This window comes from Somniosus microcephalus, unplaced genomic scaffold (assembly GCF_052327205.1).
Source record: "Somniosus microcephalus isolate GS21.2 unplaced genomic scaffold, FLI_Smic_1.0 unresolved_chr7, whole genome shotgun sequence".
Taxonomy (NCBI): Eukaryota; Metazoa; Chordata; class Chondrichthyes; order Squaliformes; family Somniosidae; genus Somniosus; species Somniosus microcephalus.
In genome coordinates this window covers 16047875-16119963 of record NW_028225185.1, presented here as the reverse complement: position 1 = coordinate 16119963, position 72089 = coordinate 16047875, and the positions used below count along the sequence as shown (strand labels likewise).

At 50.0% G+C, this 72089-nt stretch overlaps 1 protein-coding gene across 2 annotated transcripts; it reads right to left on the bottom strand.

Moving 5' to 3' along the window:
- Window positions 1-14125: 14125 nt before the first annotated feature.
- LOC147086580 (SMAD family member 6-like) lies at window positions 14126-45628 on the bottom strand. 2 transcript variants are annotated; one of them, XM_085978722.1, is made up of 5 exons: window positions 45384-45628; window positions 44239-44812; window positions 33463-33522; window positions 24378-24452; window positions 14126-20063 (listed from the first exon to the last, which is right to left on the bottom strand). In XM_085978722.1, the coding sequence occupies exons 2-5, from the start codon at window positions 44675-44677 to the stop codon at window positions 19525-19527; spliced, it is 1113 nt and encodes a 370-aa protein (XP_085834848.1). In that variant the 5' UTR covers window positions 44678-44812; window positions 45384-45628; the 3' UTR covers window positions 14126-19524. The 2 variants fall into 2 exon arrangements, with proteins under 2 accessions (XP_085834848.1, XP_085834849.1); XM_085978723.1 differs by having other exon boundaries at window positions 44239-44725.
- Between the last annotated feature and the right edge of the window lie 26461 nt (window positions 45629-72089).

Below are 72089 nucleotides of genomic sequence, written 5' to 3'. Positions count from 1 at the left end.
CCGGATATACTCTGGTCATCCCCTTGAGGGTACAGGCACTCAGAAGGCCTGGATTCTGGCTCAGGTCATGCAGCTGTGTGCTGTTAATCCAGTCTGGTACCTCGCCTCACTGTATCTGTGCCAGATTATGTTTTAACTGGCCGGTGATCCATTGGCCATAGGCATGACACAAGCCCTTCCCTACCCCGTCTTTTGCCTGTTCCTCATCTCAATGGTTTAGTTTGTTGATAATGCTAGCATGGTCCTCTATAACCTTGATTCCCTCGAGTAATTTCCTTATCGTATGTCCTCCTAACTCTGATCCTTGTCGAACCAAACCAGTTTCCTTCTCTAAAATCTGTTGTATTACCCTTTGCAGTCGTTCCACACTACTCTGGACTCCTTGTATATCTAGGGCATTAATGAATGATGTCCCCGTGTTTATTCCCGTGAGTATATCGGTTCCTAAGCTCCTCTTAATCCTTTGGTGGAATGCAGCATGTCCCCTGAAACTAGTGGCCCCTGTCGCATCAGCAGCTTGATTAATGACATTCCTTATCATATATGCATACAATTCTCTAGTTTTGTTAAACCTCTCACAATATCCTAGCCATTGCAACATGGTTAAGTTCATTAGTACCGGTACAATTTCGTGTCTCACGTTATCATACAATTGTTCTCCCTCGGTAAATAATACTAGTCCATTCATGGGTCCAGGTTTCATATCTGGACATTGTGGCATCCTCGGTTCGCTTGTCTCTTCTTTCTGTGTATTGGGATCCGTGGATGAGACTCCGAATGTGATTGTTCCATTAAAACATGGTGCTTCCTCATCATGTACTTGTCATGTAATGTGGGATGTCCCTTCGCTTATTTTGTGATGCATACGATTCCCAGCAGTAATCCCACCCACATGGTGAAGTTTCCCTGTAAATTAAGCAGAAGCCTGGTCATCACCAGATGTTAGTCTATCTCCGGTGTTTATTCCATTGTTCCTGTGGGATTTAAGATCAGATGGGTTATTCTTGTACCGTTTTAGATGGGTCCAATGTTTTTCCTTCATATCTATGCATGCGCACATATCGCTGGTCATGATAACCTCAAATGGTCCGGTCCATCTAGGTGAGAATCCCGATCTCTCTGGCGATATTTTAACAAATACCTGCTCGCCCACCTTGGGTAGGGGCTCCGAGGCCCCCTGCTTTTGAGTATTTTTATCTCTGATGTCTTGCTGTTCTTTAACTTCTTGTTTGAGCTCCTTCCATTGATTATCCAATGTTTGTACGTATTTCCTAATTTTATCTTTTAAGGGTCCTAGTCCCTCGCTACCAGATGCTACTCCTTCCGGCAGACGCATTGCTCATCCAGTCATGAGTTCATGTGGTGTCAGTCCGGTCACCCTGTTTGGGGTGGCTCTCAGCCTCATCAGGATACACGGGAGGACATCCACCCATCCCTGCCCGGTTTCGGCTATGGCCTTGCTTAAGGCTGTTTTCAGGGTTCTGTTCATTCGCTCTACCATGCCTGAGCTTTGCGGATGATAGGGGCTGTGGAACTTCTGTCTTACTCCCAGTAGCTTACAAGCTTCTTTCATTACCTTTCCCTTGATCTGAATCTATTTGCAACAGGACCCCCCATCTCGGTATCACGTCGTATGCAAATATCCAGGCCACAGTCTGAGCACTACAGTCTCTGGTGGGGAATGTTTCCACCCACCTTGTAAACTGGTCTATGATCACTAGGCAGTATTTCTTCCCTCTGCTGTTATTCTACCTACTGCTATTGGTGTAGGCATCTCTGTGTCCGCCGCTGCTCTTGCTGCCTGATCAGCTAACATATTTCCTTTTTGTTGCTCACTCACTATCTTGCGGTGTGCCTTTATTTTAATCACTGCTACCTCTTCTGCTCCTTTTACCGCTTCTACTAGGTCTCTCACTACCTCCTCATGCTGTATTTGTCCTCCTCCAGAGGTTACATATCCTCTCCTATTCCACGCTATCATATAATCATGCACTACCCCAAACGCATACCCACTGTCTGTGTATATATTTACTCATTTTGGATTTGGAGGAAGGGACCGAGTGCAACGTATCCAAGTTTGCCGACGATATAAAGATGGGAGGGAAAGCAGTGAGTGAGGAGGACATAAAAAACCTGCAAAAGGACATAGACAGGCTAAGTGAGTGGGCAGAGATTTGGCAGATGCAATATAATGTTGGAAAGTGTGAGGTTATGCACTTTGGCAGAAAAAATCAAAGAGCAAGTTATTATCTAAATGGAGAGAAACTGCAAAGTGCTACAGTACAAAGGGATCTGGGGGTCCTGGTGCATGAAACACAAAAAGTTAGTATGCAGGTACAGCAGGTGATCAGGAAGGCCGATGGAATCTTGGCTTTTATTGCAAGGGGGATGGAGGGTATTATACAGGGTACTGGTGAGGCCACACCTGGAATACTGCGTGCAGCTTTGGTTTCCATATTTAAGAAAAGATATACTTGCTCTCGAGGCGGTTCAGAGAAGGTTCACTCGGTTGATTCCGGAGATGAGGGGGTTGACTTACGAGGAAAGGTTGAGTAGGTTGGGCCTCTACTCATTGGAGTTCAGAAGAATGAGAGGCGATCTTATCGAAACATATAAGATTGTGAGGGGGCTTGATCGGGTGGATGCGGTGAGGATGTTTCCACTGATGGGTGAGACTAGAACTAGGGGGCATAATCTTAGAATGAGGGGCTGCCCTTTCAAAACTGAGATGAGGAGAAACTTCTTCACTCAGAGGGTAGTAAATCTATGGAATTTACTACCCCAGAGAGCTGTGGAAGCTGCAACATTAAATAAATTTAAAATGGAGATAGACAGTTTCCTAGCAGATAAGGGAATTAGGGGTTACGGGGAGAGGGCAGGGAAGTGGACGTGAGTCTAGATTCGGATCAGCCATGATCCTATTGAATGGTGGAGCAGGCCCGAGGGGCCTTATGGCCTACTCCTGCTCCTACTTCTTATGTTCTTATGTTCTTATGTTCCTTTCGCCAATTTCAATGCTTCCGTGAGAGCCACTAGTTCTGCTACCTGAGCTGAGATTCCTGCTTCAAGCCCTCCCTTTGCGACTGTTTCTCCGTTCTCGGATACTACTGCCCAACCGGTGTGTGGCTCCCCATTTATATATCGGCGAGATCGGTCTACATAAAAGGTGTTTTCGGGATTTTCAAGGGGCGATTCTGATACGGTTCCTCTGACCCCTTCTTCGATTACTAACTGACACTCGTGTGCCTCACCCTCCGAAAGCATTCCCTCTGCGGGGTTGACTCTGTGTTCCCTTATAATCTGGACTGATCTGTCCTTGGATATCAATACTGGTTCCCAAGCCGCCCTCCTTCTGTCTGATACAGCCTTCATTTTGCCTGTGTTTAGCAGGTCCACACTGTGTTGTGTGTGTAGTATCAGCTGTCCTGACATAGTGACGGGCTTGCATATCCGCACCACCCATGTGGCACGGTCAAGGGCCGCCACACATCTCGCCATTCCTTTAGCCACGGGGGTTTGTTGGGTGGGGTAATAGGCAATTGGCCTCATATCTCCCCCATACTCTTGGGTGACCACGGCGTTATAGAAGTTCCCGTCTATACTTTTATAGTATATATGGAATGGTTTGACTATATTTGGCAATCCTAGTGCGGGTGTGGATGTCAGGGCGGCTTTTAATTTTGCGTAAGCCTCATCCTGCTCCGATTCCCATTCTATCTTATCAGTGGCAGGACTCCCCCCTTTAACTAACCGTTGAATCGGCACTGCTTTCCCTGCAAAGTCTGATATAAAATTCCTGCAGTAGTTAAATAGTCCCAACACTTTCCTTACTCCCCGGACGGTCACTGGCCTTGGCACATGTATTTTATGGCTGCCTTTCGTTCCTGCGGGAGTGCCTTATACCCCTGGCTAATTTCGTGCTCTAGATACTTTACTTTGGACAGTCCAACCTGTGCCTTTTTCGGGTTCAATTTAAAGCCAGCTTTCTTAAATGCCTGGAGGGTGGCTAGTAATGCTCCTGTTATAAATCTCATCATCAAGAAACTACTTCTGAAATAACACTGGACGGCCAGCTGGTGGTGCCGTCCAAGGAGTATAAATACTCGGGCGTGGGCCCAGTTTGCCATGGACATTTTGTAAGACAAGGAACTAGTGAAGTACAACTAGACCTCCATGTTCTGAAACAAGTTGATTAAAGCCTTGCTTTATGTTCAAACCAAGTGCGTAGTGAGTTTTATTACGTCACCTCCCATGTGTCCTTTAGCGTCCTCTGATGCAATCATTATGTCATCGACCTATTAGAGTAGGGCGTTCTGGTACTTTGATAGGTCTAACTCGTCTAGGGCTTGACTCAGTACACGGTGGAATATGTTTGGACTATTGTGGAACCCCTATTGTGGCGGTCTCGGAGGGTTGTAGGGCTGGAGGAGGTTACAGAGATAGGGAGGGGGGCGAGGAGGCCATGGAATGGATTTGAACAAGAAGATTCGAATTTTAAGTTTGAGTCGTTGCTGGGCCGGGAGCCAATGTAGGTCAGCGAGTAGGGGGTGGGGCTGGGGGTGGTCACAGCGTGATGGCATTCTGAACCCCCTGCCCTGCTATCCCTTAATCACTGGTGTTCACTGCATCCTCAACACCACTAGCTACTTCTGCCCTGGTGGGTGAATCTGAGCTCGTGCCTGCTTCAAGTGGGGGGCTTTGATGCTTGGTATGCAGTTTTGTGGTAGTCTTTGAATGCGTCTGGCTGATCCCCTGGATTCTACTTGCTCTTTAAACATAGAAACATAGAAGATAGGAGCAGGAGTAGGCCATTTGGCCCTTCAAGCCTGCTCCGCCATTCAATGAGATCATGGCTGATCATCCAAATTCAGTACCCTGGCCCTGCTTTCTCCCCATATCCCTTGATCCCTTTAGCCTTAAGAAATATATATAACTCCTTCTTGAATATATTTAATGATTTGGCCTCTACTGCCTTCTGTGGTAGAGAATTCCACAGGTTCACCACTCTCTGGGTGAAGAAATTCCTCCTCATCTCAGTCCTAAATGGCTTACCCCTCATCCTTAGACTGTGACCCCTGGTTCTGGACTCCCCCACCATCGGGAACATCCTTCCTGCATCTAGTCTGTCTAGTCCTGTTAGAATGTTATAAGTTTTAATGAGATCCCCTCTCATTCTTCTAAACTCCAGCGAATATAAGCCTAATCGAACAAATCTCTCTTCATACGTCATCCCTGCCATCCCAGGTATCAGAGATGAGGAGGAATTTCTTCACTCAGAGGGCGGTGAATCTTTGGAATTCTCTGCCCCAGAGGGCTGTGGAGGCTCAGTCGTTGAGTATATTCAAGGCTGAGATCCAGAGATTTTTGGACTCTAGGGGAATCAAGGGATATGGGGATCGGGCAGGAAAGTGGGGATGATGCAGAAATTCAGCCATGATCTTATTGAATGGCGGAGCAGGCTCGAGGGGCCGTGCGGCCGACTCCTGCTCCTATTTCTTATGTTCTCACATGCCTCAGCATGAAGTAGCACAGGAGCCACGAGACTGGCACTTGTCTTAGCAACAGGTCTGTGCCTTCACGTAGCCTTGCCCATAGGCGCCGCCTCCACAGCGACTACAGCGCCAGAGGGCCCTGGAACTGATGCAGGCTCTTCAGGGTTACCCGCGGGGTTAGACGGCTTTCTATATCCTCTGCAGCTCCCCCCTGCCCCCTCCCCGGGTTATCATAGGATCATAGAAACATAGAAGGTAGGAGCAGGAGGAGGCCATTCGGCCCCTCGAGCCTGTTCCACCATTTAATGAGATCATGGCTGATCATCCAAATTCAGTACCCTGTCCCTGCCTTCTCCCCATATCCCTTGATCCCCTTAGCCTTATGAAATATATATAACTCCTTCTTGAATATATTTAATGAATTGGCCTCTACTGCCTTCTGTGGTAGAGAATTCCACAGGTTCACCACTCTCTGGGTGAAGAAATTCCTCCTCATCTCAGTCCTAAATGGCTTACCCCTTATCCTTAGACTGTGACCCCTGGTTCTGGACTCCCCCGCCATCGGGAACATCCTTCCTGCATCTAGTCTGTCTAGTCCTGTTAGAATTTTATAAGTTTCAATGAGATCCCCTCTCATTCTTCTAAACTCCAGCGAGTACAAGCCCAATCGACCCAATCTCTCCTCATACGTCATTCCTGCCATCCCAGGTATCAGCCTGGTGAATCTTCGCTGCACTCCCTCCATGGCAAGAACATCCTTCCTCAGATAAGGCGACCAAAACTGCACACAATACTCAAGGTGTGGTCTCACCGAGGCCCTGTACAACTGCAGCAAGACATCCTTGCTTATAGAAATTTACGGCACAGAAGGAGGCCATTTGCCAAAGCTACGCCCTCAAGCAGGAGAGGACCTGGTCGTGAGGCACATCCGTAGCCAAAACAGGGAAGGCCATGACAGACAAGAAGGATTGAACTTCCATTTCTCCAGCACCTTTCACCACCTCAGAACATCCCAGCGCGCTTTACAGCCAATGGAGTACTTTTTTTTCTAACCTCTTGTTGAGATTGCTTCGCACCCGTCACTAAGTACGGCGTCTGCTGTGTGACATTTGGGATGTGACAGACACGTGCTAGATGCAAGAGATAAATATATTTATTTATGCAGAGAGAGAGAGGACTAACCCCATTTCTCCCAACCACTTTTCAAGCACTTTTTTTTTTGCGAAGATTAGCCGCGAATGGAATATTATTTCCATAAAGAACCAGCACCTCATCGCTGACCCAACAACAGCAGAGGTCCCTGGCTTCGACCTCCCTCCAAGACAGCGGGCAGCGCTGAACCCAATCCGCACAGGGTAGGGACGATGCAGCCACCTGCCGCACAGGTGGGAGACGAGGGACAACCCAAGGTGCGACCGTGGCCACGAGCCCCAGACCACGGAGCACATCACGTCGACCTGCCCGCTAAGATCTTTTTTTATTGCGGGAGGCACCTCATTTCTCCACTGGGCATCTCAGGAGGGCTTCGAATGGATAGCCAAACCAGACATCCCATTCTAGGTTTTCCCCGTCATACGAAAGCAGTTGTAGTAACTTCCATAGAAATATCCATCTCATTCCTGCAGTACTAGTTGCTTATCGCCACATGATGTCGCCCTTTCCCTATTTTTCAGGGAAGCCAGTTTTGCTTGGTGGAGTTGGCGGCTGAGTACGTTGGTATTTGACGCTCGTTGCCCCCCCCCCACCCCCGGTACCAAAGGCCTCATTGTGTTGATGGCGTGGACGTGTTGAAAGCCCGCCTTCGTGCTCACCTTGTCCCTCTCAGAGAGGTGCCTGAAAGTTTGGTCAAAAGGATAGGTCTTGACAAAAGTTTTCGAAAGGCGGAGATTTGGCGGAATCCGGGCAAGGAGTTGGAGCGAGTCGGGCTGAGCTTTACGTCACCAATGGCAGGTTGAAGGGTCCACAAAAGGCCAGAGTTAGATGACCAAAAGGGGTGCAAGAGGGAATGTAAAGATGGACAAGGCTGAGGACATGCCCCTGGTCGCGCTGATTTGCGTTAGCTCGAGAGGGGATCTCATTGAAACTTATAAAATTCTGACAGGACTAGACAGACTAGATGCAGGAAGGATGTTCCCGATGGTCGGGGGAGTCCAGAACCAGGGGTCACAGTCTAAGGATAAGGGGTAAGCCATTTAGGACAGAGATGAGGAGGAATTTCTTCACCCAGAGAGTGGTGAACCTGTGGAATTCTCTACCACAGAAGGCAGTTGAGGCCAATTCATTAAATATATTCAAGAAGGAGTTGGATATATTTCTTAAGGCTAAAGGGATCAAGGGATATGGGGAGAAGGCAGGGACAGGGTACTGAACTTGGATGATCAGCCATGATCGCATTGAATGGTGGAGCAGGCTCGAGGGGCCGAATGGCCTACTCCTGCTCCTATCTTCTATGTTTCAAAATTCTCATCCTTGTTTTCAAATCCCTCCATGGCCCTCGCCCCCTCCCTCTCCCTATCTCTGTAACCTCCTCCAGCCCCACAACCCCCCCCGAGATATCTACGCTCCTCTAATTCTGCATCCCTCCACGGTCTCTCCCCCCCCCTATCTCTGTAACCTCCTCCAGCCTCACAACCCCATCCCCCCCCCCGAGATATCTACACTCCTCTAATTATGCATCCCTCCATGGTCTCGCCCCCTCCCTATCTCTGTAACCTCCTCCAGCCCCACAATCCCACCCCCCCCCGAGATATCTACGCTCCTCTAATTCTGCATCCCTCCACGGTCTCGCCCCTCCCTATCTCTGTAACCTCCTCCAGCCCCACAACCCCACCCCCCCCCCGAGATATCTACGCTCCTCTAATTCTGCATCCCTCCATGGTCTCTCCCCCCCCTATCTCTGTAACCTCCTCCAGCCTCACAACCCCACCCCACCCCCCGAGATATCTACGCTCCTCTAATTCTGCATCCCTCCACGGTCTCGCCCCTCCCTATCTCTGTAACCTCCTCCAGCCCCACAACCCCACCCCACCCCCCGAGATATCTACGCTCCTCTAATTCTGCATCCCTCCACGGTCTCGCCCCTTCCTATCTCTGTAACCTCCTCCAGCCCCACAACCCCACCCCACCCCCCGAGATATCTACGCTCCTCTAATTCTGCATCCCTCCACGGTCTCGCCCCTCCCTATCTCTGTAACCTCCTCCAGCCCCACAACCCCACCCCCCCCCTGAGTTATCTACGCTCCTCTAATTCTGCATCCCTCCACGGTCTCGCCCCTTCCTATCTCTGTAACCTCCTCCAGCCCCACAACCCCACCCCCACCCCCCGAGATATATGCGCTCCTCTAATTCTCCATCCCTCCATGGCCCTCGCCCCCTCCCGATCTCTGCTCTCCTCCAGCCCTGTCAACTTCACCACCCCCCCTCGCCAAACTCTCCGTCCCTCTCAACGTGGCCCTTTGCGCATTCTCACCTCACTTCACTCCACCATTGGCGGCTATGCCTTCAGCTGCCTAGGCCCCGCTCATCTGGAATGCCCTCGCTGAATCCCTCCGCCTCTCTCTCCTTTGTTGAGATCCTCCTTAAAACCTACCTCCTTCGACCAACCCCCTCCTAATTTAATATCTCCTTCTTTGTCTCGGCATCCATTCTTTTGATTGCACCTCTGTGAAGCACCTTGGGCCGTACTTCTATGTTAAAGGTGCTATGTAGACAACAACAACAACCTGCATTTATACAGCACCTTTAACATAGTAAAACGTCCCAAGGCGCTTCACAGGAGCGATTATCAGACAAAATGTAACACCGAACCACATCAGGAGATATAAGAGGCCAGAATTGGAGGAGGGCAGAGATCTCGGAGGGTTGTAGGGCTCTGGAGGAGGTTACAGAGATAGGGAGAGAGTGAGGGCCATGGAGGGATTTGAAAACAAGGATCAGAATTTTAAAATCGAGGTGTTGCTTAACCGGGAGCCAATGTGGGTCAGCGAGCACAGGGGGTGATGGATGAACGGGACTCGGTGCGAGTTAAGAACATAAGAACATAAGAAATAGGAGCAGGAGTAGGCCGTACGGCCCCTCGGGCCTGCTCCGCCATTCAATAGGATCATGGCTGATCCGAATCTAGACTCACGTCCACTTCCCTGCCCTCTCCCCGTAACCCCTAATTCCCTTATCTGCTAGGAAACTGTCTATCTCCATTTTAAATTTATTTAATGTTGCAGCTTCCACAACTCTCTGAGGTAGCAAATTCCATAGATTTACTACCCTCTGAGTGAAGAAGTTTCTCCTCATCTCAGTTTTGAAAGGGCAGCCCCTTATTCTAAGATTATGCCCCCTAGTTCTAGTCTCACCCATCAGTGGAAACATCCTCCCCGCATCCACCCGATCAAGCCCCCTCACAATCTTATATGTTTCGATAAGATCGCCTCTCATTCTTCTGAACTCCAATGAGTAGAGGCCCAACCTACTCAACCTTTCCTCATACGTCAACCCCCTCATCTCTGGAATCAACCAAGTGAACCTTCTCTGAACCGCCTCGAGAGCAAGTATATCTTTTCTTAAATATGGAAACCAAAACTGCACGCAGTATTCCAGGTGTGGCCTCACCAGTACCCTGTATAACTGCAGCAAGACTTCCCTGCTTTTATACTCCATCCCCCTTGCAATAAAAGCCAAGATTCCATTGGCCTTCCTGATCACCTGCTGCACCTGCATACTAACCTTCTGTGTTTCATGCACCAGGACCCCCAGATCCCTTTGTACTGTAGCACTTTGCAGTTTCTCTCCATTTAGATAACAACTTGCTCTTTGATTTTTTCTGCCAAAGTGCATAACCTCACACTTTCCAATATTATATTGCATCTGCCAAATCTCTGCCCACTCACTTAGCCTGTCTATGTCCTTTTGCAGGTTTTTTATGTCCTCCTCACTCACTGCTTTCCCTCCCATCTTTGTATCGTCGGCAAACTTGGATATGTTGCACTCGGCCCCTTCCTCCAAATCGTTAATATAGATTGTAAAGAGTTGGGGTCCCAGCCCTGACCCCTGCTGAACACCACTAGTTACTGATTGCCAGCCCGAGAACAAACCATTTATCCCAACTCTTTGTTTTCTGTTAGATAGCCAATCTTCCACCTATGCCAGTATATTACCCCCAATCCCGTGATTTTTTTTATCTTGATCAGTAATCTTTTGTGTGGCACCTTGTCAAATGCCTTTTGGAAGTCCAAATACACTACATCCACTGGTTCCCCTTTATCCACCCTGTATGTTACGTCCTCAAAGAATTCGAGCAAATTTGTCAAACATGACTTCCCCTTCATAAAACCATGCTGACTCTGTCCTATTAAATTATGTTTATCCAAATGCTCTGTTACTGTTTCCTTAATAATGGACTCCAACATTTTACCAACCACAGATGTTAGGCTAACTGGTCTATAGTTTCCAGCTTTTTGTCTACTTCCCTTCTTAAATAAGGGTGTTACATTAGCAGTTTTCCAATCTGCCGGGACCTTTCCTGAGTCCAGGGAGTTCTGGAAAATAATCACCAATGCATCCACAACCCCTACCGCTACTTCTCTCAAGACCCTAGGATGTAGGCCATCAGGTCCGGGGGATTTATCCGCCTTAAGTCCCATTATTTTACCGAGTACCACCTCCTTAGTGATTTTAATCGTGTTTAGCTCCTTCCCCCCCCATTGCCCCCTGTTTGTCCAGTGTTGGGATATTTTTAGTGTCCTCTACTGTAAAGACTGATACAAAATATTTGTTCAGCGTCTTTGCCATCTCCATGTTCCCCACCACTAGTTTCCCGGTCTCATCCTCTAGGGGACCAATGTTCACTTTAGCCACCCTTTTTCTTTTTATATAGCTGTAGAAACTCTTGCTATCTGTTTTTATATATTTTGCTAGTTTACTTTCATAATCTATCTTCCCTTTCTTAATTAATCTTTTAGTTATTCTTTGCTGGCTTTTAAATGCTTCCCAATCTTCTATCCTCCCACTAGATTTGGCTACTTTATATGCCCTTGTTTTCAGTCGGATACTATCCTTTATTACTAAGCCACGGATGGCTGTCTTTTCTTTTACTCTCCTTTTTCCTCAGTGGACACGGGCAGCCGAGTTTTGGATGACCTCAAGTTTACGTAGGGTGGAATGTGGGAGGCCAGCCAGGAGTGTGTTGGAATAGTCGAGTTTAGAGGTAACAAAGGCATGGGTGAGGGTTTCAGCAGCGGATGAGCTGAGGCAGGGGCGGAGACGGGCGATGTTACCGAGATGGAAACAGCCGGTCTTGGTGATGGCTCATCTCAGTCACGGTCAATAATCACAGAGAACTTCCGAGGGTTGGAGCTGAACAGTTTCATAGGTTTTCTTTTCAGTAGAGTGAATGTAGCGTGCTCACGGGCTGGGGCTCTTTACTCCAGAAAAGAGAAAGCTGAGGGGGTGACCTGATAGAGGCCTTTAAAATTATGAAGAGATTCGACAGGGTAGACGTAGAGATGTTTCCACTTGTGGGGCGAGACCAGAACTAGGGACCATCAATATAAGAGAGTCACTAATAAATCCAATCGGGAATTCAGGGGAGACTTCTTTACCCAGAGAGTGGTGAGAATCATAAAATGGTTACAGTACGGAAAGAGGCCATTCGGCCCATCGAGCCCGTGCCGACTCTCAGCTCGTCCCACTCCCCCCGCCCTTTCCCCGTAGCCCTGCAAATTTTTTTCCTTCCGGTTCTTGTCCAATTCCCTTTTGAAAGCCACGATCGAGCCTGCCTCCACCACCCTCTAAGGCAGCGCATTCCAGATCCCGACCACTCGCCGCGTAAAATAGTTTTTCCTCACGTCGCCTTTGGTTTTTCTCCCAATCACCTTAAACCTGTGTCCTCTGGTTCACGACCCTTCCGCCAATTGGGAACAGTTTCTCTCTCTACCTACTCTGTCCCAGACCCCTCATGATTTTGAACACTTCTATCAAATCTCCCCTCAACCTTCTCTGCTCCGAGGAGAACAGCCTCCAGTCCATCAGCGTAACTGAAGTTCCTCATTCCTGGAATAAGTTCTCCTTAAAGTGCGCTGCCCAGAATTGGATACAATACCCCAGTTGGGGCCAAACCAGTGTTTTATGTGGAACTCGCTACCACAGGGAGTGGCTGAAGCAAATAGCATAGATGCATTTAAGAGGAAGCTGGATAAACACATGAGGGAGAAAGGAATAGAAGGATATGGTGATGGGGGTGAGATGAAGAGGGGCGGGAGGAGGCTGGTGTGGAGCAGAAACACCGGCACGGAGCAGATGGGCCCAATGGCCTGTTTCTGTGCTGTATATTGTACGTAACAGATTGTAGTGTGCTTTGTTATTTTCTATGTTACGAAGAGCTTTGTGAAATAGATTGAGATACACTGTAAACTGAAATCTGTTCATTCCGATATTACTTGTAAAATAAACCAATCAGTTGGTTTAGAATTGACCTCAACTCACTAGAATGTTTCAGTCCATCTTCCAAGACTGGGGAAACACGCAAGATTACAGTGTCCAGTATATATAATGAGAGGTTTTGTTACTACAAGCCCCAGGCTAGGTTATCCTATGTCTAGACAATGGGCACCAAAGGTAAAATCCTAATCATAGGAGACTCAAGGTCCACTTAAAAGGAGAGACCAGTTGCACTGAACCCCAAGAAAATATCTAGAGTAGACTAGAAATACTAAACAGCAGATTAAAAAAACAGACCTGCAGCACTACTTGAAACCAAACCATTTATAAATGGGTTTAGGGAGGGAATTCCAGAGCTTAGGGGCGAGATGGCTGAAGGCACGGCCGCCAATGGAGGAGCGATGGAAGTTGGGGGTTGCTCAAGAGGCCAGAGTTGGGAAGAACACAGAAGTGTGTCAGAATGGAGGAGGTTCGAGATATTGGGAGCGGCCCCCATCCACCACCTTTAACATTCATTCCCTCCACCACCGGCGCACCGTGGCTGCAGTGTGGACCATCTACAAGATGCACTGCAGCAACTCGCCAAGGCTTCTTCAGCGGCACCTCCCGAACCCACGACCTCCTCCACCTAGAAGGACAAGGGCAGCAGGTGCGCGGGAACACCACCACCTCCAAGTTCCCCTCCAAGTCACACACACCATCCTAACTTGGAAATATATCGGGCCGTTCCGTCATCGTCGCTGGGTCAAAATCCTGGAACTCCCTCCCTAACAGCACTGTGGGACTCCCTTCACCACCCGGACTGCAGCGGTTCAAGAGGGCGGCTCACCACCACCTTCTCAAGGGCGATTAGGGATGGGCAATAAATGCTGGCCTTGCCAGCGACGCCCACATCCAATGAACGAATTTTTTAAAAACAGGGCGAGGCCACAGTGGGACTTGAACAACAGGATGAGAATTTTAAATGCGAGGTGTTGAGGAGGAGGATCCGGTCCTCCCTGCGCCTACAACGCCTTTTAACCTGTGGACTTTTCCCCCTCGATCAGCCATGATCTCATTGAATGGCGGAACAGGCTCGAGAGGCCGAATGGCCTACTCCTGCTCCTATCTTCTATCCCAACAAGCATGCGTTAAAAGGGAGTGCACGATAACTCCGTTCCATTTCAATCAGTGAGACACACTACACAGAGACCCTCCAAGAGAACAGTGAATAAAATGTGAGTTTATTAGTGTGCATTTACGTAACATCTTTTCAGGATAGCTAGGCGGTGATATACTGACATTCGACAAAGTGCTTCAGTCACCTTTGTAGTCCTTGTATACATAAATAATTACTATATAGAAACACCTCCATATTTACAATTATAATATTTTAATATATAAAACTTTATATTAAATCTGAGCATATATAGTGAGATAAGATTTCTGTTTTTGTTTAAAAATGATCAACTCTCTAACCCAAGGAGGATTCGTCTGTATATTGGCGTCTTGCACCTAAAGTCCCGTTGGAATGGTTACGATGTCACACACGCACGCACACACGCTCCGACACAGCATACAGTGGCTACTGGAATTTCAGCGGCCACGTAATGGTGGCAATGTTACCGCAGTCACCAGACTGATACCTGGGATGGCAGGAATGACGTATGAGGAGAGATTGGGTCGATTGGGCTTATACTCGCTGGAGTTTAGAAGAATGAGAGGGGGATCTCATTGAAACTTATAAAATTCTAACAGGACTAGACAGACTAGATGCAGGAAGGATGTTCCCGATGGCGGGGGAGTCCAGAACCAGGGGTCACAGTCTAAGGATAAGGGGTAAGCCATTTAGGACAGAGATGAGGAGGAATTTCTTCACCCAGAGAGTGGTGAACCTGTGGAATTCTCTACCACGCAGTTGAGGCCAACTTATTAAATATATTCAAGGAGTTTGATATATTTCTTAAGGCTAAGGGGATCAAGGGATATGGGGAGAAGGCAGGGACAGGGTACTGAATTTGGATGAGCAGCCATGATCTCATTAAATGGCGGAACAGGCTCGAGGGGCCGAATGGCCTACTCCTGCTCCTATCTTCTATGTTTCTATGTAATCTCAAAAGGTCCCGGCCGGGCCGCTCATCGGCTATTACATCGCGAACACAGACATTTTTTTTTAAAAAGAGAGACCGCGCCTTTAAAGAAACAGGCCGCGCAGGACACAGCACAGCTTAGGTGGAACATTGAACGGTGGGCGTGAAATTGTCAAGCTCGGTCCACTTGGAAGTGTTGGGGCCGGAATGGGGGGGCGTGGAAACACCCAGCACTTCTCTTCTTAGGCAGTCCCTCGGAACCGAGGATGACTTGCTTCCACATTAAAAATGAGTTCTCAGGTGACTGACGAGTCCAATGCAGGACCTGCAGTCTCTGTCACAGGTGGGGCAGACGGTGGGTGGGGTGCTTGGGTTGACTTGCGCTTGCTCCCAGTGAAGAGACTCGAGGTGTTCGGCGCCTTCCCCGGATGCTTCTCCTCCACATTGTGCAGTCTTGGGGCCAGGGATTCCCAGGTGTCGGTGGGGATGTTGCACTTTTTCCAAGGAGGCTTTGAGGGTGTCCTTGAAGCGTTTCCTCTGCTCACCTGGGGCTCTCCTGCCGTGCCGGAGCTCCAAGTAGAGCGCTTGTTTTGGGAGTCTCGTATCGGGCATGCGGCCCGTTCATCGGAGCTGATCGAGCGTGGTCAGAGCTTCGATGCTGGGGATGTTGGCCTGAGCGAGAACACTGACGTTGGTGCACACTACATGGCGTCTGAAGGGAACACACTGATCTGTACACGATTGGGGTGGGTAAAGTTGTGGTTGGAGCAGATTTTAAGGTGGCAAATTAAGACCGTCACACAGGAAGTGTATACTTTTATCATTCAGAAAGGATGGGTCCAGCGACACCAGCACTGCTGGTCAAGGAAGGGACTCAGCTGTCCAGAACGCAGGGCATAAACCCGCGGTGGTTGGGTGGCGGGTTAAGGGAGGGAGTCCCCACATGGACCCGCGCCGTTCTTAGAAGTTGATACTTGGCAAAGTAAGGGTGGCAGGAACTTACTGCACACACAAGGGCGGGAGGGCTTGCCAAAAAAAAAAAAATACTAAAGCAGCCAATGGGGATAATTTTCCCCACTTGCCCCTCTCCAGGTGTAAAATGGGCATTGTGGATCTGCAATCCATTTATGGAAACCATAAGAACAGAAGAAACAGGAGCAGGAGGAGACCAATCAGCCCCTCGGGCCTGCTCCGCCATTCAATAAGATCATGGCTGATCCAATCTTGGCCTGAACACCACTTTCCCGCTCGCTCCCTATACCCTCTGTAGTTTAAATATCTGTCAATCTCCACCTTGAATATATTCAACAACTCCACAGCTCTCTGGGGTAGAGAATTCCACAGATTCACGACCCTCAGAGAAGAAATTCCTCCTCATCTCCGTCTTAAATGGCCGACCCCTTATTCTGAAACTACGCCCCCTAGTTCTAGATACCCATTTTAATTTCCAATTGAATGAATGGGAATTTTTTTTTTTAAATATAAAAATCAGGCAGTCAATCCAGTGTGTTTTGGGCTCAGTTTGGAAGGCGGGGGGGGGGGGGGGTTAGAAATGGCCAATTAAAAACAAAATCTACCCCAATTGGTTCAGTCCAATTGACTTACAAAATGGCTGCCCGCTCACGGGAACAGGGAACGCCAAACTAATTGAGCTTTTCCAACGGTCGCCTGGAGGAACCGGAGCGCGCGATCTTGCCAATGCCGTCTAACCCGCGGAGGTTTCTCAGTCACAATAAAAAAAAAAATCGATGCTGCCAAGAACTTGAGGATAAAGCAACTTCGCTCCCGCACCCGCGTCACTAAAAAGTCATTTCCCCGTTCGACAGCTCATTACTCAAGTGGCAGGAAGCAAGAGAGCTCCCTTGGTGGCATTACATTATTTACAGATATCATGGCAACGCAAGTAGACAGCCCCAGCGGAAATATCACAAGCCATTGAGGCAGGAGTATCAAGGAAATTAATCCACTGTTAGGGAGTTCGAGTCCCCTATTTAAACTGCACATGTTGTCACTTGGCTTTCAATAAAGTGCAAAAAAGGGCAGTGGTGTAAAAATTCTTGTGCTACAGTGGAATCGACCTTAGCCACACGCTCACTAGGTACTTTCCCCCTTGCTTCTCCCCTACAATTACACATCCCCGCTACCGTCCTTTTTGGCCTGTGTTTCATTGGCTTGGTGAATAAAGCTGGTTTGTGTTCATCGTGGTCACATATCTGCCAAAACCAAAAAAAGTTGGGGATTTCTCACTTATTAGAAGCGTAGAGCACAAGAAGGGGGCCATTCGGCCCGTCGTGCCTGTGCCTGCTCTTTGAAAGAGCTCTCCAATTAGTCCCACTCTTTCCCCACCTCTGCACTTGCCCCGTAGTCCTGAAAATTCTTCCTTTTCAAGTATTCATCCAATTGCCTCCGCTTCCACCGCCCCATTAAAAAAAAACTCATCCCCCTCCCCAACCCGCTCCCTGGATTTTTATCCATCATTTTCCCAGTGGGGTGGGAGTCCCCGTCCATCGTGGCAACAGGTGATGGTTCCAGCCACGTCAACGGTGAACGAGCCAGGAGTAGAGTTCTAAATTCTGCCCTTCCGAACGCGTGCTTGCATTTTTAACACAAAAAGAAAATACAGCAGATGCTGGAAATCGGAAAAGCTCAGCGGGTCAGGCAGCCTCCGTGGAAAGAGAAACAGAGTTAACGTTTCAGGTCGATGACCTTTCGTCAGAACTGGACAAAAAGCAGGAAATGGAACAGATTTTTAAGCAAGTGTAGGGGCTGGGAAATGGGGGAGGGAGGAAAGAACAAAAGGGAAGGTCTGTGATAGGATAGAAGGCGGGAGAGGTTAAGAGATATTCAAGGCGAGAGGAGATGGTAATGGGACATGTTAAGAAACAAAGGACGGCTCTAGATGAAGTGTGAATTGCGCTGGCAGAGTGAAAGACAGCTGCCAAGTGGGAGAGAAGAACACAAACAAAAAGTGTGGATAAAATAAATATTATATATATATGATAGGGGCCGAGGTTATGGTCTGAAATTGTTGAACTCGATGTTGAGTCCGGAAGGCTGTAAAGTGCCTAATCGGAAGATGAGGTGCTGTTCCTCGAGCTTACGCTGCGCTTCAGTGGAACAATGCAAGAGGCCGCGGACGGTGAGGTCTGAGTGGGAGTGGGGGCGGAGAATTAAAGTGACAGGCCACCTGGGGAGCTCGGGGTCCCCCTTACGGACTGAATGGAGGTGTTCCGCAAAGCAGTCGCCCAATCTGCGTTTGGTCTCCCCAGTGTAGAGGAGACCGCACCGTGAGCGGCGAATACAGTATAATAAATTGCAAGAAGTACAAGTAAATAGAGGGAGGCAGTTTTTTTTTTTTTTTTAAAAAGCGCCCTCGTTTTAGGGCAATGGGGAAGAGAGACAGCAGCAAGCAAGGAGTTCACGGGACGAGAGACAACTACCAACCTCAAGCCCACATCCTCCCTCAGTCCAACTTAAACCCGGGCCAAAATATTCACAGCACTAGCACACCTCTTCATCCTGGCCCGCACTATCTTAAAAACACCGGCCAAAGCCCATTTCTCTTTCACTCGGTTACCGGCCAAAGCCCATTTCTCTTTCACTTGGTTAATGACTGCGTCCAATAGCACAGCGCAGGCAGGAGTTCTGGCGCCATATGTGTTCAACAGGCTCACATCCACGAGTACTTTTTACGAACACAGGGGCCCCAAGTTGCCATTTCAGAAGGGGGCTTATAGGGGAGGAGAGAAAGAGAAACTTAGACACATTCACCAGCCTCTCCCATCACTGAAATAAATCCAGCCGCAAAAGGGTACTGACACCTGGACCCCCGAGGGTTAAATTACGAGGAGAGATTACACAAACTGCCCTGGATCTTCGAAGGTTAAGGGGTGACCTGATCGAAGTTTTCAAGATATTGAGAGGGTAGAGAGAGAGAAACTATTTCCGCTGGTTGGGGAGTCTAGGACTAGGGGGCAGAGTCTAACAATTAGAGCCAGACCTTTCAGAGTGAAATTAGGAAACACTTCTACACACAAAGGGTGGTAGAAGTTTGGAACTCTCTTCCGCAAACAGCAATTGGTGCTGGGTCAATTGTTAGTTTGAAATCCAAGATTGATAGATTTTTGTTAACCAAAGGGATATGGGGGCAAAGGCGGGTAGATGGAGTTAGGTTGTAAATCAGCCGTGATCTCATTGAATGGCTGGGGGGGGGGGGGTGCGAATCCAGGCTCAATGGCCTCCTCCTGTTCCATCCATCAGGAGATTACGGGAATGGCCAATGCATGGTCAGTCTGAGGCTCCCACTGGGTGTTGAATGGGCATCATAGATGGAGAAGGAGGAGATGGAGAAGGAGGAGATGGAGAAGGAGGAGATGGAGAAAGAGGAGATGGAGACCACTTCCCCTTCTGTATCTAATGGGTCAAGCAACCAGCAGCTCCCAGCAGGTGGAGATGAGGTTGCGAATGGTTCCACCAGGGATTGGAGAGGTCCGTGTGTGTATGTGTTTTGTTGTTGTAAAGCGAAAAGCCCATCAAGTGTGATTCAACAGTATCTCCAACCAACAAGGGCAGGAGGTGACGAACTGTCTGGAGTAGCAAGGACCCCAGCCTTTCGCGAAGCTTATGCGGACGCTGTTGGGATCATACGGTCCGTCCGGAAAATCCGAGCCCGCCGTCTGCTGCAAGGCGCACGACCGGTTGTAATCGAAGACCTTGATGGAATAGCCGGGCAGCACCTTGTGAACGGAGAGGGTTCGGGAGTGGGGGAGGCCCAGGGTGGGGGAGTTGACAAAGATGGGGTGCTCGCTGCGGTTGTAGGCCCAGACCCCGTCCCGCTCCTTGCTCAGCAGGATCCCGCCGCCGATCTTGCCGCGCGTCCGCCTCACCATCTCGTGGCGGTTGTCCGCGTGGAGGTGGCCCAGGCAGAAGCCGTCGCCCCGAGGCAGGTCGCAGAAGACGCCGACCGAGGGCTCGTGGACCGCATAGAGGCGGCCCACTCTCGTCCGGTGCTCCCAGTACGCCACACTGCACCAGTGCACCTCCCTGGCCACACGCGGGGACAAGCTGAAATCTGCAAGAGGGAGAAAGATTAGAGCCAGCACCCAACGACTCCAGAAAGCAGCAATTCAAGCTTCTCCCAACGACTTGCATTTATAGAGCATCTTTAACATAGCAAAACATCCCAAGGCTCTTCACAGGAGTGTCATCAGACAAAACATTGACATTGAGTCACGTTAGGAGATGTTAGGAGATGTTAGGAGATGTTACGAGGGTTTTAAGGAGCATCTTTAAAAAGGAGAGGTGGAGAGGTTTAGGGAGGGAATTCCAAAGCTTAGAGCCCAGGCAGCTGAAGGCACGGCCACCAATGGTGGAGCGATGGAAATTGGGAATGCACAAGAGGCCTGAATTGGAGGAGCGCAGAGATCTGGGAGGGTCGTAGGGCTGGCGGTGGTAACAGAGATAGGGAAGGGACGAGGAGGCCAGGGAGGGATTTGAAAACAAAGCTGAGAATTTTTTTAAATCGAGGCGTTGCTTAACCGGGAGCCAATGTAGGTCAGCGAGCACAGGGGGTGATGGGTGAACGGGACTCGGTGCGAGTTAGGACACGGGGCAGCAGGAGCTTTGGATGAGCTGTAGTTTATGGAGGGTGAGAAACGTAGGAGGGAGACAAGGCTCAAGAGTAGGGGGAAAGGAATCAGGACAAGTAGTGGCTCAGGGACAGCTAGCTTGGGTTTTGAAAGGCTTCAGATTATAAGGGAAGACCAAGGGAGGTGAGGAGTCCCACAGTTAGGGAGGGAAGGGAAATGGCGAGACGAGTCTCCTTGTCCAGCAGCATAACCAGTGCACGATCATACCCAGAAGGGGTGAAGTGCGGAGGAAGGAGCCCTGCGAAAGTTGAAGCCTTTAAACTTTGTCTTTCGTTGTTTATTCCCACCCCGTTCTCTCATCCTCCGAATGACAGATTTGTGCTGGGCTGCCCTCTGGTTGGCAACCTTGCTGTTCTTTAACACGCAGGCGTGGACCGGCTGATCGGCCACGGGGTGCCGTTCTGCCAAAGCCAAACCCAATGTTCTTCCTCACACGTGCCTTTTCCAGCAGGGGAATCCTTTCACCGTGATCAGGAGCAGGAACTCCCGATTGATTTCCCCCACCCCCACCCCACCCTCCAAGCCAAGCCTCCCCTAGTTCAATAGCTGTGTCTCGCCTGGCACCCCAGCCAATTCCAGACACAGAGGGCGGAACCAGAACCAGGGGAGTTCTGGTCTATTTGGCGTGGAAAGACTTTAAATTATACATATGAGGACAGGCTCATATTTCCCGGAGTATAGCAGACCGAGGGGTGATCTGATCGAGGTGTTAATAGTTTCTCTCCAGCTACCCTATTTCCTCCGGTGATGGTTGTGGGGGCGGGGAGCTGGTGGAGTCCAGAACAAGGGGGACTACACCTTAAAATTAGAGCCAGGCCGTTCAGGGGTGATGTCAGGAAGCACTTCTTCACACAAAGGGTGGTGGAAATCTGGAACTCTCCCCAAAAAGCTGTTGAGGCTGGGGAGGGCTTTTGTTGAGTTAGGGTATCAGGGATACAGAACCAAGGTGGGTAGATAAGAGTCAAGATACAGATCAGCCGTGATCTGACTGAATGGCGGAGCAGGCTCGAGGGGCTGAATGGTATGAAGGCAAATGGTCTGTTGGCCTTCATAGCGAGAGGATTCGAGTACAGGAACAAGGATGTCTTGCTGCAGTTGTACAGGGCCTTGGTGAGACCACACCTTGAGTATTGTGTGCAGTTTTGGTCGCCTTATCTGAGGAAGGATGTTCTTGCCATGGAGGGAGTGCAGCGAAGATTCACCAGGCTGATACCTGGGATGGCAGGAATGACGTATGAGGAGAGATTGGGACGATTGGGCTTATACTCGCTGGAGTTTAGAAGAATGAAAGGGAATCTCATTGAAACTTATAAAATTCTAACAAGATTAGACAGACTAGATGCAGGAAGGATGTTCCCGATGGCGGGGGAGTCCAGAACCAGGGGTCACAGTCTAAGGATAAGGGGTAAGCCATTTAGGACTGAGATGAGGAGGAATTTCTTCACCCAGAGAGTGGTGAACCTGTGGAATTCTCTACCACAGAAGGCAGTTGAGGCCAATTCATTAAATATATTCAAGAAGGAGTTGGATATATTTCTTAAGGCTAAAGGGATCAAGGGATATGGGGAGAAGGCAGGGACAGGGTACCGAATTTGGATGATCAGCCATGATCTCATTAAATGGCGAAGCAGGCTCGAGGGACCCAATGGCCGACTCCTGCTCCTATCTTCTATGTTTCTATGTCTATGTTTCTATGAATGGCCTGTCCCTGAAGCGCGCAGAAGGAACTCGAGGCCAAACAACGCTGGGAAAGGCCACTCCAAACAAGCACGGTACCAGGAACTGTCCCCCCCCCCCCGCCGCCGCCAATGTCGGGCCAGACATTCTGGCTGCTTTGTTGTGGTCACGTGGCCCCCGGGAGGAAGAAGCCAGCACTGCTCCTGGGAAAGCAGCCAACAACACAAGCAGGGTTCCTCAAAACGTGCGTCAAGGCACATTGTCCTCGTTGTCGTGTGATATGCAATTTCCTCTGGCAGAGTCCAACGTGGGGGGAGGGAGGAGGGGCGTCCAAAAATAACAGCAAGCCAATGCTCCACAAGTTGGCCAAGGAGGGAGGAAAGGAAAAATGAGGTTTCTCCTTTTGAATGGGATTTATTTTCCGAATGAAAGAAAGGGAAACAGGAGATCTCCGGGCTGTCCCGAGTCGCATAACCTTCCTCTGCCTCTCCCGCGCTCTTAGATTGTTTGTCCCAAATCGAACACAGACCCAACAAGACCCCTGCCCCTGCTCTCCCCCCACCTCCACCTAACAATAAAGCTATTCCTGCTCAGACAATGCGGTCTGCACAGCAAAAGGTCTCCTGGGCAAGGAGGACGTGCGAGTCGTAGATGTCAACTTTACCACGGCTACACTGAACTGCTTTTAAAAAGAAAACATACTCCCTTCCTCACCGCCAGGCACAACGGGCCCTCTCTGGCTCCTGGGAGTGTTTGATGGGACAGTGTAGAGGGAGCTTTACTCTGTATCTAACCCGTGCTGTACCTGCCCTGGGAGTGTTTGATGGGACAGTGTAGAGGGAGCTTTACTCTGTATCTAACCCGTGCTGTACCTGCCCTGGGAGTGTTTGATGGGACAGTGTAGAGGGAGCTTTACTCTGTATCTAACCCGTGCTGTACCTGCCCTGGGAGTGTTTGATGGGACAGTGTAGAGGGAGCTTTACTCTGTATCTAACCTGTGCTGTACCTGCCCTGGGAGTGTTTGATGGGACAGTGCAGAGGGAGCTTTACTCTGTATCTAACCCGTGCTGTACCTGCCCTGGGAGTGTTTGATGGGACAGTGTAGAGGGAGCTTTACTCTGTATCTAACCCGTGCTGTACCTGCCCTGGGAGTGTTTGATGGGACAGTGTAGAGGGAGCTTTACTCTGTATCTAACCCGTGCTGTACCTGCCCTGGGAGTGTTTGATGGGACAGTGCAGAGGGAGCTTTACTCTGTATCTAACCCGTGCTGTACCTGCCCTGGGAGTGTTTGATGGGACAGTGTAGAGGGAGCTTTACTCTGTATCTAACCCGTGCTGTACCTGCCCTGGGAGTGTTTGATGGGACAGTGTAGAGGGAGCTTTACTCTGTATCTAACCCGTGCTGTACCTGCCCTGGGAGTGTTTGATGGGACAGTGTAGAGGGAGCTTTACTCTGTATCTAACCCGTGCTGTACCTGCCCTGGGAGTGTTTGATGGGACAGTGTAGAGGGAGCTTTACTCTGTATCTAACCCGTGCTGCACCTGCCCTGGGAGTGTTTGATGGGACAGTGTAGAGGGAGCTTTACTCTGTATCTAACCCGTGCTGTACCTGCCCTGGGAGTGTTTGATGGGACAGTGCAGAGTGAGCTTTACTCTGTATCTAACCCGTGCTGTACCTGCCCTGGGAATGTTTGATGGGACAGTGTAGAGGGAGCTTTACTCTGTATCTAACCCGTGCTGTACCTGACCCAACACTAGATGCCTAGAATGGGAACGCATTCTATTTGCACCCTAGAACTCTCTCACCAATGGTAATAAAATTCACCAAAGCAAGAGTGAGAGCGGAAACTGTCAGACCTTGGCCCAACATTGAAATTCCTATTAGGTCCTGAACACCGTTACAAAAAAAAAGGAACTACGCACCCGGTCTCTGCCCCGAGGGCCCTTCCCCCGTCCTCCCCCCCACCCCCCCCCTCCCCCCACCCACCCAGCCAAAAGCCAAAACACTGAACTAACATCCCACCCGGTGGGGATGGGAATGTCAGTATGCTTGTTCTTACCTGGCCAGTCTTCATTTGTGTTGTTCGAAGGCTCGTTCGCCCCGTGTTCATGAGCAGACTCGTGATCAATAAGGTCTGGGGGAGGGAGAAGATGTTGGCGTCAGCTCTCGAGAGCTCAACACTGGTCAGCACATTCACAACCCCCGAGCCCAACCAGGCGAGTCCCAGCTTCCACCCCCCCCCCAGTTAGTAGATTGTGGCTGGTTTAATGGCATGGCGACCTTCAAACCCTACGTTGCAACAGTGACAGCACCTCACTGGCTGTAATGTACTTTGACACGTCCCAAGGCCCCGAGAGGCACTATAGAAATGCAAGTTCTGTACCCTCACCCACCCAAAATGATCACTGCGCTAATCGGTGGGCGGGGCGGGGGGGGGGGCGGTTGGAGGGAATAAAGCAGCCAGGGTCCCTGCTCCAATAGCCAACCAGTGCCCCCTCCTTGGAAAATTTGCACACTCAGGATCAAGGAGGGACGTGATACTACCACCCCCACAGTCGAATAGCCCGGGCAACCAAGGAAAATAAATTAAATTCCTTGTACGCACAACAGCTTCCAGAGGCACGGTTCTACAAACCGCCTGCTCAATGCTTTTTAAAAAGAAAAACCACGAGCCAGCAGCAGAAAGTGGCACAGATTTTCGGATTCTGGGTCCATGGTGAGAGGCAGAGAAAGAGAGAGAGAGGCAGAGAGAGAGAGGCAGAGAGAGAGAGAGAGCGCGCGAGAGAGCGCGTGCGAGAGAGAGAGAGAGAGTGCGAGAGAGAGAGAGAGAGAGAGAGAGAGAGTGGTGTATGTAACCTGTTCCACCTTAAGAGAACTACCTTAAGAGATGTACTACTTTCTCTTGGCTGCTGTATACTGTAATACCGGTGGTGACCACACCGGTATATAAGTGTTGTGTAGGGATTTGCTGGGCAGTTCAGCCCTGACCTCCGAATAGTAAAGACCTGTTAAAGTTATTCTTGTGGTTTGTGTCCAGTGATTTATAATAAGCATAACTGGGACACACAGACTTAACAGTGGCGACGAGTCCGATCTTACCCTGCGGCAGTTTTACATCCAAGGCAGCTTCGTCCTCAGAACGGGCGTCGAGAAGAGGCATCCGCCCTCATCATCCTGCTGAGCACCATCGCACGGGAGACATCGAGAACCCGGGTTAAAAAGAAAAATTCTGACCACGAAGCCCTCCATCAGCGACAGGCAGTGATCATCCCTTCTACCACGGTGGTGGGTAAGCCGATCAGCGACACGAGCAGAAAGTCGGCCGCGTTGGCTGTGGAGTAGGGGAGGGAAAACGGAGGAATAAGGGCGGAGAACTCGACCACGGCCGGTAAAAAGGGCTGGGCTGCAATCGAGGCCGGGAGGCGCAGCGACTGGGGCAGCTTAAGGCACGAGAGCCGCGGAGAACTCAAACGCAGCCGGTGTAAAGGACCGGGCTGCGAGGCAAAGCAGCGTCGGGGAATTGAGAACCGCTGGGGAGGCGAGAACGGCAGCAGCACGGCAATCGCCATTGCAGCCAGCGGGGGAAGAAGGCAAACGCGGGAATCCGCCATTGTAGTCGGCGGGGGAAGAAGACGAGCGTGGGAAAGACCGCCAAGCGCGGGAAGCCACCATTTTAGTAGGCGGGGGAAGAAGACAAGCGCGGGAAGCCGCAATTTTGAGAAAAAGAAAAATTTAAAAACTTGCAAGGATGCCTAAACATGGGAACATTAATACGTTTGATAGCGATATCGAAGATTGGACCACGTATGTAGAACGCATGGAAGTTTATTGTAAAGCAAATAAGGTACCAGATGATGAGAAAGCACTAACCTTATTAAGCTCAATGGGTGCGAAGACATACGGGCTATTGAAGCAACTTCTATCACCAAATAAACCGGCGGATCAGACTTTCACGAATATTGTTACTGTCCTGAAAAATCATTTAAACCCCACGCCGCTGATGATAGCGGAACGATTTAAATTTTACAGAAGAACGCAGCTGAAAGACGAAAGCAACGCTGAATTTTTAATTGAACTGCGTAAGCTATCGAAGTACTGTCAGTTTGGAACAGGACTAGCAGATGCGCTGAGAGGTAAATTTGTGTGTGGATTGTTAAAAGAAGGGACACAAAAGCAGCTGCTTGAGGAGAATGATCTTACGCTTGATAAAGCGGTCACTATTGCAGCATCGCAAGAAGCCGCAGCGAGAGGCACGGCGGAAATGCAGCTACGGTCACCGGAACTCAGCACCAATCAAATGGTCTTGGGTACAGTAAAATGTTATCGTTGTGGAAAGACAACGCACGATCAGAACCAGTGCTGGTTCAAAAATCAGGAATGCAGAAAATGTGGCAGGCTTGGTCACATAGCTAAAGTATGCCGGTCAGGAAAGAAGACCAGCAACAAAAAGTCACCGCAGGAAAAGTACAGAAAGGTACACAAGGTGACAGAACAGTAGTCAGATTCAGACTCCAGCAGTAATGAACTGGGTAGTCTAAGAGTACACAATGTTGGTAAGGAAGCAGACCTCCAAACAATTTGGGTCACACTTCAGATAGCAGGAGTCCAAGTGAAGATGGAATTGGACACTGGATCGGCATTGACGGTCATGAATAAGCAAGATTACAAAAGGTTATTCCCACATATTCCCCTACGGGATACGGAGATTGTATTGAAAACATACACGGGGCAAAGAGTATACCCCATCGGGAAGATAGAGGTAAAGGTGGTCCACAAGGGCAAAGAAAGCCGAGGAATGGACTTATATGTGCTACCTGAGGGAGGTCCACCACTACTGGGACGGGAGTGGATTAGGAAAATAAATATGGACTGGCATTCCTTAAAAGCACTAACGGTAGATTCCGGTAAAAAAGATGTCAAACCTAAACGATTGTCCAGAATATTGGACGATGCTAAAGAGGTGTTCCAACAGGGACTGGGAACACTGAGGAATTACGGCAAACATCAAGGTTGAAGAACATGCAAACCCGAAATTTTTCAAAGCCAGACCGGTACCTTATGCGATACGACCTGCTGTGGAAGCTGAGCTGGAAGGGCTAGAACGTTCAGGAGTACTGTCTAAGGTAGACTGGAGTGAGTGGGCTACGCCCATTGTTCCCGTCATGAAGCGTTCATCGAGCAACAAGCCGGGGGAACCGGGGAAGGTTCGCATCTGTGGAGATTTCAAGATCACTGTTAATCCGGTGCTTCACACGGTGCAGTATCCGCTTCCGCGGATTGAGGATATCTTCGCTTCGTTGTCTGGCGGGAAACACTTCACCAAGATAGACCTGGTGCAGGCGTACTTACAGATGGAAGTTGAGGAAGAGTCACGCCAGTATCTCACGATCAACATGCATAGAGGCTTGTACCGGTATAATAGACTGGTTTTTGGAGTGGCATCGGCTCCAGCAATTTGGCAGAGGGCCATGGAGCAGGTATTACAGGGAATTCCAGGCACACAATGTTACCTGGACGATATTCTGATTACAGGAGATGATGACGAGGAACACCTTGCAAATTTGGAACTGGTGCTCACCAGATTGAAAGAATATGGACTTCAAGTTAATCGCCAGAAATGTGAGTTCTTTCAGAAGCGGATCTCGTACTGTGGTCATGTCATTGACCAGGAGGGGCTTCATAAGTCTCCTGACAAGATCGAAGCTGTTGAGAAGGCTCCCGCTCCAGATAATGTATCCCAGTTGAGGTCGTTCCTAGGGTTGATTAACTATTACCATAAGTTTCTGCCAAATTTATCCACGGTGCTGCACCCGCTGAACGCTCTTTTGCAGAAGGGAGTACCATGGAAGTGGAGCGAGGACTGTAAGAGGGCCTTTCGCAAAAGCAAGGCATTGATCACCTCAGAGGAAGTGTTGGCTCACTTCAACCCAACGCTGCCTATTCGTTTGGCTTGTGATGCTTCTCCATATGGTATTGGGGCAGTACTCTCACACAAGTTGCCAAATGGCCTGGAGAGGCCAGTCGCGTTCGCATCCAGATCATTGACCTCCGCGGAGCGCAACTATGCTCAGATAGATAGGGAGGCTCTCAGCCTTGTGTGGGGAGTAAAGAAGTTTAATCATTACCTGCAGGGCCAAAAGTTTACGCTTCTGACAGACCACCAGCCGTTGGTATCCATTTTTAACCCTAAGAAGGGTGTTTCGGTGATGACAGCACAGAGACTCCAGAGATGGTCCCTTTTCCTAGGGGCACATCAATATCAGATTGAATTCAAAGGTACAAAGCAGCATGGTAATGCTGATGGGCTGTCGCGCCTGCCACTACCTACAGAGGAGGAGGCACCGACGGTTGACCCTGTTGAGTTATTTCACTCGACCATCATCGAATGTTTACCAGTCACCAATGCAAGTATTGAAAGAGAAACCAGGAACGACCCGACACTGTCCCGGGTCTACGAAGTGACAGTGAAGGGATGGCCAGCACATGGTGATCCACTGTTACCGGCATTCTCAGCAAGACGGGAACAGCTGTCCGTCTGTCAAGGAACATTGATGTATGGAACAAGGGTGATTATTACTCCTAAGTTAAGAGAGAGAGTTCTAAAGGAACTGCATGAAGGTCATCTGGGGGGAGTCAAGATGAAAAGCCTTGCTAGGGCTTATGTGTGGTGGCCGGGTATCGACCAACAGATAGAGGATCTGACAAAAAGCTGCTCAGGGTGCCAAAAAGTGCAAAATGCACCTCCGATTTCACCGCTGCATCCATGGGAATGGCCTTCAACCCCATGGCAACGTGTACATATTGACTTTGCTGGTCCATTCATGGACTCCATGTTTGTAATTGCGGTGGACGCACATTCTAAATGGCCGGAAGTGATTAAGATGACTACCACTACCTCGGAAAAGACGATCGCGGTGCTAAGAACGATATTTGCAAGAAATGGATTGCCAGAACAAATATGTTCAGACAGCGGACCGCAGTTCGTGTCAGAAGAATTCCAGAAATTCATGAAGAAAAATGGGGTGAAACATTATACCTCTGCCCCATATCATCCAGCTACAAACGGGTTGGCCGAGAGATTTGTACAAATGTTCAAAAAAGCAATAAAGGCCATGAGCGAAGATCAGATTCCACTACAACACAAGGTGGACAAATTCCTACTGGCATATCGAAACGCCACTCATGCAGTGACAAACCAAAGTCCTGCCATGATGTTCTATAACAGGAGGTTGCGGTCCAGGTTGGACTTGTTAAAACCAAATGTGCGGAGGGAAGTTGAAAACAAACAGTTCCAGCATATAAATAACAAGACCACTCGGAGTTTCGAAATAGGACAACCAGTGTTAGCCCGGGACTATAAAAACGAGAAATGGCAATCTGGAACAATTCGGGCCAGACAAGGACCCCTGATGTACACGGTAGATATTGGTGAAAATGTAATACGGCGTCATGCTGACCAACTGGTAGAATCGAGAACAAGGGTCGAACCCATGGTTACGGCAGAGACAACCGTGGAAGAAGTTAGTGAACCTGAAGCATCTACCTCAGAAGTGAATGTACCTGATGATGATGTCCAATCCATAAGAGACCAACTAGATGAGTCACCCCAGCAACAAGAATCAGAGACCCCTGAAAGGCGTTATCCAACTCGAATCAGGAGGCCTCCTCAGAGACTGAATCTTTGAACTGTTTTGCATGAAGTTGTATATATATATATATGTTATTATGTTATGTTAAATGGGGATATAACTTAAGCTAAAAAGGGAGGATTGTGGTGTATGTAACCTGTTCCACCTTAAGAGAACTACCTTAAGAGATGTACTACTTTCTCTTGGCTGCTGTATACTGTAATACCGGTGGTGACCACACCGGTATATAAGTGTTGTGTGTAGGGATTTGCTGGGCAGTTCAGCCCTGACTTCCGAATAGTAAAGACCTGTTAAAAGTTATTCTTGTTGTCTGTGTCCAGTGATTGATCCTAAACATAACTGGGACACACAGACTCAACAGAGAGAGAGAGGCAGACAGAGAGAGAGAGAGAGACAGACAGAGGGACAGAGAGAGAGAGAGAGCGCCAGAGAGAGAGAGAGAGCGCCAGAGAGAGAGAGAGAGCGCCAGAGAGAGAGAGAGAGCGCGCCAGAGAGAGAGAGAGAGCGCGCCAGAGAGAGAGAGAGAGCGCGCCAGAGAGAGAGCGCGCCAGAGAGAGCGCGCCAGAGAGAGCGCGCCAGAGAGAGAGAGCGCGCCAGAGAGAGAGCGCGCGCCAGAGAGAGAGAGCGCGCGCCAGAGAGAGAGAGCGCCAGAGAGAGCGCGCCAGAGAGAGAGCGCGCCAGAGAGAGAGAGCGCGCCAGAGAGAGAGAGCGCGCCAGAGAGAGAGAGCGCGCCAGAGAGAGAGAGCGCGCCAGAGAGAGAGAGCGCGAGAGAGGCAGAGCGAGAGAGAGAGAGAGAGCGAGGCAGAGCAAGAGAGAGAGAGAGAGGCAGAGCAAGAGAGAGAGAGAGAGGCAGAGCGGCGGAGAGAGAGAGAGAGAGAGAGAGAGAGAGAGAGACACAGACACACATGGGGCCTTAGTATTGCTGAGTACTGGAGGTGGGGAGAAGACTGTACATGGACGAAAGGCCACCAGCTACACTCGAGTTAACTGAGGAGAGACCAATTATTGTAGCTTTGTATGCAAAGGACTTTTTTCTAAGCAATGCCCGAGCATGGATACATGTGCCCGTATATAGGAATAGGAGGAGGCCACTTAACCTGTTCCATCATTCAATTAGACCATGGTTGATCTGTACCTCAACTCCAGTTACTTGCCTTCGCTCCCTATCCCTTACACAACAAAAACCAAAAACCGATCGCTCTCAGTCATGAAATCTCCAACTGACCCCCAGCATCCACAGCCTTTTGGGGGAGAGCGTTCCAGATTTCCACTAACCTGTGTGTGAAAATGCTCTTCCCGATTTAATTCCTAAACAGTCTAGCTCTAATTTTAAGATTGTGGCCCCCTCTTGTTCGTGATTCCCCCCTCACCAGAGAAAATAGTTTCTCTCTAGCCACCCTATCAAATACCTCTATTATTTTTTAAACACCTCGATCAGATCGCCCCTTAATCTCCTAAACTCGAGGGAATACAAGCCCAGGCTGTGCAACCTGTCCTCGGAATTTAACCCTTTTAGCCCCCGGGTATCATTCTGGTGAATCTGTGCTGCCCCCCCCTCCGAGGACAAGATCTCCTTCCTGAGGGGCGGGGCCCAGAACTGAACCCAGTTACTCCAGGCGGGGTCTGACCAGAGCTCGGTACAACTGAAGCATCACTGCCTCCCCTTTCCCATTTCTCCAGCGCCTTTCACCACCTCAGGACATCTCAAAGCGCTTCACAGCCAATGAAGTACTTTTTTTGAAGTGTGGTCACTGTTGTAATGTAGGAAACGCGGCAGCCAATTTGCGCACAGCAAGCTCCCACAAACCGCGATGTGATAATGACTGGATCATCTGTTTTTAGTGATGTTGGTTGAGGGATAAATATTGGCCCTAGGACACCGGGGAGAACTCCCCCTGCTCTTCTTCCAATAGCGGCCGTAGGATCTTTTACGTCCATCTGAGAGGGCAGACAGGGGCCTCAGTTTAATGTCTCATCCGAAAGACGGCACCTCAGACAGTGCGGCGCTCCCTCAGTACCGCCCCTCCGACAGTGCGGCGCTCCATCAGTACCGCCCCTCCGACAGTGCAGCGATCCCTCAGTACCACCCCTCCCACAGTGCGGTGCTCCCTCAGTACTGCCCCTCCCACAGTGCGGCGCTCCCTCAGTACTGCCCCTCCCACAGTGCAGCGCTCCCTCAGTACTGCCCCTCCGACAGTGTGGCGCTCCCTCAGTACTGCCCCTCCCACAGTGTGGCGCTCCCTCAGTACTGCCCCTCCCACAGTGCGGCGCTCCCTCAGTACTGCCCCTCCCACAGTGTGGCGCTCCCTCAGTACTGCCCCTCCCACAGTGCGGCGCTCCCTCAGTACTGCCCCTCCGACAGTGTGGCGCTCCCTCAGTACTGCCCCTCCGTTAGTGCGGCGCTCCCTCAGTACTGCCCCTCCGACAATGCGGCGCTCCCTCAGTACTGCCCCTCCGACAATGCGGCGCTCCCTCAGTACCGCCCCTCCGACAGTGTGGCGCTCCCTCAGTACTGCCCCTCCGTTAGTGCGGCGCTCCCTCAGTACTGCCCCTCCGACAATGCGGCGCTCCCTCAGTACTGCCCCTCCGACAGTGCGGCGCTCCCTCAGTACTGCCCCTCCCAGTGTGGCGCTCCCTCAGTACTGCCCCTCCGTTAGTGCGGCGCTCCCTCAGTACTGCCCCTCCGACAGTGCGGTGCTCCCTCAGTACTGCCCCTTCCACAGTGCAGCGCTCCCTCAGTACTGCCCCTCCCACAGTGTGGCGCTCCCTCAGTACTGCCCCTCCGTTAGTGCGGCGCTCCCTCAGTACTGCCCCTCCGACAATGCGGCGCTCCCTCAGTACTGCCCCTCCCACAGTGTGGCGCTCCCTCAGTACCCGCCTCTCCGACAGTGCGGCGCTCCCTCAGTACTGCCCCTCCCACAGTGTGGCGCTCCCTCAGTACCGCCTCTCCGACAGTGCGGCGCTCCCTCAGTACTGCCCCTCCGACAATGCGGCGCTCCCTCAGTACTGCCCCTCCGTTAGTGCGGCGCTCCCTCAGTACCGCCCCTCCGTTAGTGCGGCGCTCCCTCAGTACTGCCCTTCCGACAATGCGGCGCTCCCTCAGTACTGCCCCTCCCACAGTGCGGCGCTCCCTCAGTACTGCACTGGGAGTGTCAGCCTAGATTTTTGTGCTCAAGTCTCTGGAGTGGGTCTCTAACTGACAACCTTCTGACACAGAGAGAGACAGAGACAGAGACGCCCACTGACATTTAACTTCCAGCCCCTTGAGATAACATTCCATTAATCTTCTCGATCAGGTTTTGCACCCACTTGCTCACTTAATGATGATGTGTACTTGGTGGGACTCCCAAATGCCTTTCCTCTTCTACAGTTCCTAGTTTCTGACCAGTTATAATATACATCAGGCAGGCAGGGAACCTGGAGTCGGACAAACATACAAGTAACAACAGATTCACACACACACACAAATATACGGGCACCAGGTGGTGAATTTACCATCAATGTTCTTCCAATTGTTGCCTGGCAAGAGTTTGGAGTAGGGAGGCGGTGGAGTTTCTGAAACGAGAGAGAGAAAACACAAGAGTTTATTGTAGGTGGTTTATTTGGAAGCGGGGAGACTTCTTCAGCAGCTACGCGGTCAAAAATAAGTGTGAGCATTCGTGTGCAAAGACCACGCAACTTGATACTAATTTGTTGGCGTTCGAGATGTTCCTAATCCACTGCTACATGAATTTACCATAATCCGTGACATGAATCGGTCATTCATGAAAGAAAGACTTATGAAATAATACTGAGCGGCCTGCGGGTGGCGCTGTCCAGGGAGAGTCTAAATACTCGGGCACGGGCCCAGCTTGCGCAGGACATTCTTAACAGGAACTAGTGAAGAACACAACTAGACCTCCATGTTGTAAAACAGTTGATTAAAGCTTTGTTTAACGCTTAGACCAAGTGCCTAGTAGTTTTCTTACGTCAATCCATTTCCATTACAATAATTTATTATTAAAAAAATACCCTCGATGGCTCAAAGTGGGTTAAGGCTTCCCAGTGATGCTCCTCTGAGCCAGACTGACCAGAAAGCCTCAAGTTCAGCACGTCAACCTTGCATTTATATAGCGCCTTTAACGGAGTAAAACGTCCCAAGGTGCTTCACAGGAGCGATTATCAAACAAAATTTGACACCGAGCCACATAAGGAGATATTAGGACAGGTGACCAAAAGCTTGGTCAAAGAGGTCAGTTTTGAGGAGCGTCTTAAAAGGAGGAGAGAGAGGCGGAGAGGTTTAGGGAGGGAATTCCAGAGCTCGGGGCCCAGGCGGCTGAAGGCACGGCCGCCAATGGTGGAGCGATGGAAATCGGGGGATGCGCGCGAGGCCAGAATTGGAGGTGCGATCCTGGAAGGTGCGGGCAATTGGACTTCACGGTCGAAGACCCTTCCGCCACTCACCGTCTAGGCCCACACGAAGAATGGTCGTTTGGATGAGAAAGCCAATTCCGCCCCCCCCTCCCCCAACCCCCCACCCCCTCCAAACCAGGGTCAGCCTCTTCTGGGGAGGCAGCATTTGCAAAGACAAGGCGCTGGATTAGACGGGAAACGCCATTCAGCTCGTCCGGCACAAGCTCGTCGTTCGAGCTCGGGCAACTTCGAGTGGCAGACAGTGACTAGTGGGGTACCGCAGGGATCGGTGCTGGGACCCCAGCTATTCACAATATATATTAATGATCTAGACGAGGGAACTAGATGTAATATCTCCAAGTTTGCAGACGACACAAAGCTGGGTGGGCGTGTGTGCTGTGAGGAGGATGCCGAGAAACTCCAGTATGATTTGGACAGGTTGGGTGATTGGGCAGAAGCATGGCAGATGCAGTATAATGTGGATAAATGCGAGGTTATCCACTTCGATGGCAAAAACAGGAAGGCAGATTATTATCTGAACGGCAATAGATTGGGAAAAGGGGAAGTGCAACGAGACCTGGGTGTCCTTGTGCACCAGTCGCTGAAGGTAAGCATGCAGGTGCAGCAGGCGGTTAAGAAGGCAAATGGTATGTTGGCCTTCGTAGCGAGAGGGTTCGAGTACAGGAACAAGGATGTCTTGCTGCAGTTGTACAGGGCCTTGGTGAGACCACACCTTGAGTATTGTGTGCAGTTTTGGTCGCCTTATCTGAGGAAGGATGTTCTTGCCATGGAGGGAGTGCAGCGAAGATTCATCAGACTGATACCTGGGATGGCAGGAATGACGTATGAGGAGAGATTGGGTCGATTGGGCTTATATTCACTAGAGTTTAGAAGAATGAGAGGGGATCTCATTGAAACTTATAACATTCTAACAGGACTAGACAGACTAGATGCAGGAAGGATGTTCCCGATACGGGGAGTCCAGAACCAGGGGTCACAGTCTAAGGATAAGGGGTAAGCCATTTAGGACAGAGATGAGGGGGAATTTCTTCACCCAGAGAGTGGTGAACCTGTGGAATTCTCTACCACAGAAGGCAGTAGAGGCCAATTCATTAAATATATTCAAGAAGGAGTTAGATATATTTCTTAAGGCTAAAGGGATCAATGGATATGGGGAGAAGGCAGGGACAGGGTACTGAATTTGGATGATCAGCCATGATCTCATTGAATGGCGGAGCAGGCTCGAGGGGCCGAATGGCCGACTCCTGCTCCTATCTTCCATGTTTCTACCTGCCTTGAGCAACGAGCCCCTTTTCCACACAGTGGAGTCCGGAATCGGTTGGGCCGGCGGTCCTCCTTCCCTAACAATCTTCACTCCCAAAAAAAAAGACAGTAGCCTTCCCGATATCCGATCATTTCCACCAGCACCGATGCGGGTGCCCAGCAGTCGCAATCCCGGCACCAGGGGAGCGCGGTCAATTAAATAAAAACCACAGCCACATATCCCGATTTTGCAACAGCAGAGGCTGGCACCGGTCACAGATTCCATTCAACGCTTGAAGAAAAAAAAGAAATACCCTGGCAAGCGTCCCAGAATGTTTCAAAGCACTGCAGGAAGCAGGGGGAACAACAGCTCCAACACCACTCAAACTCCAATCTCTACCCATACAAAATAAACTATCAGTCGCTGGTTTTCACTCCTTCTCCTCAACACCCCTGCCCCTCTCTGCAGCAGCCATTCCACCCGTCACGCAAGATAATCCAACAGTGACCACAGCTCCAACTCCGTCGCAACAGTGTTTGGGGTGCCCCCCCCCCCCCCCCCACTTTACGGGGCTACTTATTCTACAACTGTTGGTCACCTTCGAGTGCCTCGCCCGCTTCCGAGCCGAGGTAGCTACAGGTCCTCGATAGCGAGGGCCCGTTGCAGCCAAGCCCGAAACCGGTCCTCAGAACTCCAATTCCATAACTGCGCCGGTTCCATTATCGTGGGACAAAATCATTCATCGCCACATAAATACTGCGGCAACAAGAGCAGGTCAGAGGCTGGGTATTCTGCGGCGAGTGTCTCCCCCAAAGCCTTTCCACCATCTACAAGGCACAAGTCAGGAGTGTGATGGAATACTCTCCACTTGCCTGGATGAGTGCAGCTCCAACAACACTCAAGAAGCTCGACACCATCCAGGACAAAGCAGCCCGCTTGATCGGCCCCCCATCCACCACCTTAAACATTCACTCCCTCCACCACCAGCGCACCGTGGTTGCAGTGTGTACCATCTACAAGATGCACTGCAGCAACTCGCCAAGGCTTCTTCGGCAGCACCTCCCAAACCCGCCACCTCTTCCACCTAGAAGGACAAGGGCAGCAGGCGCATGGGAACACCACCACCTCCAAGTTCCCCTCCGAGTCACACACATCATCCTGACTTGGAAATATATCGGCCGTTCCTTCATCGTCGCTGGGTCAAAATCCTGGAACTCCCTCCCTAACAGCACTGTGGGAGCACCTTCACCGCACGGACTGCAGCGGTTCAAGGCGGCGGCTCACCACCACCTTCTGAAGGGGCAATTAGGGGACGGGCAATAAATGCCGGCCTTGCCAGCGACGCCCACATCCCATAAAAACGAATAATTTTTTTTTTTTTAATACAGCAAAGGAGCAGGTTGCACACGGGCGCTTCCTGCAAAGTCATCAGCGTACCAGTAAGGACCCATCCCTGATGCGGAGGGCGTACGGCGCAGAGGCCGTGCGTGCAGCCCCGGGGCGGGGGGTGGTGGATGATGAAGACAGTCCCCCAACACAAGTGCCCGCTGGCGGCAGCAGCAGTTTGCCTTTTGGTGTCCAGAAGATTTCAGTTAAGTGCAACGGGAATGGGTGCCGGGCGATTTAGGAACTGCCATTATTTAGAAGGGGGGGTTAGGAAAAGAATTACGTAGAACATACAGCGCAGAAACAGGCCATTCGGCCCAACTGCTCCGTGCCGGTGTTTATGCTCCACACCAGCCTCCTCCCGCCCCTCTTCATCTCACCCCCATCACCATATCCTTCTATTCCTTTCTCCCTCGTGTTTATCCAGCTTCCCCTTAAACGATGCGGTCTCCTCTACATTGGGGAGACCGAACGCAGATTGGGTGACCGCTTTGCAGAACACCTCCGTTCAGCCCGTAAGGGTGACCCCGAGCTTCCGGTCGCCTGTCACTTTAATTCACCGCCCCATTCCCACTCGGACCTCACCGTCCTCGGCCTCTTGCATTGTTCCACGGAAGCTCAACGTAAACTCGAGGAACAGCACCTCATCTTCCGATTAGGCACTTTACAGCCTTCCGGACTCAGTATCAAGTTCAACAATTTCAGATCATAACCTCGGCCCCTATTACATTTTTACTTATATATTTTTTTTCTTCCCACCCTTTTGTTTTGGGTTTTCCCTCCCCACCTTCCTCTTTTTTTTTTTACATGGCAGCTGTCTCTCATTCTGCCAGTACATTTCACACCTAATCTAGAGCCGTCTTTTGTCTCCACTAGTCCGACCACCATCTCGTCTGGTTTTGAATACCTCTTAATGTCTCTTCACTTCTTTTGTTCCCTCCCCAGCCCTCCCTTCGATCTATTTCATTTCCTTTCCAGTTTTGAAAAAGGGTTTCGACCCGAAACGTCGACTCTAATTTCTCTCCACGGATGTTGCCTGGCCTGCTGAGTTTTTCCAGCATTTTCGGTTGTTATTTCGGATTTCCAGCATCTGCAGTATTTTGCTATCGTTTCCCCTTAAATGTATCTCTGCTCTTCGCCTCGACCACTCCCTGTGGTAGTGAGTTCCACATTCTCACCACTCTCTGGGTGAAGAAGTTTCTCCTGAATTCCCCATTGGATTTATTAGTGACTCTCTTATATTGATGGCCCCTAGTTTTGATCTCCCCCCCAACTTCCGACCAACGTTTGCATTAGTGCACCTCTCAATTTTATGCAGCTAACCCAACATACAGATCGCATTGCCCACATTGGTTGGAAACCGTCACCAATGACCCAATTGCCGACCTTGAGACGTCCTTGCAAATAAAATCCACCCCCCTTCTACTCTAGAGAGTGTAGATATCTCTGCTCTGGCTTACAACATTTGGAAAAAATCGGCACAGTGAAGCCAGAGAGCAAGGGAGAGCTCGGCGACTGATTCAACCTAAATAAAAAAAGAGGACTTCCAACTCCGCTTCCTCCCCTCTCCCAATGGTTCATCAATGGACCGCCCTCTGTGGAAATATGCACGCAGCCCAAAAGAGGCATGTTCAATTGCCAATTACTGATGAGCTAGCTGGTCTCAACAAGCCCAACAACTGGCAGTGCCCTGGGCAAGCAGAGGGGGGGGCGGGGGGGGAAAAAAAATCACAGGGTTCTTGTTCATAATCAGTAACTAGTAACCCCGGAAAAAGACTTAACTCTCTACAGCACCTTTCACCACCTCCGGACGTCCCAAAGCGCTTTACACCCAATGAAGTACTTTTTGAAGTGTGGCCACTGTTGTAATGTAGGAAACGCGGCAGCCAACTTGCGCACAGCAAGCTCCCACAAACAGCAATGTGATAAATGAGCGGATCATCTGTTTTTAGTGATGTTGGTTGAGGGATAAATATTGGCCCCAGGACACCGGGGAGAACTCCCCCCTGCTCTTCTTCCAACAGGGGCGGTGGAATCTTTTACGTCCACCAGAGAGAGGGCAGACGGGGGTCTCGGTTTTTAATGCCTCAATTGAAAGACGGCACCTTAGACAGTGCAGCCTGACTTATGCGCTCAACTCTCTGGAGTGGGACTTGAACCCCCAACCTACTAACGCCTGGACGAGAGCGCAACTAACCGGAGCCACAGCCGACACCTGAAACTCCATAACCAAGGCCTGATCAGGTGAATGTTCAAAAAAAATGTACGGTACTATTGGAAGAGCAGGAGGTGCTTCCCCTGATGCCTTAGACAACATTATGGATACGGTAGCATAGTGGTTATGTTACTGGACTAGTAATCCAGAGACGCAAGTTCAAATCCCACCATGGCAGCTGGGGAATTTTAATTCAGTTCATTAAATAAATCTGGGATTTAAAACAAATGCTGGTGTCAGTAATGGTGACCATGATTGTCGGAAAAACCCATCTGGTTCACTAATGTCCTTTAGGGAAGGAAATCTGCTCTCCTTACCCGGTCTGGCCGGGTATATGTGACTCCAGACCCGCAGCAATGTGGTTGACTCTTAACTGCTCCGCTGAAATAGCCTGGCGAGCCTCTCAGTTGTAACAAACAGCACTGTGGGAGCACCTTCACCACACGGGACTGCAGCGGTTCAAGGCGGCGGCTCACCACCACCTTCTCAAGGGGCAACTTGGGATGGGCAATAAATGCCAGCCTTGCCAGCGATGCCCACATCCCGTGCATGAATAAAAATATATATATATATATTTTTTTTTTTAATTCCTCCTTCAACTAACACCACCAAAACTAGACCGAGCTTCCACCTTGCCGCTTTCCGTGGGGCCTTGCGGTTTGTGAATTGGCGGCTATGCTTCACCTTTCTAGCATGTGTGTTTTTTTCTTGGGACGGGGGTTGGTGATCAGCTTGGGTTCTGCTCCTGAGTCGCTGCCCAATGGTTCCAGGGGACGAGCGGATGTTGATCGGATGGGACATCCGTGCTCGAACAGTCTCCGTGTGCTCGGCTTCTGCCGATGCAAAAATGGCCAGGACAAAGCAGCCCTCTTGATTGATGGGCACCCCCATCCTCCACCTTAAACACTCGGAATAGGAAAGGTTAGATACCAAGTGCAATAGGAAAGGTTAACCCTGAACGCTGCTTCAAGTTAAAACAGGGCTGCAGGACAAGGGGATAGAGGTGCTAAATTGTAAATGACACGTCAGGAGTGTGATGGAAGACTCTCCACTTGCCTGGATGAGTGCAGCTCCAACAACACTCAAGAAGCTCGACACCATCCAAAACAAAGCAGCCCGCTTGATTGGCGCCCCATCCACCACCTTAAACATTCACTCCCTCCACCACCGGTGCACCGTGGCTGCAGTGTGTACCATCTACAAGATGCACTGCAGCAACTCGCCAAGGCTTCTTCGGCAGCACCTCCCAAACCCGCGACCTCTTCCACCTAGAAGGACAAGGGCAGCAGGCACATGGGAACACCACCACCTCCAAGTTCCCCTCCAAGACACACAGCATCCTGACTTGGAAATATATTGCTGTTCCAGGATTTTGACCCAGCGACGATGAAGGAACTCCCTCCCCAACAGCGCTGTGGGAGCACTTTCACCACACGGGACTGCAGCGGTTCAAGGCGGCAGCTCAACACCACCTTCGCAAGGGGGCAATTAGGGGATGGGCAATAAATGCTGGTCTTGCCAGCGATGCCCACATCTCAGGAACGAACAACAAAAAACTTGGGCAACCAGACTCCAGCAAGGAGTTGGTGTTGTTGGGATAAGTGGGGAAGACTGGAGAAGGGCATGAGTGCCTTTTATTTTGGTGGGTGTGTGGGCTCGTTTCCACTGGCTCTCAATCTGCTCCATGACAGGGCGTGGCAGGGTGGGGCAAGAGGTGGTGAGCAAAGGTTAGATGCCCACCTCTTTGTCTGACACCCCACCAATCAGGGGGGGAATATCAGAAAATATGGAGGTCTTTATAACGGCAGTCTGGAGAACAGCCCTGTGCTCACTGACCTACATTGGTTCCCGGTCTGAAAATTCTCATACACTTCTTCAAATCCCTCCGAGGCCTCGCCCCCCTCCCTCCCTATCTCTGTAACCTCCTCCAGCCCTACAACCCTCCGAGATCTCTGCGCTCTTCCAACTCTGGTCTCTTCATCCCTGATTTCCATCGCTCCACCATTGGCGGCCGTGCCTTCAGCCGCCTGGGCCCGGAGCTCTGGAATTCCCTCCCTAAACCTCTCCGCCTCTCTCTCTCCTCCTTTAAGACGCTCCTTAAAACCGACCTCTTTGGCCAAGCTTTTGGTTACCTGTCCTAATATCTCCTTATGTGGCTCGGTGTCAAATTTGTGTCTGATAATCGCGCCTGTGAACGTTTTACTAGGTTAAAAGGCGCTATATAAATGCAGGTTGTTGTTGGAGCAGCTTTGCCCGTGTGGGTCAGGAGCTAGTGAGCAGAAAGGAAGGAGGAGGAGTTGTACAAACAAACAAACAGACACACTGTTTATTGTACCGGACGACCCGATTGTAGAGCAGTTTCCCCATCAGCAAATGTACTAGCTGCTGCGGAACTGACCTGGGAAGTCTCAGGGTCAATCCTCGGTTAGTGCGGAGTTCGCTCCTCTCAGGCAGGCGAGTGAATGGTCCCGGTTGGAAACGGTGAGCCAGGATATACTGGGAGACTGTGGAGTCTTCTCCACTGTAATGCTGTCCCATTAGATCCCAGCTTGTAGATCCCACAATTATCCCCCAGGTAATATCACTAATACAGAGTGTGTCTGGTCATTCGTCTCGTTGCTGTTTGTGGGAGCTTGCCGTGCACAAATTGACTGCCAGGTTTCCCTAGATTACACAGGAACATAAGAATTAGGAGCAGGAGTAGGCCAATTCAATAAGAGCATGGCTGATCTTCGACCTCAACTCCACTTTCGTACCGTATCCAGAGTCCAAAAATCTCTCAATCTCAGCCTTGAATATACTCAACGACTGAGCCTCCACAGCCCTCTGGGGCAGAGAATTCCAAAGATTCACCGCCCTCTGAGTGAAGAAATTCCTCCTCATCTCAGTCCTAAATGGCCGACCCCTTATCCTGAGACTGTGACCCCTGGTTCTAGACTCTCCAGCCAGGGGGAAACAGCCTCTCAGCATCGACCCTGTCAATCCCTCAACATTACAACACTTCAAAAAAGTAGTTTATTGGCTGTAAAGCACTTTGGGACGTCCAGAGGTTGTGAAAGATGCTATAGAAATGCAATTTTTTTTTTTTTTTTTTTTTTTTAAATACAAGGACAACACACTGGAATAGATCAGGAGAATGAAGAAACACTTTGTGATGTCCTGCAAAGCACCTATAGAAAGGCAAGTGCTTTCTTTTAGGAGACTAAAGCACAAACTCTAGGCTGACACTCCCAGTGCAGTGCTGGGGGAGCGCCGCACCGTCGCAGGGGCGGTCTTTTGGATGAGATGTTAAACCGAGGCCCCATCTGCTATTGGAAGAAGAGCAGGGGGGAGTTCTCCCTGGTGTCCTGGGGCAAATATTTATCCCTCAAATCAACATCACTAAAAAACAGATGATCTGGGTCATGATCACATTGCTGTTTGAGGGAGCTTGTTGTGCGCAAATTGGCTGCAGCATTTCCTACATTACAACACTTCTGATGTAAAGCTTAATTGGCTGTAAAGCGCTTTGGGACGTCCTGCAGGCACTGGAGAAATGCAACACGCAACAAAAAATAAATCAGCGTGAAATGAACGCAATAGAAGATAGGAGCAGGAGCAGGCCATTCGGCCCCTCAAGCCTGCTCCGCCATTCAATGAGATCATCACTGATCATCCAAATTCAGTACCCTGTCCCTGCTTTCTCCCCATATCCCTTGATCCCTTTAGCCTTAAGAAATATATCCAACTCCTTCTTGAATATATTTAATGAATTGGCCTCAACTGACTCCTGTGGTAGAGAATTCCACAGGTTCACCACTCTCTGGGTGAAGAAATTCCTCCTCATCTCAGTCCTAAATGGCTTACCCCTTATCCTTAGACTGTGACCACTGGTTCTGGACTGCCCGCCATCGGGAACATCCTTCCTGCATCTAGTCTGTCTAGTCCTGTTAGAATTTTATAAGTTTCAATGAGATCCCCTCTCATTCTTCTAAACTCTAGCGAGTACAAGCCCAATCGACCCAATCTCTCCTCATATGTTATTCCTGCCATCCCAGGTATCAGTCTGGTGAATCTTCGCTGAACTCCTTCCATTGGCAAGAACATCCTTCCTCAGATAAGGTGACCAAAACTGCACACAATACTCAAGGTGTGGTCTCACCAAGGTCCTGTACAACTGCAGCAAGACATCCTTGCTCCTGCACTCGAACCCTCTCGCTACGAAGGCCAACATACCATTTGCCTTCTTAACCGCCTGCATGCTTACCTTCAGCGACTGGTGCACAAGGACGCCCAGGTCTTGTTGCACTTCTGCCTTTCCCAATCTATTGCTGTTCAGATAATAATCTGCCTTCCTGTTTTTGCCACCAAAGTGGATAACCTCGCATTTATCCACATTATACTGCTTCTGCCATGCTTCTGCCCAATCACCCAACCTGTCCAAATCATCCTGGAGTTTCTCGGCATCCTCCTCACAGCACACACGCCCACCCAGCTTTGTGTCGTCTGCAAACTTGGAGATATTACATTTAGTTCCCTCGTCTAGATCATTTATATATATTGTGAATAGCTGGGATCCTAGCACCAATCCCTGCGGTACCCCACTAGCCACTCGGAAAAAGACCCATTTATTCCAACTCTTTGGTTGGGATAAGCCATTTAGGACTGAAATGGGGAGGAATTTCTTCACCCAGAGAGTGGTGAACCTGTGGAATTCTCTGCCACAGAGGGCGGTGGAGGCCAGTTCATTAAATATATTCAAGAAGGAGTTGGATATATTTCTTAAGGCTAAAGGGATCGAGGGATATGGGGAGAAAGCAGGGACAGGGTACTGAATTTGGATGATCAGCCATGATCTCATTGAATGGCGGAGCAGGCTCGAGGGGACAAATGGCCTACTCCTGCTCCTATCTTCTATGTTTCTATCTGTCTGCCAACCAGTTCTCTCTCCAAGTCAGCACCTTGCCCCCAATCCCATGTGCCTTAACTTTACATGCGGGACCTTATGGAAAGCCTTCTGAAAGTCGCGGGTTACCTGGCTCGCACAGCCTGCTGAAGTGGTAAGGGTTACAGCACACCGTGGCATTGTCTTCGCAGATCCGCCAGAAACAGCCACAGATGCACAGCCGCTTGAGCTGGTGGGGGTGCCGCAGGTCCGGCCAGCGGAAGAGTTTGCAGGACAGCACCTGGGGGCTGTAAGCGTGCCTGCCGATTCGCAGCTCGCTCCTGGGGAAAGGCACACAACCGGTGCGCTCGTCGCTGCCCCGGCTTTCCACCGCCCGGGCCAACAGCTCCAACTGCTCGTCCTTCAGCCTCTTGAAGAAGGAGTGGCTGACTGGCTTCAGGCTGCTCTGTGCGTCCTCTGCATTCTGGCCACTCTCTCCACCTCCTCCTCCTCCTGATCTAGGGTTCACAACCGGGCAACGACTCCTCCACAGTCTCCGGACAACACCAGACCGTCTGGACCCGAACATGCGACGCCCAGGAAACGGTTTCAGAAGTAGTCATTCAAATGGGAGAAGCTGGGAGTGTTGAGAAACAGCAGGGAGGGAAGGAGAGAGAGAAAGAAACAGGCGATTAGGGAAAGGAATTGAGAGGAGAGAGTTCTGCTAAAAAAAGTGAGGAGAATAAGTGAAAATTAGTCAAATTGCAATGTGAACAAAGTTAAACAGTTAAACTGCAAAGTTAAAAAGTTAACTACAAAATTAAAAAAGTTAAACTGCAAAATTAAAAAGTTAAACTGCAAAATTAAAAAGTTAAACTGCAAAATTAAAAAGTTAAACTACAAAATTAAAAAGTTAAACTACAAAATAATTAAAAAGTTAAACTACAAAATTTTAAAAAGTTAAACTACAAAGTTAAAAAGTTTTCAAACTTTTTACAAGTCTTGAAACTTTTGAAACTGACGTCCCTTTTAAAAGTAACGTGAAATTGACACAAGTTCAACCCCACGTTGATTTCCAAGACAGAAATGTGTTAAACATACTACTTGCTCAGAAAAAGACACTCAGAAATAAATCCCCGTCCCCTCTCGCCTTGCTCAGTTTTAAAAAAAAGTCACATTATATTTAAAAAGGGCGTTTTAACTCCTTTCTAGGAAACAAGCTTACAATTTCATAAACGTCACTTTAACTCCCCCCTCCTCAACCCTGCCCCCCAAAAATATAAACAGAAACTCACTTTCCCAGCCCCCTCTCGCTTTCTCCTGGCCCGATCCTGTGCGAGAGCCTCGCCGCTGTCGACCTAGTTACAACAATCCCTCCCAGTGCATCGCTGCTCTCTCTCAAAGTCCTCGGTCGCAGGACCCATTCTCCCGACCCCCTTTTCTTCTCCTCGACTGTGGTGAGATTGATGAAAAGCAGGGAGGGGGTGGGGGGGTGACCTCAAAAACCAACCCTCGCCTCGCCGCCTGTCTCTTGCAAACATTTTCCCCTCCCCTTTGCACCACCCCCTCTTGCTGTGTTAAGGAACCTATTGGTCAGATCTGGTGCACCGTCATTCAGCCCAATAGTTGGTGGAAGTCAATAGCAAGGAGGGTGGGAAAAGGATTTTCCCCTTAACTCTTTCTTGTCAATGTTAGGATTAAGGAAAATGGTTTATCGTTCAGTTTAATTTGTTCTGAGCATGGTGTGGAGATGCCGGTGTTGGACTGGGGTGGACAAATGTAAGAAGTCACACAACACCAGGTTATAGTCCAACAGCTTTATTTGAAATCACAAGCTTTCCGAGCGCTGCTCCTTTGCCTGACTTCACCTGACGAAGGAGCAGCGCTCCGAAAGCTTGTGACTTCAAATAAAGCTGTTGGACTATAACCTGGTGTTGTGTGACTTCTTACATTTGTCCACCCCAGTCCAACTCTGGCATCTCCACACCACAGCTTATATAGTCAGAGAATAATGTCAGATGATTACAGGTAATCTTTCTAACTGCCATTTATCACACCTCGGCAGAGCGATAATCACAGCAATCAAAGGTGTGAATGGTGTCCAAACAGGTTAGTCAGGAAAACATTACATCAAAGAACAATGAGGTGGGGTCACATGTTGCAGATGCTGGGGTCTGAATGGAAAAACAAAAAACAGACAAAAAAAGTTAGAAAGATTACCTGTAATCATCCGACATTATTCTCTGACTATATAAGCTGTGTCTTTATGCATCTCTCCACTTCACCTGACGAAGGAGCAGCGCTCCGAAAGCTTGTGACTTCAAATAAAGCTGTTGGACTATAACCTGGTGTTCCCACAGAATCACAGAAACCCCACAGTGCAGATAGAGGCCATTTCGGCCCATTGAGCCTGCACCGACACATATCCCACCCGATCCCCGTAACCCCAACACCAACACATATCCCACCCTATCCCCGTAACCCCACGTATTTAATCCCCCTAACACTAAGGGTCAATTTATCATAGCCAATCAACCTAACCCGCACATCTTTGGACTGTGGGAGGAAACCGGAGCACCCGGAGGAAACCCACGCAAACACGGGGAGAATGTGCAAACTCCACACAGACAGTCACCCGAGGCCGGATTCGAACCCGGGTCCCTGGTTGTGTGACTTCTTACATTTGTTCTGAGCATCCACTAAAAAGGATTGAACAAGGTACTTTCTAAATGGTGAAAAGCTAGAAACAGTGGAGGTCCAAAGAGACTCGGGGGGGGGGGTCCAGGTACACAAATCATTAAAATGTCACGAACAGGTACCGAAAATAGTCAGAAAGGCTAACGGAATGCTGGCCTTTATATCGAGAGGACTGGAATACAAGGGGGTAGAAGTTATGCTGCAGCTGTACAAAGCCCTGGTTAGACCACACCTGGAGCACTGGGAGCAGTTCTGGGCCCCACACCTTAGGGAGGATAGATTGGCCCTGGAGGGAGGGCAGCGTAGGTTTACCAGAATGATACCCGGACTCCAAGGGTTAAGTTACGAGGAGAGATTACACAAACTAGGGTTGTATTCACTGGAATTTAGAAGGTTAAGGGGTGATCTGATCGAAGTTTTCAGGAAATTAAGGGGAACAGATAGGGTAGAGAGAGAGAAATTATTCCCGCTGGCTGGGGAGTCTAGGACTAGGGGGCAGAGTCTAAAAATTAGAGCCAGACCTTTCAGGAGTGAAGTTAGGAAACACTTCTACACACAAAGGGTGGGAGAAGTTTGGAACTCTAGATGCTAGATCAATTGTTAATTTTAAATCGGAGATCGATAGCTTTTTGTTAACCAAAGGTATTGAGGGATGCGGGGCAAAGGCAGGTAGATGGAGTTAGGTCACAGATCAGCCATGATCTCATTGAATGGCGGAACAGGTTCGAGGGGCTGAATGGCCTCCTCCTGTTCCTATGTTCCTCTGTTCATGCTGTTGAAGGGAATGGAAATAATTTATAGAAGAGGTTCCCATGTACAATCATTGACAACGCTGAGCCCTTCCTCTCCGGAGCCAGCCCTCTCCAATGATCTCCTCTGTCTACTCACTCAAGGCTCCTATCAAAATCAAGTCTCAACCTGATGTCCCCTTCGCTGGCTCAGAGTCCATTATATTTCATTACCTTCTGTGAGGCACTTTGGGATGTTTTTCCGTGTTAAAGGTGCAATATAAGTACAAGTTGTTGCAGCGTTGTTAGTGGTTGAGAAGGATGAGGTTGCAGGATCTCATGGGTAAGGTGCGCTGGGGCTCTTTTCACATCTTTCTTTTCATGTTATGTTAATCATAAATATGTTATGACGAAGCCCAACACCGCCTTCAATGTGCCAGTGCAGCCTTCGGTCGCCTGAGGAAGAGAGTGTTTGAAGACCAGGACCTCAAACCCGGCACCAAGCTCATGATCTACAGAGCAGCAGTGATACCCGCCCTGCTATATGCCTCAGAGACATGGACCATGTACAGCAGGCACCTCAAAGCACTGGAGAGGTACCACCAACGCTGCCTCTGCAAGATCCTGCAAATTCATTGGCAGGATAGGCGCACCGACATTGGTGTTCTCGCTCAGGCCAACATCCCCAGCATCGAAGCTCTGACCACGCTCGATCAGCTCCGATGGACGGGCCACATCATCCACATGCTCCATACGAGACTCCCAAAACAAGCGCTCTACTCGGAGCTCCGACACGGCAAGAGAGCCCCAGGTGGGCAGAGGAAACGCTTCAAGGACACTCTCAAAGCCTCCTTGAAAAAAGTGCAACATCCCCACCGACACCTGGGAATCCCTGGCCCAAGACCGCACAAAGTGGAGGAGAAGCATCCGGGAAGGCGCCGAACACCTCGAGTCTCTTCGCCGGGAGCAGGCAGAAGCCAAGCGCAGGCAGCGCTAGGAGCGCACGTCAACCCAAGCACCTCACCCACCCGCCCCTTCAACCACCGTCTGCCCCACCTGTGACAGAGACTGTAGGGCCCGCATTGGACCCATCAGTCACCTGATGAGGGACTGCCTAAGAAGAAAATGTTATGTTAATGACTACCTACAACAACAACTTGCATTTATACAGCGCCTTTAACGTAGTAAAACGTCCCAAGGCACTTCAGAGGAGCGATTATCAGAAAAATGTTTGACACCGAGCCACGTCAGGAGATATTAGGTCAGGTGACCAAGTGCTTGGTCAAAGAGGTTGGTTTTAAGGAGCGTCTTAAAGGAGGAGAGAGAGGCGGAGAGGTTTAGGGAGGGAATTCTAGAGCTCGGGGCCCAGGCGGCTGAAGGCACGGCCACCAATGGTGGAGCGATGGAAATCGGGGGATGCACAAGAGGCCAGAATTGGAGGCCCACATAGTGTTTGGAGGGTTGTAGGAGGTTACAGAGATAGACATTCATTAATTTTATTTCTAACACAATTTCTCTCTATTTCCGGCACCCCAGCCAACCTCAAAATGTCCCGCCCTACAATCTTTTCCTCCTCCCTCAATCTCCAAAGTGTTGAAATCAAGGCTCATCTCCCTGTCTCCTACTAATTCCATTCCAAGACCTCAAAACTGTGGAACTCCTCACCTCCCTCGGACTCCCCTCCCTCCCTCCCAACAATCTACAAGGCTGGCGTCGCCTAAACCACAGCTTCCTCATTTGCCCATTGTCTTCTCCACCTTCTCCAGCTTGGTGGTGGCCGCCACCACTGACCCTGGGCCTCCCCATTCTCAAGATGCCAAGTGAGCTGAATCATGAATGGTTGGGTCAGACAGTTAGACGCTTCTAATGTAAGTCACGCGCGGCTCCAGGCTGACCACAGACCACAGAAACAAACAAAGTCAAAGTCTAGAACTAAGAGGCTCGTATGTTTAGTCACCAACCCATCAGAGACTCAGCACAGACCAGTGATCTGGGGATTTACCCAGTAAACCATCAGGGACTCAGCACAGACCAGTGATCTGGGGATTTACCCAGTAAACCATCAGGGACTCAGCACAGAGGGTCGTCCTATGAGAAGAGATTGGGCCGATACTCTCTGGAGTTGAGAAGAATGAGAGGTGATCTCATTGAAACATGTAAGATTCTGAGAGGGATTGACAGGGTCGATGCTGAGAGGCTGTTTCCCCCTGGCTGGAGAGTCTAGAACCAGGGGTCACAGTCTCAGGATAAGGGGTCGGCCATTTAGGACTGAGATGAGGAGGAATTTCTTCACTCAGAGGGCGGTGAATCTTTGGAATTCTCTGCCCCAGAGGGCTGTGGAGGCTCAGTCGTTGAGTATATTCAAGGCTGAGATCGATAGATTTTTGGACTCTCGGGGAATCAAGGGATATGGGGATCGGGCAGGAAAGTGGAGTTGAGGTCGAAGATCAACCATGATCGTATTGAATGGCCGGAGCAGGCTCGAGGGGCCAAATGGCTGACTCCTGCTCCTAATTCTTATGTTCTAAACCATCAGGGCCTCAGCACAGACCAGGTGATGTAAGAAAACTACTAGGCACTTGGTCTAAGCGTTAAACAAAGCTTTAATCAACTGTTTTACAGCATGGAGGTCTGGTTGTGTCCTTCACTAGTTCCTGTTAAGAATGTCCTGCGCAAGCTGGGCCCGTGCCCGAGTATTTATACTCTCCCTGGACAGCGCCACCCGTAGGCCGCTCAGTATTATTTCATAAGCCTTTCTTTCATGAGTGACTGATTCATGTCACCAGGGATTGGGGGATTTCCCCGGTAAACCATCAGGGAACCAGCACAGACCAGGGATTGGGGGATTTCCCCGGTAAACCATCAGGGAACCAGCACAGACCAGGGATTGGGGGATTTCCCCGGTAAACCATCAGGGAACCAGCACAGACCAGGGATCGGTGGATTTTCCCAGTAAACCATCAGGGAACCAGCACAGACCAGGGATCGGGGGATTTCCCCGGTAAACCATCAGGGAACCAGCACAGACCAGGAATCGGGGGATTTCCCCGGTAAACCATCAGGGAACCAGCACAGACCAGGGATGGGGGGATTTCCCCGGTAAACCATCAGGGAACCAGCACAGACCAGGGATGGGGGGATTTCCCCGGTAAACCATCAGGGAACCAGCACAGACCAGGAATCGGGGGATTTCCCCGGTAAACCATCAGGGAACCAGCACAGACCAGGGATGGGGGGATTTCCCCGGTAAACCATCAGGGAACCAGCACAGACCAGGGATCGGGGGATTTCCCTGGTAAACCATCAGGGAACCAGCACAGACCAGGGATCGGGGGATTTACCCCCAGTTGAGATCCAATGACAGCAGAGACCAGCAATTTTCTTTTTTAATTCCTGGGATGTGGGCATCGCTAGTTGCCTATGACAATTTCAGCGGGGCAGTTAAGAGTCAACCCCATCGCTGAGGGTCTGGCGTCACATATAGGCCCCAGACCGGGGTAAGGATGGCAGATTTCCGTTCCCTAAAAGTGGCATGAGTGAACCCAGATGTTTTTTTTTTGCAACAGGTTCGTGAATTGAATGTAAATTCCCCGGCTGCCGAGGTGGGATTTGAACTCGCGTCTAACCGGATCATTCGCCCAGAGCCTCTAGGATTACTAGCCCAGTAAGGGAACCATTATGCTACCAGTATGGTTCAATATCACACTCGGCGGAGCGGTGCCTCTACTCACTGAGCCATTGGGCACTCTAAGCAACTGGCTGTTTGTTTGGTTTTTTTGAGTGCTATTGTATTTTATGAATCGAGGGATTCGAGGGACTTTGCCCGCGAGTGATGTAACACTACTAGGTATTTATTTGTCCAGTTTATGACTGAATTCGGGCCATTCAAGCCTTGTGTTCCGCGATTTCCTTCGTTTGTTGAAGAAAAGAAATCCAGTTGGGATTATTTATAGTCGATTGAAGCAAATTGTTTTTACGTCCTACCCAGCCCACTTCCTAAGCTGTTAATGGTTTGGCGCTCCATTCAGTGGAAGTATTTTTATAATATTCCTGGGGGCCGCTTTTCAAAAAAAAAAACACAATACTCGCGGCGCATTTTTCGTCTCCAGTTCTTTGTCATGGTGTAAACCTGTCCCGTCTCCCCGACGGTAGTTATTTGTGAGTTATATATAGCAAGAGGATTCTCGCTGTGTTGCAATCAAGACGTTACAACATCTCCCAGTCTCACTCACTCATTCTCTCGATGGCAAAATACTGCGGATGCTGGAAATCCGAAATAACACCAGAAGACGCTGGAAAAACTCAGCCGGCCAGGGCAGCATCCGTGGAGAGAGAAACAGAGTCAACGTTTCAGGTCGAAACCCTTCGTCAGTGTTATAAATCTCATCATCATCAAGAAACGACTCATGAAATAACGCTGGACGGCCAGCTGGTGGCGCCGTCCAAGGAGTATAAATACTCGGGCGTGGGCCCAGCTTGCTCAGGGACATTTTGTAAGACAAGGAACTAGTGAAGTACAACTAGACCTCCATGTTCTGAAACAAGTTGATTAAAGCCTTGCTTTATGCTCAATCCAAGTGCGTAGTGAGTGTTATTACGTCAGTCCGGACTGAGAAAAAAAGCAGGAAATGGAACAGATTAAGCCCCCCAAACTTGCTTTTCTTCATCTGTTTCATTTCCTGCTTTTTTTCTCAGTTCTGACGAAGGGTTTCGACCTGAAAACGCTGACTCTGTTTCCCTCTCCACGGATGTTGCCCTGGCCGGTTGAGTTTCTCCAGCATTTTCTGTTGTTACTTCGTTCATTCTCTCCCAGGACCTCAAAGCTGTGGAACATCTCACCTTCCTTGGTATTCTCGTCCTCCCATAGGCTTTAACCTCTAAGTTTGCTGATTCAACAACAACGACAATTTTTGCATTTATGCAGCGCCGTTAACGTGGTTAAACGCCTCCAGCCGCTTCATAGGAGTGTAATGAAACAAAGGTTGACGCCGAGCCACGTAAGGAGATATTAGGACAAGGTGACCAAAAGCTGGGTCACAGAGGCGGGTTTTTAAGGAACATCTTAAAGAGGTCGCGAGGTTTAGGGAGGGAATTCCAGAACTTAGGGTCCGGGGCCCTGGGCAGCTGAAGGCACGGCCGCCGATGGTGGAGCGATGGAAATCGGGCATGGACAAGAGGCCAGAGTTGGAGGAGGGCAGAGATCTTGGAGGGTGGCGGGGCTGGAGGCGGTTACAGAGATAGGGATAGATACATAGGAACAGGAGGAGGCCATTCAGCCCCTCGAGCCTGTTCCACCATTAGGTCATGGCTGATCTGCGACCTAACTCCATCTTACCCGCCTTTGCCCCATATCCCTTCATACCTTTGGTTAACAAAACTCTAGAGAGGGAGGGCGGCGAGGGCCATGGAGGGATTGGAGGACGAGGGTGACCGGGGGCCAATGTAGGTCAGCGAGCACATCACTCGCCACCACTTCCTGATCTCGTCTTCCCTCCCATTCTTTTCTTCCTTGCTCCTGAGTCCAGAGTATGTATCAAAGCTTCAGGCCTGATTTTGGCTCGGGGCAGGAGTCAGGTGGACGAGAGGCCGAGGCGAGAGGTTAAAAGATGCCTTGGCTGTGGAACAGCTATTTTGGAAGTTTATTGTGCTTTCAGGCATCTTTCCTGCAGACTTGTGCACCAGACGAGTGAATTAATCACAGTTTTTTAAAAATTCGCATTTGGGATGTGGGCGTCGCTGGCAAGGCCGGCATTTATTGCCCATCCCTAATCGCCCCTTGAGAAGGTGGTGGTGAGCCGCCTTCTTGAACCGCTGCAGTCCGTGTGGTGAAGGTGCTCCCACAGTGCTGTTAGTGCCCAACGCATTACCGGCACCCGGCTACCGACCATAGAGAACATCTACCAGAAACGTTGTTTACGGAGGTCACGGACCATCATCAAAGACCCTACCCACCCCAGCCACAGTCTGTTCGCCCTCCTGCCATCTGGGAGACGCTACAGATGCATTCGCACCCGAACGACCAGATTTAGGAACAGCTTCTTTCCCAGGGCTGTCATCCTACTGAACTCCACAAATAAACTCTAAAGCCTGCACATCTGCCAATGCACTTTATTATGGTTATGTTCATGTTAATGCATTACAAGACAAATGAATGTTGAATGTTTAAATGTCTTAATCTAAATGTACACTCTCGGGAGCCGCAAGCCTACATTTCGTTGTACTGCACTTGTGCACTAACAATGACAATAAAGTTGATTATTGATTATTATAAGTGAGGGAGGGAGTTCCAGGATTTTGACCCAGCGACGATGAAGGAACGGCCGATATATTTCCAAGTCAGGATGGTGTGTGACTTGGAGGGGAACTTGGAGGTGGCGGTGTTCCCACGCGCCTGCTGCCCTTGTCCTTCTAGGTGGAAGAGGTCGCGGGTTTGTGAGGTGATGCCGAAGAAGCCTTGGCGAGTTGCTGCAGTGCATCTTCTAGATGGTCCACACTGCAGCCACAGTGCGCCGGTGGTGGAGGGAGTGAATGTTTAAGGCGATGGATGGGGTGCCGATCAAGCGGGCTGCTTTGTCCTGGATGGTGTTGAGCTTCTTGAGTGTTGTTGGAGCTGCACTCATCCAGGCAAGTGGAGAGTATTCCATCACACTCCTGACTTGTGCCTTGTAGATGGTGGAAAGGCTTTGGGGAGTCAGGAGGTGAGACACTCGCCGCAGAATACCCAGCCTCTGACCGGCTCTTGTTGTCACAGTATTTATGTGGCTGGTCCAGTTAAGTTTCTGGTCAATGGTGACCCCCAGGATGTTGATGAACGGTGACATGAATCAGTCATTCATGGAAGACAGACTTATGAAATAATACTGAGCGGCCTACGGGTGGCGCTGTCCAGGGTGAGTATAAATACTCGGGCACGGGCCCAGCTTGCGCAGGACATTCTTAACAGGAACTAGTGAAGGACACAACTGGACCTCCATGTTGTAAAACAGTTGATTAAAGCTTTGTTTAACGCTTAGACCAAGTGCCTAGTAGTTTTCTTGCGTCAAACGGTATTATTGCATTAACCAGAGAGATTGAAATGTCAATTAAACCAAAGACAGAGTTGACTAACATAAGCCAACTGATCATCTTCCACTGATCTTGGGGGCACCCAGCTGCGTGCTACTGAGGTATTTGAATCAGGGGTTGGCAGTCAGAGAAATAATACTTACAACTGCTAGAACTAGATTGATCCCTGGGATAAAGAGAATTGTCCTTTGAGGAGAGATTGAGTAGACTGGGCCTATACTCTCTGGAGTTTAGAAGAATGAGAGGTGATCTCATTGAAACATGTAAGATTCTGAGGGGGATTGACAAGGTAGATGCTGAGAGGCTGTTTCCCCCTGGCTGGAGAGTCTAGAACCAGGGGTCACAGTCTCAGGATAAGGGGTCGGCCATTTTGGACTGAGATGAGGAGGAATTTCTTCACTCAGAGGGCGGTGAATCTTTGGAATTCTCTGCCCCAGAGGGCTGTGGAGGCTCAGTCGGGGAGCACGGTGGCATAGTGGTTAGCACTGTTGCCTCACAGCGCCAGGGACCCGGGTTCGAATCCAGCCTCAGGTGACTGTCTGTGTGGAGTTTGCACATTCTCCCCGTGTTTGCGTGTGTTTTCTCCGGGTGCTCCGGTTTCCTCCCACAGTCCAAAGATGTGCAGGTTAGGTTGATTGGCTATGATAAATTGACCCTTAGTGTTAGGGGGATTAAATACGTGGGGTTACAGGGATAGGGTGGGATATGTGTTGGTGTAGGGGTTACGGGGATCGGGTGGGATATGTGTTGGTGCAGGCTCGATGGGCCGAAATGGCCTCTATCTGCACTGTGGGGTTTCTGTGATTCAAGGCTGAGATCGATAGATTTTTGAACTCATGGGGAATCGATGGATATGGGGATCGGGCGGGAAAGTGGAGTTGAGGTCGAAGATCAGCCATGATCTTATTGAATGGCGGAGCAGGCTCGAGGGGCCGAATGGCCGACTCCTGCTCCTAATTCTTATGTTCTTACGATATACTGAATTTTATAAATTGATTGACATCCTTCACTGTGATGCTATCAAAGAGCATTTTTTCAGCAATTTTGAGCTTGGTGTTGCTATCATGGGGAGGGTCACACTGCAATAGAACCTACGATAGTCACGTTCTTGCCTCTCCATCAAAAATCTGTGGGTTCAAGCCCCTCTCTAGGGACTTAGTAGAAAGAACTTGCATTTCTCCAGCGCCTTTCGCAACCTCAGGATGTCCCAAAGCGCTTTACAGCCAATGAAGTACTTTTTTTGAAGTGTGGTCACTGTTGTAATATAGGAAACGCGGCAGCCAATTTGCACACAGCAAGCTCCCAGAAACAGCAATGTAAGGGATAAATATTGGCCCCAGGACACCGGGGAGAACTCCCCCCTTGCTCTTCTTCCAATAGTGGCCGTGGGATCTTTTACATCCACCCGAGAGAGCAGACCGGGGCCTCGGTTTAACGTCTCATCCGAAAGTCGGCACCTCCGACAGCGCAGCGCTCCCTCAGTACTGGCACTGGGCGTGTATCAGACAAGAGAAGACTTTCAGACCATCAGTTCCGAGCTGGACATAAACCTCGATCCCTGAAGTGAATGGGCAACACACTAACCCACTGTTCAACCCTGTCTTTCATGACGAGAAAAATGTCTTAAGAAAATAACCCATACGGATATTTTTAGGCTTAGATTCTAAATACTACTTGATGTAAAACTTGGTGAGGGAGGGGGCATCACTTGAATGAAGTAGTCTCTAAGCCACTTGTGGCACTCAATGCTGTCTCCACAATCCTGCTCAATGGAAGTTTGACTGGTAACATCACTGAGCAGCATTGAAGAGGGCGACTGGTCGCACAAGTCTCGGCAACAGTGACAGTACTTCAAAAGCACTTCATTGGCTGTAAAGCATCTTGGGACATCTTGAAGTCGTGAAAGGCGCTATATAAATACAACACCTAGGGGGGAAAATTTGGTTGCTCAGCACCTCCCGTTAGCGCCTCCGGGGGGGGACGCTAGGGGGGAAAAATTCAGTATCGCCCCCGTTTGGGGCGCCATTATCGGCCGTGCGCAAAGTTTAGCGCCTGGCGCTAATCATCGCCTCCGACGGCAAACTTGGCTTTTATCGCCCCTGGAGGTGATTGGAGCGCTAAATCCGGCGCTACACACCTCTCTTAAGGCCGAGGAGCGAGGCGCTACCTCAGAGCGCTGGCGAAGCAAGGAAGGTCAGATCAAAATGCACCTGCAAAGTGCTGCTCAGTCCCCAAACCTCCTTCACACAGCGTTGAATCTCTCCAGAAGTCTCTCTCTCTCTCTCTCAGAATGCGTGGTGCAAAAATGTCACCGACAAAAAAAGGCAGGAAGTGGTCACCTTTAAATAGCGCTCCCCCAGTCCCTTCCTGACTGCAAAACGCTCCCCGCAACCTGTCGTTGCTAGCGGCAGGCGGTAAGGCAGGGGGCGCCACTCAATATCCGGTCCGGGGCGCTACCGGGGCGTTGCGCACTCGGCTGACGTCATGATCTGCCGGCGCAGGAGATCGTGGCGGTAGCGTTTAGCGCCGCCGCAAAATGTCTAGTTAATTTCACGAGCGGTGCAAATATCGCCGCGCCCGGGCGCTAGTTGCTTTGCGCCCCATTAGCGCCCTCTTCTAACGGGAGGCGCAAACAACTGAATTTTTCCCCCTAGGAACTTAGCGCCGATTTCAGCGCCGCTCGCGAAATTGACCAGACATTCTGTGGTGGCGCTAAACATGATCGCCATGCTTTCCTGCGCCCGCAGATCGTGACATCAGTCGAACGTGTAGCGGCCCCCCAGACCGGATATTGAGTGGCGCCCCCTGCCTTTCCGCCTGCCGCTAGCAACGACAAGCAGAGGGGGAACGTTTTTGCAGTCGGGAAGGGGCTGGGGAGGGGGGAGCGCTATTTAAAGGCGGTCGCTTCCTGCCTTTTCTTGTCGGCAAAATTTTTGGTACACGCATGTTGAGAGGGAGAGAGACGCCTGGAGAGATTTAACGCTGTCCTAAGGAGCTTTTGGCCCTCAGCACCTCTTTTGAGGTTCCTAAGTGCCGAGCTCTTTCCCTGGGCCTCTCCATTGTTCTTTCCAGCAGATTTGATGTACAGGTCTCTCCAGGCCGAGATTCAAGGCTGCAATGAGCAGGATGTGGATGGAGAGCAAGACCGACCCTCCCCTTTAAGAACTGGCCGGCGCCAGTGTGTCTGTGTTCCATTGCTGACTGACATCACATGAGCTTCGCCAGCGCTCTGAGGTAGCGCCTCGCTCCTCGGCGTTAACGCCTTGAGAGAGGTGTGTAGCGCCTGATTTAGCACTCAAATCACCTCCAGGGGGCGACAGAGGCGAATTTTGTAGTCGGAGGCGATAATTAGCACCAGGCGCTAAACTTTGCGCCCGGCCGATATTAGCGCCCCAAAATGGCCGATACCCAATTTCTAACCCCTTATATATTTAATAAAGCGCCTTTAACGTAGGTAAACTTCCCAAGGCGCTTCACGGAAGCGCTAGGAAACAAAATTTGACACCGAGCCACGTAAGGAGATTATTCGGGCAGCTGCTTGGTTTAAGGAGCGTCTTAAAGGAGGAGAGCGAGGTAGAGCGGCGGAGAGGTTTAGGGAGGGAATTCCAGAGCTCGGGGCCCCGGGCGGCTGAAGGCACGGCCGCCAATGGTGGAGCGATGGAAATCGGGGGGATGCTCAAGAGGCCAGAATTGGAGGAGCGCAGAGATCTCGGATGGTTGAAGGGGCTGGAGGAGGTTACAAGGATAGGGACAGATACACAGGAATGTAGGAACAGGAAGAGGCCATTTAGCCCCTCAAGCCTGTTCCGTATACCCGCCTTTGCCCCATATCCCTTAATATCATTGGTCAAAATTAACAATTGACTCAAGTATCAACTGCCATTAGTTCCAAATACAAGTTCTCTCTTTTCTGTAACAGGGCCGACCAGCCTGCAACCAGCGCACCACTAAGATTGGAAAAAGCAAAAGAGATGAGATGAAAGGGGTTTCACTGGTTAGGTGACACCGGCTGTGGAGAAGGGAAGACTGAGGGAGATGAGGAGTTCCACAGTATTGGGATCCCGCGCAAGAAGGAAATAGAGCCAGCCCTACAACACATTCCAGGACTCTACTTTTTTTTAATTAGTTCTTGCATGTCGCTGGCGAGGCCGGCATTTATTGCCCATCCCTAATTGCCCCTTGAGAAGGTGGTGGTGAGCCGCCTTCTTGAACCGCTGCAGTCCCGTGTGGTGAAGGTGCTCCCACAGCGCTGTTAGGGAGGGAGTTCTAGGATTTTGACCCAGCGATGATGAAGGAACGGCCGATATATTTCCAAGTCGGGATGGTGTGTGTGACTTGGAGGGGAACTTGGAGGTGGTGGTGTTCCCGCGCGCCTGCTGCCCTTGTCCTTCTAGGTGGAAGAGGTGGCGGGTTTGGGAGGTGCTGCCGAAGAAGCCTTGGCGAGTTGCTGCAGTGCATCTTGTAGATGGTGCACACTGCAGCCATGGTGCGCCGGTGGTGGAGGGAGTGGATGTTTAAGGTGGTGGACGGGGTTCCAATCAAGCGGGCAGCTTTGTCCTGGATGGTGTCGAGCTTCTCGAGTGTTGTTGGAGCTGCAACTCATCCAGGCAAGTGGAGAGTATTCCATCACACTCCTGACTTGTGCCTTGTAGATGGTGGAAAGGCTTTGGGGAGTCAGGAGGTGAGACACTCGCCGCAGAATACCCAGCCTCTGACCTGCTCTTGTTGCCACAGTATTTATGTGGCAGGTCCATGTTCCTCCAACTCTGGCCTCTTGCCCACTTCCTTCGCTCCACCAATGGCAGCCGCGCCTTCAGCCGTCTAGTCCCTAAGCTCTAGAATTTCTTCCCCAATCCTCTTCGCCTCGCCACCTCTCTCTCCTCCTTTAAGACGCTGCTTAAAACCTCCCTTTTTGACCAAGCTTTTAGTCACCTGTCCTAATATCTCCTTATGTGGCTCGGTGTCAAATTTTGTTTGATAATCGCTCCTGTGAAGCGCCTTGGGACGTTTTACTATGTTAACGGGGCTATATAAATGCAGGTTGTTGTTGGTGCAATGAATCTTGATGAGTATGCAGGTAGGGGGAAGAGTGTAGGACTGCAGAGCAGGAGCTTAGGAGGGATGGAAGTGTGATGGTGAGCAATCATATAATATCAATGGTGTGGAGATGCCGGAGTTGGACTGGGGTGGACAAATGTAAGAAGTCACACAACACCATGTTATAGTCCAACAGCTTTATTTGAAATCACAAGCTTTTGGAGCGCTGCTCCTTCGTCAGGTGAAGTGGAGAAATGCATAAAGACACAGCTTATATAGTCAGAGAATAATGTCAGATGTTTACAGGTAATCTTGCCAACTGCCATTTATCACACCTGACTGACTGACCTGTTTGGACACCATTCACACCTTTGATTGCTGTGATTATCTCTCTGCTGAGGTGTGATAAATGGCAGTTAGAAAGATTACCTGTAAACATCTGGCATTATTCTCTGACTATATATGCTGTGTCTTTATGCATCTCTCCACTTCACCTGATGAAGGAGCAGTGCGCCGAAAGCTTGTGATTTCAAATAAAGCTGTTGGACTATAACCTGGTGTTGTGTGACTTCTTACATATAATATCAAGGCAAGAAGCATTGCGTCAGAGAGAAGCTGGAAGCTACTGCCAGTCGAGCAACATCTGTTTTCTCACATCCTTAACTTGGATGGTGGGATAATGTTTATTGGTTTATGACAGAACCAAATCCCTCAAATTAATTGATCCCAGGCAGCTGGGCCATCAATTCTGACAGTTTTGCTGTATTCCGTCCAAGTGATGCAACATTTGAAAAGAGAGGAATGAATAAGAGAGGAAGGGAAGGTGAGAGAGGGAAAAGGGAGGAGGGGAGACAGTGTGAGGTAGAGAGGGTGAGAAAAGGGGGAAAGGAGGGAGGGAAAGAGGAGAAAGGGAGAGAGAGGGAAAGAAGGAGGACAGAGGGAGGGGGAGAGAAAGAAAGGGAGAGAGAGAGAGGAAAGGGACGAGGAGGTACAGAGTGAGAGAGGGGGAGAGTGAGAAAGGTGGAGAAAGGAGGGAGGGAAAGAGGGAGGAGGACAGAGGGAGGGGGAGAGAGAGAAAGGGACGAGGAGGTACAGAGTGAGAGAGAGGGGGAGTGAGAAAGGTGGGGAAAGGAGGGAGGGAAAGAAGGAGGAGGACAGAGGGAGGGGGAGAGAGAGAAAGGGACGAGGAGGTACAGAGTGAGAGAGAGGGGGAGTGAGAAAGGTGGGGAAAGGAGGGAGGGAAAGAGGGAGGAGGACAGAGGGAGGGGAGAGAGAGAAAGGGAGAGAGAGAGGAAAGGGACGAGGAGGTACAGAGTGAGAGAGAGGGAGATGGAGAAAGGTGGGGAAAGGAGGGAGGGAAAGAGGGAGGAGGACGGAGGGAGGGGGAGAGGGGGAAAAGAAGGAGGGAGGGAAAGAGGAGAAAGGGAGAGAGAGAGAAAACGGAAGGCAGAGGGAGGGAGGGAGGGAGAAGGGAGAGAGGGAAGGGGAAAGAGAGGGGAAAGAAAGGGAGAGAGGGAGGGAGGGAGGGAGGGGGAGGAGAAGTAACGGAAGGAAAGAGAGGGAGGGAGGTGTTGAATTGAGCTGTGTCTGCGTTCACTCTGCCCTGGTAAACAGGGAGCAGCCTGCCCTGGGCACCCATCCCACGATCTCTCCCCCTGCTTCCCCAGCGCTGAGAGTTGGCTGACTCCAAACTTCCCAGTGTGAGAAACCTGCCAAAAACCCGATGCTGCCGGAGTCATTGAAGTTTCATTCAGCAGCGAGCATGGCGGTGGGGGGGGGGGGGGTTGTGTTTAACTAAACAGGAGCTTTGAAAGCAGCAAGTAATAATAAGATTTAAAATATATATCTCTCTCTCTCAATAGGAGGGGTGTTGGAATCCTGTCTGAGTTATTTGACTGGGGGCGGCGGGGAGAGCAGAGACTGTGCGCTGTGCATTGAGTCAAACTGCTATTGTTGAGGTCTGGTGTGTGGCGCCAGTGGAGAGCCGATGGAGGCTGGAAATACTGAGTGTGCTCAGGGAAGGAATGCTCTGCCCAGAGGCAGGGGGGGCAGGGAGACAGCACGGCCACTTAAAGGGGCAGCGCCTTGCTCGACCCTCCTCTCTCCCGCAACCCCCTCCCCACTCCCCGCACACACAGCGAAAGCTGAGCGTGTTAAACGTTTCATTGCTCCCCTAAGGGGGAGAGGCCGCTCCTTCTGTTGCGATGACACTGATGGCATTTCCTGAGGGGGAGGTGGATTTACGGGCTTGCTTCCCGAGATTGTTGGCTGTCCACCGTACGGAGGGTGTCCCTTTAATCTGAGAAGGGAATTTGCGAGTGATAAGGGGGATCTCAGGCACTCCCCACACACAGAAACACAGATACAGAGACACACATACACACACACACACAGAAAAATAGACACACATAGACACACACAGGGACACACACAGGGACACACTGACACACACTGACACAGAGAGAGACACACTGACAGACAGACACACACTGACAGACAGAGACACACAGAGACACACACTGACACACAGAGACACACAGAGACACACACTGACACACAGAGACACACAGAGACACACACTGACAGACAGAGACACACAGAGACACACAGAGACCACAGAGACACACACTGACACACAGAGACACACACTGACACACAGAGACACACAGAGACACACACTGACACACATAGACACACAGAGACACACACTGACACAGAGACACACACTGACACACAGAGACACAGAGACACACACTGACACACATAGACACACAGAGACACACACTGACACACAGAGACACACACTGACAGACAGAGACACACAGAGACACACAGAGACACACACTGACACACAGAGACACACAGAGACACACACTGACACACAGAGACACACACTGACACACAGAGACACACACTGACAGACAGAGACACACAGAGACACACATAGACACACAGAGACACACACTGACACACAGACAGACAGAGACACACAGAGACACACACTGACACACAGACACACACTGACACACAGAGATACACACTGACAGACAGAGACACACAGAGACACACATAGACACACAGAGACACACACTGACAGACAGAGACACACACTGACACATAGACAGACAGAGACACATACTGACACACGTAGACACACACTGACACACATAGACACACACTGACACACAGACACACAAACTGACACACACTGACACACAGAGACACACATAGACACACAGAGACGCACACTGACACACATAGACAGACAGAGACACACAGAGACACACACTGACAGACAGAGACACACACTGACACACACAGACACACACTGACACACATAGACAGACAGAGACAGACACACACTGATACACACTGACAGACAGAGACAGACACACACTGACAGACAGAGGCAGACACACACTGACACACAGAGACACACACTGACACACAGTGACAGACAGAGAGACACAGAGACACACACTGACACACACTGACACACAGAGACACACACTGACACACAGAGACACACACTGACACACAGCGACACACAGAGACACACACTGACACACAGAGACACACACTGACACACAGCGACACACAGAGACACACACTGACACACAGAGACACACACTGACACACAGAGACACACACTGACACACAGCGACACACAGAGACACACACTGACACACAGAGACACACACTGACACACAGCGACACACAGAGACACACACTGACACACAGAGACACACACCGACACACATAGATACACAGAGACACACACTGACACACACTGACACACACTGACACACATAGACACACAGAGACACACACTGACACACATAGACACACAGAGACACACACTGACACACACTGACGCACATAGACACACACTGACACACACTGACACACATAGACACACAGAGAGACACACTGACACACAGAGACACACAGAGACACACACTGACAGACAGAGACACACAGACACACACTGACAGACAGAGACACACACTGACACAGAGACACACACTGACACAGAGACACACAGAGACACACAGAGACACACAGAGACACACACAGAGACACACACAGAGACACACACTGACACACAGAGACACACACTGACACACAGAGACACACAGAGACACACACTGACACAGAGACACACACTGACACACAGAGACACACAGAGACACACGCTGACACACGCTGACACACATAGACACACATAGACACACAGAGACACACACTGACACACAGAGACACACACTGACACACACTGACACACAGAGACACACAGAGACACATGCTGACACACAGAGACACACACTGACATACATAGACACACAGAGACACACAGAGACACACACTGACACACAGAGACACACAGACACACGCTGACACACAGACACACACTGACATACATAGACACACAGAGACACACACTGACACACAGAGACACACAGAGACACACACTGACACACAGAGACACACAGAGACACACACTGACACAGAGACACACACTGACACACAGAGACACACAGAGACACACACTGACACACATAGACACACATAGACACACAGAGACACACAGAGACAAACACTGACACACAGAGACACACACTGACACACACTGACACACAGAGACACACAGAGACACACGCTGACACACAGAGACACACACTGACACAGAGACACACAGAGACACACACAGAGACACACACAGAGACACACACTGACACACAGAGACACACAGAGACACACACTGACACACACTGACACACAGAGACACACACTGACACACAGAGACACACACTGACACACAGAGACACACAGAGACACACAGAGACACACACTGACACACACTGACACACAGAGACACACGCTGACACACAGAGACACACACTGACATACATAGACACACAGAGACACACAGAGACACACACTGACACACAGAGACACACAGACACACGCTGACACACAGAGACACACACTGACATACATAGACACACAGAGACACACACTGACACACAGAGACACACAGAGACACACACTGACACACAGAGACACACACTGACACACAGAGAGACACACTGACACACAGAGACACACAGAGACACACAGAGACACACAGAGACACACACTGACACACAGAGACACACAGAGACACATGCTGACACACAGAAACACACACTGACATACATAGACACAGAGAGACACACAGAGACACACACTGACACACAGAGACACACAGACACACGCTGACACACAGAGACACACACTGACATACATAGACACACAGAGACACACACTGACACACAGAGACACACAGAGACACACACTGACACACACTGACACACACTGACACACAGAGACACACACTGACACAGAGAGACACACAGACACAGAGAGACACACACTGACAGACAGAGACACACACTGACACACAGAGACACACACTGACACACAGAGACACACAGAGACACACACTGACACACATAGACACACAGAGACACACAGTGACACAGAGACACACATAGACACACACAGACACACATAGACACACACTGACACACACTGACACACAGAGACACACACTGACACACAGAGACACACAGAGACACACACTGACACACACTGACACAGAGAGACACACAGACACACGCTGACACACAGAGACACACACTGACATACATAGACACACAGAGACACACACTGACACACAGAGACACACAGAGACACACACTGACACACACTGACACACACTGACACACAGAGACACACACTGACACAGAGAGACACACAGGCACAGAGAGACACACACTGACAGACAGAGACACACACTGACACACAGAGACACACACTGACAGACAGAGACACACAGAGACACACACTGACACACACTGACACACAGAGACACACACTGACACAGAGACACACATAGACACACACAGACACACACTGACACACACTGACACACAGAGACACACACTGACACACACAGACACACACTGACACACAGAGACACACAGAGACACACACTGACACACACTGACACAGAGAGACACACACTGACACACAGACACACACTGACACACACTGACACAGAGACACACACTGACACACACTGACACACAGAGACACACACTGACACACATAGACACACACTGACAAACATAGATGCACAGAGACACACAGAGACACACAGAGACACACAGTGACACACAGAGACACACAGGGACACACACTGACACACAGAGACACACAGAGACACACACTGACACACAGAGACACACACTGACAGAGAGACAGACAGAGACACACACTGACACACACAGACAGACAGAGACACACACTGACACACAGAGACACACACTGACACACACAGACACACACTGACATACACTGACACGCAGAGACAGACAGAGACACAGAGACACAGACTGACACACAGAGACACAGAGAGACACACACTGACACAGAGAGACAGACAGAGACACACACAGACAGACAGAGACACACACTGACACACAGAGACACACAGAGACACACACTGACACACACTGACAAACAGAGACACACACAGAGACACACACTGACACACAGACACACACTGACACACAGAGACACACACTGACACACACTGACACACACTGACACACAGAGACACACACACAGACACACACTGACACACAGACACACACTGACACACAGAGACACACACTGACACACAGAGACACACACTGACACACACTGACACACACTGACAGACAGAGACACACTGACACACACTGACACACAGAGACACAGAGAGACACACACTGACACACAGAGACACACAGATACACACACTGACACACAGAGACACACACTGACACACAGAGACACACAGAGACACACACTGACACAGAGAGACACACACTGACACAGAGAGACATAGAGAGACACAGAGAGACACACAGAGACACACATAGACACACAGAGACACATAGAGACACACACTGACACACAGAGACACACAGACACACAGAGACACACTGACACACAGAGACACACACTGACACACAGACAGACACATAGACACACAGACACACACATAGACACACATAGACACACAGAGACACACACTGACACACACTGACAGACAGAGACACACACTGACAGACAGAGACACACACTGACAGACAGAGACACACAGAGACAGACACTGACACACAGAGACACACACTGACACACACTGACACACAGAGACACACACTGACACACTCTGACACACACTGACACACACAGAGACACACACTGACACACACTGACACACACTGAGACACACACTGACACACACTGACACACACAGAGACACACACTGACACACAGAGACAGACACTGACACACAGAGACACACATAGACACACAGACACACAGAGACACACATAGACACACATAGACACACATAGACACACAGACACACAGAGACACACACTGACACACATAGACACACAGAGACACACATAGACACACAGACACACAGAGACACACACTGACACACACTGACACACACTGACACACATTGACACCCACTGACAGACAGAGACACACACTGACAGACAGAGACACACAGAGACAGACACTGACACACAGAGACACACACTGACACACAGAGACAGACAGACACTGACACACGCTGACAAACAGAGACACACACTGACACACAGAGACACACAGAGACACACAGACACACAGAGACACACAGAGACACACACTGACACACATTGACACACATTGACACACACTGACAGACAGAGACACACACTGACAGACAGAGACACACAGAGACACACAGAGACAGACACTGACACACAGAGACACACACTGACAAACAGAGACAGACAGACACTGACACACGCTGACAAACAGAGACACACACTGACACACACAAGCTTCCTTTTATACGGGTGCTTATTCAGTTCAGACTCCAGGGGACGAGTGTCTGGTAGTCCGCTCCCAGCGATGACACTGCTAAATCAGATTCCCTAAGCCCGGCGCCAGGCTAACAGAGTGAGCATCTCCTGGCTCTTTGAGTCACAGCCAGGCTGAGGGAGCTGGATTTAACAGCGTAAACGATGGGAAGACGGCTCACCGACGGCAGTCGACACATTAGAATTAATATAGCGTCAGTCTAAAATCAGCAAGTGTACACATACCGGGGGCTGATCCCACAGTCCAGGGCTGTCAGTGTGGAGACACACACACAGGCCATACAGTACCAGATGGGAGTGAATCGTTCCCTTTTACCCACTGTGTGTACTGTACATGTACAGGAGCTGACACTGAGACACACACACGGGCCGTACAGTACCAGACGGGAGTGAATCGTTCCCTTTTACCCGCTGTGTACTGTACATGTACAGGAGCTGGTACTGAGACACACACACGGGCCGTACAGTCCCAGACGGGAGTGAATGATTTCCTGTTACCCAGTGTGTGCTGACCATGTACAGGAGCTGACAGGAGTATGCTGGTCCTCTGACCCATATTTAACAGACAGAAAGAAAGAACTTGCATTTATACCGCGCCTTTCACGACTTCAGGACGTCCCAAAGCGCTTTACAGCCAATAAAGTACTTTTTGAATTGGAGTCACTGTTGTAATGTAGGAAAAGCAGCAGCCAATTTGCGCACAGCAAGCTCCCACAAACAGCAATGTGATAATGACACAGATCATCTGTTTTCAATGATGTCTGTAAACCTCCTCCGGTCCCTACAGCCCTCCGAGTTCTCTGCCCTCCTCCAATTCTGGCCTCTTGAGCATCCCCCCGATTTCCATCGCTCCACCACTGGCGGCCGTGCCTTCAGCCGCCTGGGGCCCCCGAGCTCTGGAATTCCCTCCCTAAACCTCTCCGCCTCTCTCTCTCCTCCTTTAAGACGCTCCTTAAATCCCACCTCTTTGACCAAGCTTTTGGTCGCCTGTCTTGCTTGCTAACGCTTTTCCTTGCGACGTTTTACTATGTTGAAGGCTCTGTATTAGTGCAAGGTGCTGTAGTATTTTAGACACCTTCGCAGGGAGATGAACCGAAGTCTCCCCAGTCTTTCCTCATAAATCGGACTGCACCCCCCAACCCCGACACTAGGGGCTGGATTTTGCCAATGGGGAGCTTTTGGAGGCGGGACTCCCACTTGTCGGGTTTTACATAGAAACATAGAAACATAGAAGATAGGAGCAGGAGTCGGCCATTCGGCCCCTCGAGCCTGCTCCGCCATTCAATGAGATCATGGCTGATCATCCAAACTCAGTACCCTGTCCCTGCTTTCTCCCCATATCCCTTGATCCCTTTAGCCTTAAGAAATATATCTAACTCCTTCTTGAATATATTTAATGAATTGGCCTCTACTGCCTTCTGTGGTAGAGAATTCCACAGGTTCACCACTCTCTGGGTGAAGAAATTCCTCCTCATCTCAGTCCTAAATGGCTTACCCCTTATCCTGACTGTGACCCCTGGTTCTGGACTCCCCCGCCATCGGGAACATCCTTCCTGCATCTAGTCTGTCTAGTCCTGTTAGAATTTTATAAGTTTCAATGAGATCCCATCTCATTCTTCTAAACTCCAGCGAGTACAAGCCCAATCGACCCAATCTCTCCTCATACGTCATTCCTGCCATCCCAGATATCAGTCTGGTGAATCTTCGCTGCACTCCCTTCATGGCAAGAACATCCTTCCTCAGATAAGGCGACCAAAACTGCACACAATACTCAAGGTGTGGTCTCACCAAGGCCTGATAATCCACATCCTAGGGCACTTAGGGAAGTGGCCCTAGAAATAGTTGATGCTTTGCTGATCATCTTCCAGCATTCAATGGAATCTGGAACAGTACCCATGGATTGGAGGGTAGCTAATGTTACCCCACTATTCAAAAAAGGTGGTAGAGAGAAAACAGGGAATTACAGACCGGTAAGCCTGACATCGGTAGTGGGGAAAATGCTAGAGTCCATTATAAAAGATGTACTGTAATAGCAGAGCACTTGGAAAATAGTGACAGGATCGGACAAAGTCAACATGGATTTACAAAAGGTAAATCGTGCTTGACTAATCCACTGGAATTTTTTGAGGATGAAACTGGTAAAATAGATAAGGGAGAACCAGTGGATGTGGTGTATTTGGACTTTCAGAAGGCTTTCGCTAAGGTCCCGCATAAGAGATTAGCATGTAAAGTTAAAGCACATGGGATTGGGGGCAAGGTATTTGTTGCGTCCGTGTATAATAAGACACAGGCTGCGGAGAACGGTACAACAGGTGTTTACTCAACGTGGCTCACAGTGGACCTGATCTGTGCAGATTACTACTCAGTGCTATATACAGGTGTGGTCACTGCCGGTACTGCAGTATACATGAGCTGTAAAAGATGGTTCCCCACTTAAAGGTATATACATTACAATTCCTCCCCTTTTAGATTAACAGTACCATAACACTCATTTAACAATTAAATATCAAACTAATTACAATTAACACTTTTAACATGCAACATTAGCTGAAAATAGTCTATTTATATATTCAGTCTTTGGGGAGGCTTCCTGGTCCTTTCTGGATAGCGCCTTTCCCGAGTGTCTTGCTCTTGGTGCGGAGGCGATTCTGGCCCCCTGTCGTCGGTTGGTTCATCAGCTTCCGATGCTACTGTTTCTGGGGTAGATGCGACCTGTACGTCGGGTTCATCACCAGGTACGTATGGGCGAGGCATGGGGTTGACTTGTTCCTGTGACTCTAGGATCTGGTCAGCATGGTGTCTCACGATGCTCTCCCCAACGTCCACTGTGTACATTAGTGGGCCCTGCCGTGTGCATATCGTTCCTGGCTGCCATTTTTCTGTTCGGTAGTCGCGGGCCAAGACTGGTTGCCCTACATTGAAGTTCCTTGTTGGCTTCTCATGGATGTGCTGGAATTGCTTACTCTCAACATCTCTTCGTACATTTGGTCTGAGCAAATCCAGGCGAGATCTTAACCTTCGGTTAAAGAACATCATGGCTGGGGCCTGGTTGGTGACTGCATGTGTCGCATTCCGGTAGGCGAACAGGAAATTGTCCACCTTGTGCTGCAGCGGAATGTTGTCATTGTACATAGCCTTTATTGCCTTCTTAAAGGTTTGTACGAACCTCTCAGCCAATCCATTTGTGGCTGGATGATACGGGGCGGATGTGTAATGCCTTACCCCATTCTTTTTCAAGAACCTCCGGAACTCTTCGGACACAAACTGTGGTCCGTTGTCGGAGCAAATCTGTTCTGGCAAGCCATTCCTGGCAAAAATGGTCCGTAGGACTGCAATAGTTTTCTCCGTGGTGGTGGAGGACATTTTGATGACCTCAGGCCATTTCGAGTGCGCATCCACGGCTATTAAAAACATTGAGTCCATGAATGGACCAGCAAAATCAATATGCACCCGTTGCCATGGAGATGAGGGCCACTCCCATGGGTGTAGAGGGGCCTGTGGTGGTGCATTTTGGACTTTCTGGCATCCTGAGCAACTCTTGGCCAGGTCGTCGATTTGTTTATCAATTCCCGGCCACCACACATAAGCCCTGGCTAGGCTTTTCATTTTTACCCCTCCCAGATGACCCTCATGAAGCTCATTGAGCACTCTATCCCTTAACTTGGGTGGAATTACCACTCGGGATCCACACATCAAGGTCCCCCGGCACACTGACAGCTGTTCTCTCCTTGTCGAGAATGCTGGCAACAGTGAGTCGCCATGTGCTGGCCATCCCTTCACCGTCAAATCATATATCCGAGACCGTGTCGGGTCATTTCGGGTTTCCTTTTCGATACAAGCGTTAGTCACCGGTAGGTATTCAACTATAGTCGAATGGAATATTTCGACAGGATCCACTGCTGGTGCTTCCTCCGCAGTAGGCAGTGGCAGGCGTGATAGCCCATCAGCATTTCCATGCTGTTTCGTGCCCTTATATTCAATCTCATAGTGGTGCGCCCCTAGAAAAAGTGACCATCTTTGTAGTCGTTGCGCAGTCATCACCGGAACGCCCTTCTTTGGATTAAAAATGGAGACAAGAGGCTGGTGATCCGTCAGCAAGGTGAATTTCTGCCCGTGCAGATAGTGATTGAACTTTTTCACTCCCCACACTAGGCTGAGGGCCTCCCTGTCAATCTGGGCGTAGTCACGCTCGGCTGAGGTTAGTGATCGTGACGCAAAGGCTATTGGCCTCTCTGAGCCGTCCAAGAATTTGTGCGACAGCACCGCTCCAATGCCGTAGGGTGACGCATCGCATGCCAACCGAATTGGTAATGCTGGGTTGTAATGGGCCAATACCTCTTTCGATGTGATTAGTGTTTTGCTCTTCTGGAAAGCTCGTCTACATTCGTCACTCCACTTCCATGGCACCCCAGTTTGCAGTAGGGTGTTCAGTGGGTGTAGTATTGTAGACAAATTTGGCAAGAACTTATGGTAGTAGTTTACCAGCCCGAGGAACGACCTC

Coding starts and splice junctions, on each gene's coding strand:
- LOC147086580 (XM_085978722.1), bottom strand. CDS start 44,677: ATGTTCGGGTCCAGACGGTCTGGTGTTGTCCGGAGACTGTGGAGGAGT. Junction 24,453..33,462: donor CAATTGGAAGAACATTGATG/GTAAATTCACCA, acceptor TCCCTCCCCCAG/ACCTTATTGATCACGAGTCT. Junction 20,064..24,377: donor CACAAATGAAGACTGGCCAG/GTAAGAACAAGC, acceptor TCCCTCTTGCAG/ATTTCAGCTTGTCCCCGCGT.